This window comes from Neoarius graeffei, chromosome 6 (assembly GCF_027579695.1).
Source record: "Neoarius graeffei isolate fNeoGra1 chromosome 6, fNeoGra1.pri, whole genome shotgun sequence".
NCBI lineage: Eukaryota > Metazoa > Chordata > Actinopteri > Siluriformes > Ariidae > Neoarius > Neoarius graeffei.
The window spans coordinates 1,671,952-1,732,899 of NC_083574.1; the positions used below are offsets into that span (position 1 = coordinate 1,671,952).

Consider the following 60,948-nt stretch of genomic DNA (forward strand, 5'->3'; position numbering starts at 1 on the left):
TTGATCCAGAAGGCATACCTGATGAGGCATGGAGATGTTTAGGGGAGATGGCAGTGGAGTTTTTAGCTCAAATAGTCAACACAATCTTGGAAAGCAAGAGGATGCCTGAGGAATGGAGAAGTGAACTGGTACTGATTTTCAAGAATAAAGGTGATGTGCAGAGCTGTAGTAACTACAAAATTGATCAGCCACACTATGAAGTTATGGGAAAGAGTCATAGAATCTAAATTAGTGAACAGCAGTATGGTTTCATACCAGGAAAGAGCACCACAGACGCGATGTTTGCATTGAGAATGTTGATGGAGAGGTGTAGAGGTCAGAAGGAGTTGCATTGTGTCTTTGTGGACTTTGAGAAAATGTATGACAGTGTGCCGAGAGAGGAGGTGTGGTCTCATATGAGGAAGTCAGGAGTGGCGGAGAAGTATGTAAGAGTGGTGCAGGATAGGTACGAAGGCAGTGTGACAGTGGTGAGGTGTGCAGTAGGAGTGACGGATGGATGCAAGGTGGAGGTGGGATTTCATCAAGGATCGGCTCTGAACCCTTTCTTGTTTGCGATGGTGATGGACCGGTTGACAGACAAGAGCACACAGGAGTCTCCGTTGACTATGATGTTCACAGATGACACTGTGATCTGTAGTGAGAGCAGGGAGCAGGCTGAGGAGAGCTTGGAGAGGTGGAGCTATGCACTGGAGAGAAGAGGAATGAAAGTCAGTAGGAACAAGATGGAATACATGTGTGTGAACAAGAGGGATGATGATGGAATGGTGAGGATGCAAGTAGAGGTGGCAACACTGGATGAGTTTAATTACTTGAGGTTAATGACTCTCCTTAGGGTTGCTTTTGGTCCACTAGAGGGTAAATACCTGGAACTCCCCACTAGTCAGACAGAACCGAAGAAGCCTTTCAGATGAGAGGTGAAACATCTTCAAGAATTTCAAGCAAGTCCGGTTGCCTTCTTTAGCATCTACGGTTTATGATGACCTGGATAACTGAGAACCTTCACAGACATACTTGGGGTCAACTGTCCAAAGCAACGGGGAGTGCAGAAGAGAGGTGAAGAAACAAGTGCAGGCATGGTAGAATGGATGGAGAAGAGGGTCAGGAGTGATTTGCAACAGAAGGGCACCAGCAAGAGTGAAAGGGAAGGTATACAAGATGGTAGTGAGACCAGACATGTTATATGTGTTGGAGACTGTGGCAGAGCTGGAGGCAGCAGAGTTAAAAGATGCTAAGGTTTGCGTTGGGAGTGATGAGGATGGACAGGATTATGAATGAGTATATTAGAGGGACAACCCCATCCTCTGTATATAACAAAGCATTTTGTTTCAGAAAACACCTATACATCTCCAACTCTTCAGAAATGAGAAAACAATATTCAGAGAGAAACAGCTTGATCATCTTTTTCCTTCTCTATCTTTCTCAGGTTGAGTTTTCCAAGAAAGATATGGAACTTTGAGGCGGGAGGTGATATTGCCATGGAAACCACTATTAGACCCCCAGCTGGTGTGAAGGACATGGTGCGAGAGCGCCGTTTGGCCTGGAGAGATCTTGAGCATAAAGAACCCCTGCAGAGTAATTCTCACACACGTCTGAGCCAATCCCTTGTCCCTGAGAGTCGGAAACGGGGGCGTCGCCATGCACTCTTCAGCTCGCAGGGTCACGTACGCGGTCACCTGATGCGAGTGGGCTGCATATTAGGAACCTGCCAGGTCCAGAACCTGAGCTATCGTTTTTACCAGCTGACTGGCAAGAGAAAAAGAGAACATTCTCCTCCAATCCATCCCAGAAGTCCTCACAGTTACGGCTGAAACACCACAGGACACTTTATCTGACTCCACCCAAAAATAAATAGTGCTTCTCCACTGGACAGTGTCAGTAGGTCAATATCCTGATGAACTAGGTGTGTCTCTGTACCTTTACATGAATGTAGGAGGAGTTCTCTGCATGTTAAAGAGATGTTTTGTGATGGTGGGTATGAATGGTCAAATGCTGATTTTCTTTGACATGAAATTTAGTAAAAAAATTATTTGTCTCTCTTGTAGGGTCAACTAATAAACATATGACATGTTGAGTTTGTTACAAAATGAAACCGAGGTGCCAGGATTTATTTTATCGAATCAAATCAGCCCAATGCTGATGCTACCACCACCATGCTTCAGATGTGGGAATGAGATTATTGTGATGATAATAGAATGACACCATGTGGGAAACTGTTCCCTTCAATCAATCAATTTATAAATTGAGAAATCTCATCTCATTATCTGTAGCCGCTTTATCCTGTTCTACAGGGTCATGGGCAAGCTGGAGCCTATCCCAGCTGACTACGGGCGAAAGGCGGGGTACACCCTGGACAAGTCGCCAGGTCATCACAGGGCTGACACATAGACACAGACAACCATTCACACTCACATTCACACCTACGCTCAATTTAGAGTCACCAGTTAACCTAACCTGCATGTCTTTGGACTGTGGGGGAAACCGGAGCACCCGGAGGAAACCCACGCGGACACGGGGAGAACATGCAAACTCCACACAGAAAGGCCCTCGCTGGCCACGGGGCTCGAACCCGAACCTTCTTGCTGTGAGGCGACAGTGATAACCACTACACCACCGTGCCGCCCCTAAATCGAGAAATATGGTAAACAAATATTTCAAAGACTACTTGGATGTTCCACAATGATGGCACAATATTCTGTGGACAGAAATTCATGTTTGGAGTTTTAAAAAAAAATGCATCGTACACCAACACACACAACCTGGTCTCCTCTGTGAAGCATGGTGGTGGGAACATCACGGTTCAGGGCTGAAATTTCTTACATTTTATTTGAGTCTCTCTCTCAAAGGTAAACCACAAGACATGTTTGGTGAGTTTGTTATAGTAGTGAGTTAACGAAAATAAAACCAAGGGTGCCAATATATTAATATGAAGATCATATAAAAGCTCGTCAAACCGTTAAAGTGGAATACAAAGGAAACAATCGGCACATGGTCTGTGGAGGAACATCTGTGTTACGCAAATACAGTGATTAGGAAGTCATTTGGAATTTGGAATAACTTAAAGATGGTGGATTTTAACAGTTGTGGATCAGTCAAGCTTGGGCTGCTCTAAATGCGCTCTCAAAGGTGTGGGCATCCCCAATCCGTACTGAGACCAAGGTTTGCATCTTCAAACAGTCAGTTGAGACCATCCTCTTCTACAGTGCTGAATCATGGACTCTCACAATGTCACTTGAGAAATCTCTTGATGGTACATACAGAAGAATGCTCAGGGTGGTAAAGAATCTGTCCTGGTGTGACCATTTGACCAACAGCCAACTTTATGAGAACTTACCAAGATTAACCACTATAATCAGGCAGCATTGCCTTGCCCTTGCAGGCCATGTGATGTGACATGTGGAACCTGCAACTTCTGTCCTCTTCTGGGAACCCCAAGGAGAAATGAAGGGTTGGTCATCCCTGATTAACTCTGAAGGATGTCATTAAAAATGATTCTGGCCTTGATGGTGAGGAGCTGCTGGTGGCTATGAAGGACCAAACTTGTTGGTAAAAGGATTTCATATCGTCACTGACTGTTGTCGGATGACAGTAAGTAAGTGGATCAGTGACAAAAACAAACATTACTGTGGGTAAAAAAATAAAAATGCATTTTTTTAAACGTTTACAATAAAATTGCGAGCTTTATGTTTCCTGTTAAAGTAAAAGATTATAAAAGAGAGATAAACTTTATCACAGTCACTACAGTGTCACAAAGATCACTGTTCCGTATTATCAGGATGATTCCGTCACAACTGTCTTTGACCAATCAGTGATCTGTATTGTTTTAGCTCCGCCCACATATCCCTTTTGGCTCACGTTGTATCTGGGTAAGAAACAGAACTTATGCTGCACTTGACTAAAGCTTGGAAATCAAACTCAGAATTTCCTGCCGTTATTTCCTGTAACATCCTCTAACTTTGTCTCATGCTTCATTTCCATCATCTGAGTTATCTAAAGCTGAGCTGAATATAGTGCACTCTACTGAAAATAGGTCGGAATTTCCATCAAAAGCACTTTAAAAACAGATGGTTTTCAAGAATGGGATGGAATATGTTCTGTAAAATTTCTCTGAGTTAAAGGAGAGTTAAAATGTAGATGTGTCTGAAATGTGTGTAGTGTTTGGATGTACAGTATTCACTTATATATAGTTACTTGTGTGTTTAGAACTTCGTTAACTTGTGTGTTTTAGTCAATAAACATTTGGCGATGCTCTTAACATCACACTGAGAGTTGTTGGTGTTGCTTTTTTTTTTTTTTTTGGCTGAGTCACATGTCCTAAAATGAGTGCTGTAAAACCTGCTTCTTCCTCATCTGAGAGAGAGAGAGAGAGAGAGAGAGAGAGAGTAAATGTCCTGATGTCCAGCAGTGTGGATTTTATCACCAATAAACTGATAAAGCCACCGTCCTGTGTGACACAGGAGACGATAAACAAAAAAATCTGTATTATACACAGAATAAACAGAAAACATACTCACTCTGTACTTATAGTCCACCTGTTTCACCAAACATCGACATGATGAAGTTTTCTGTAAGGAGAAATGTATGTGTGTATGGTCTCTGTAAGGAGTCTCCAGTGTCAGCGCTGTGTAACAGTCAGAGGTGAAGCTGGAACTGACATCTTCAGGACAGACGAGTTTACGCTTCTTTACAGTTTCTCAGGAACATGATGGAACAAGCTGTGATTTACTTTACATTGAAGATGGCATTGTGGATGGCTGCCTCAGTGTGTTGGTGCCAAGGGCGTAACCATGGTATAAATATTGGGGGGGTCCAAATTTGAGCCCTTCCCAAAATATTTTTAAGTGCATTTCGCGCAATTTTCATATGGGCCTATTGATAAAGATGTGCTTATCTAGAACATTGTTTTGATGAATACAATTACCAATGAACATGTTAACATTTATATCTTGTTTTTTTATTGTGTATCAGGCAAAACACAAAACAACAGAATGTGCAACTGCAAAACATGTAACGCAATACAACATACAAAAAACATGTAAAACATTGCATGAAAATCTGTCACACCAGAGCTAGTCACACACACACACACACACACACACACACACACACACACACACACACACACACATTTCAAACAAATGCAGAAATGCCAAATTGCTACAAAAAAATGGCTACCAAAGCAATAGAAAGGAGCATTACCCTGGTTAATAGGTCAAAACAACATAGAACTTTGTAGAAAATATATTGACTTTATCTAAATAAATGGCCCAAAAATATGGAGGCGTTCAAGAATAGAGGGCTACCCCGCGTGATGTCGCCGTACCACGAGATTTTTTTAGGGCGCCATATTGGAAGACCTCAAGTACATACATACATACAATATAAAACAAACTACGAGCGAGAGTGAAGTGACACGATGGCTGATAATTCTGGTTATGTGAGTACATTACCAGCTGCAGAAAGGGCACGGTATGTGGAGAAACTGGCTGTGATTGATGGGTTTGACCCATATGATAAGACTCGGGGCAAGGGAGAATTGAAACATAAGGAGGACCGGACACCAATTCTGCCATCTGTTTGCTACCCAGACATTGTAAACTATTTGTTGTTTACACCCAGTGCCTACACTGCTGATGACTTGAAGGCCTACAAAGGGCTACAGGCTTACAATTATGTTGTTAGTGGCTTGGTTCGTGATATTACAGCTGTTATTAAGAATAACCTACACATAGTTATGGCCAAGGGAATCTTGTTGATATTTATCTTTTAATAATATATCTTTTCAGTTAAAAAATGAATACTTTTTGTTCCTATTAAGGTATCCATAATTTAGGTTAATTTATCCAAATTATACATATGTATTTATGATATATGCCTACACAACAACTATGTTTTATTTATATAATAGGAGGGAGAGCAAGCCCCAAACCATCCTAAATTATTATTATTATTATTATTATTAAATTGTAGAAGTCTGGGAGGCTTGCTCCTCATACAGTTATCAACTTGGGGCCAATTTAGCATGTTTTAAATCTGAATTTCTTGCGTTTGCTTACCTCAAAGTGTCCGCAGATCATGCACAGACTTATCCATTATATCCACAGTTTTTTGCCAAGTCTCACACAGGTTTCTTTCAAGTCTACTGTTGGGCCAATAAATCATAAATAAAACAGCTCAGATTTGTTTGTTTAAGTCGTTTGCCACTCCACTTTATTCTCGTGGGTTCACATACCGCTGCCGTTATTATCCCCTTATCACGAGTTTGTTGGTCTTCCAAAATGGCGCAGGGTCTGTTTACTTCCAGTTTCGGGTGACGTCAGTGAAATCCCTCTATTGTTTTGGGATAAAGCATTGGCAGTGGGAGGGGTATTCAGTGAGAATCTCAGTTCAGTCCCATGCGGATTCGCAAGTGCTGTGGTGTATTGTAAGAGATCAGCTTACATTTCGATTTCATTCATTACATACAGTTTCTACCAGCTTTTTTAGTTTGTATCCAAACTGGGCTGGGCAGACACTGTGCGATTTTTGGCCCGATTTTGACACGATTTTCACTCGTGCGACTATTGTGGAGATCGGGCCGATTTTTGGCTCAATCGTGCGTCTCGGATCGTGTAGTATACATGGAGTAACGACAAGCGATTAACACCTCACGACCTCCTCCCAATCGATCGGATGAAAATCAAACATGTTTGAAATCCTGGTCGCCCATCGTGAGGCTATCGCACTGTTGAAGCAGTGTCACGAGCCGATTTACCTCAACCTGTCACACTGCACATGCGCGAACACAGATACGGAAGAGAAAACAAACACTGAGCAGCACTTCCGGTCTCCTCTTCTTCTTCACGTAGATGGGATTTATGGCTCTTTGATGGGATCCGCATCTTTGTGATCCGTTCTTTGAAAAGAGCCGTTCAAAAGACTGGCTCATTTGGCTCTTTTTTTAAATATTTATTCAGTTTTAAGAAGACAGCATCTAAAGAAGCCAGATCCCTCTGCTTAGAAAGTGACATCAATATTTCTGGACATACCTTTTATATAAAGCAACCTAGACTTACATTACTGTAACCCCTAAACGCTCATAAATAACCATTAAAAAACAATGAGGGCTTCAATGAATGTCCATGCAGAACGGCTTTTCTGTAAAAAAAAAAAAAAAGAACCCACTCAAGAACATAGTTATCAAGAACGCAAGAATATTTTATAGAAAAACACTTGTTTTACAAAAATATTTAAGTCTGAGATACAAAACAGATAAATAAATAAAATACACAAAAATGGAACAAACAAAATGACGATAGAATAAATTAAATGAACGTCCGTGCAAAGTAGTTTTCCCACAATGTTATCATTAATATCACACAACATTATAAACTATCTGAAACACAGTACAGAAAAAGAACGACAGAAAGAACGGCTCCCCCAGCCGTTCCATACCTCCACAATCTGGAAGTATGGAAGTACAGTGTGAGCAGTCAGATCGCATCCGAGCATTGGATCGTATAGTGTGAGAACAGGAATCGTAAGCTGCGTGCTGTTTACCCCTGCGATTCACTCGTACAGTGTGAGCAGCAGCTGAATACCGCGATTGAAAAAATCGCACAGTGTCTGCCCAGCCTAAGCTGCACTACGACGTCATGGGCTGACCCAAGTGCACAATCATAGGGGGTGGTCGCAAAGTTTTTTTTGTTTGTTTGTTTCTCTGTGCTTCCTAAATTGAAAGTAAATCGGACATAACAAGTGAAGGGTTCATTATATAGCCATGGTTCAGGATGGCTTATTATTTGTCTCATATTGATTTAATACGCCAAATATTGGGGGGGACAGATTGGTACTTTCCCAATATTGGGGGGGACATGTCCCCCCCAGTGCCTATGGTGGTTACGCCCATGGTTGGTGCACATTTTTTGTCTTATTTTGTTTGTAAACTCAGTTCACTGCTGCGATACTCAAATCTCTTTCACCAGAGAAGAGCTCATGAACATCGGGGGAACAACTCCAGTGGACTTGGGTTCGAGCCCCGTGGCCGGCGAGGGCCTTTCTGTGTGGAGTTTGCATGTTCTCCCCGTGTCTGCGTGGGTTTCCTCCGGGTGCTCCGGTTTCCCCCACAGTCCAAAGACATGCAGGTTAGGTTGACTACACCCCCCGGGCGCTCTGGTGTGGCTGCCCACTGCTCTGGGTGTGTGTGTGTGTTCACTGCTTCAGATGGGTTAAATGCAGAGGATGAATTTCACTGTGCTTGAAGTGTGCATGTGACAAATAAAGGTTTCTTCTTCTTCTTTTCTGGTGTCATCCGTGGAATTATTGGACATTCTTTTTAGCATTTTGTCATTCTGAAAGTTAGAAATTCTGCCTAATCTTCAGCCATGGCCTGAAGGTTAGAGAAGCAGCCTTGGGCCCAAAGGGTTGCCAGTTCAATTCCCAGGACCAGCAGAAAAAAAAAAACCATGAGGGAAGCTGAGTGAATAATAATAGACAATAACAATAGTTATTGTCCTCGGCAACTTTAACAAAGGCAACCTCAGCCATGAACTACCCAAATACAAACAGTTTATTAAATGCCCGACCAGAGAGGAGAACATTTTGGATCACTGCTACACTACAGTCTACAACACCCATCACGCCGTCCCCCACACTGCACTGGGCCACTGTGACCACATCATGGGCCACCTGATTCTTGCATTCATTAATTAATTTTGTTGACATGTTTTAGCAAAAATAGGTACCCTATGAGGGCGGCATGGTGGTGTAGTGGTTAGCGCTGTCGCCTCACAGCAAGAAGGTCCGGGTTCGAGCCCCGTGGCCGGCGAGGGCCTTTCTGTGCGGAGTTTGCATGTTCTCCCCGTGTCTGTGTGGGTTTCCTCCGGGTGCTCCGGTTTCCCCCACAGTCCAAAGACATGCAGGTTAGGTTAACTGGTGACTCTAAATTGAGCGTAGGTGTGAATGTGAGTGTGAATGGTTGTCTGTGTCTATGTGTCAGTCCTGTGATGACCTGGCGACTTGTCCAGGGTGTACCCCGCCTTTCACCCGTAGTCAGCTGGGATAGGCTCCAGCTCGCCTGCGACCCTGTAGAACAGGATAAAGCGGCTACAGATAACGAGATGAGATGAGATGAGATGAGATGAGATGAGATGAGGTACCCTATGGGGGCGGCATGGTGGTGTAGTGGTTAGCGCTGTCGCCTCACAGCAAGAAGGTTCTGGGTTCGAGCCCCATGGCCAGCGAGGGCCTTTCTGTGTGGAGTTTGCATGTTCTCCCCATGTCCATGTGGGTTTTCTCCGGGTGCTCCGGTTTCCCCCACAGTCCAAAGACATGCAGGTTAGGTTAACTGGTGACTCTAAATTGAGCGTAGGTGTGAATGTGAGTGTGAATGGTTGTGTGTCTCTGTGTGTCGCCCTGCGATGACCTGGTGAATTGTCCAGGGTGTACCCCGCCTCTCGCTCCAGCCCACCTGCGACCCTGTACAGGATAAGTGGCTACAGATAATGGATGGATGGATGGATGGATGGATGGATGGATGGAGGTACCCTATGAGTACATGTAGCTACTGCTTATAAATAAAATAGTTTTCTGATCCCATGTCCACACAGTAAATATCACTGTGGCAGTGGGGGCGTGGTCAAGCATCGGTCTGTGAATGGAGGGCGGAGTCAGGGAAGGTAAGTGGTAGTATTACTGCACCTGATGTGAATTAACCTGTGTTTGTGTGTCTCCTCCAGTGACCACGCCCTATAAAAGGAGAGAGAGCAGAGAAAGGGAGCTCTCTCCCGACCAGAAATGTGTGTGTGAGTGAGTGAGCTGAAAATATATATATATATATATATATATATATATATATATATATATATATATATATATATATATCTTTAAAAGTTTGTGAGAACTCAGTTCTGGCCTGCCGTGCTTCTGTGCTCCACCCACCTGCTCTGATTCTACAATCACATATGTACATGTTATCAATGATACTCGCCTCAACTCTCGCAAACATCACCAAGCTGTGAGCAACATCAGGGCTCGGAGTATTTTGGTCACCAATTTTGTTTACTGTGTTTTGTTCAAAGTGCAGTGCTGTGAACTAGATCTATTTTCAAAATAGTAAGAAAGCACTTGTTCATGAATTGTCTTGGAAGCATTATTTAGTACTAATGAGCACATTTTGTTTCACAAGTTTCACAAAAACGTCTCGAATTTTTGTTGAATGGCTGGAACTCTTGGCGTAAATTGCAGCAGCCGTTGCCCAGGGAAAACCGCTAGGAGGTTAGCACTCTGCCTTTAACCCCAATGTTACATCTGATTTATTATCATCTCAGACTGAAAATACGAGATAATGCTTCTCTCACATTCAATAATATGATATGAACTGATGCACAAACTGACTGCAGTTTTTTTAAAGAAGCCAAAGCTACCATCAGAAAACAGAAGCCATGATCATGGGTTTTATATCACATGTTGATCTTTTTTATGATCAGTCCACACCGCCTGAAACAAAAAATTTATTACATCAGAAAACTGTCTTTACTGTAACACTGATGTGATTAAAACCTAAATTTAACCCCAGTCTGAGGTTTCGATGTCGTTGTGTTGCCATCTGCAGCGTGGAGGAAATGAGTGAAATTCATATGAGTGTTTCTTCACTGTTATCTTGCGTAACTTCACACTGCACCTCGTACTGTTTCCCCCGAAACCATTCATCTTCAGTTAATGAACAAACCAAACCCTGCTGAGGTTAAACCAGGCAAGAAGCCAGACCGGACAAAAGTGTCCTGTTAACAACAAGGATTTCAATAATAACGTGAACATTTGACTTGACGTGTAAAATATTGTGTACAGAGAAGCACACGTAGATTTCTGTCAATGAATTCTATTATTTAAAGAGCTACTTTGATGAGATTTTACCAAAATGATGAAACCCTTTCAGACTTTGCAGTGATAATGTTTAGTCTTTCAATAAAACCACTGTTTACAAAAATACGGATGAGTCACGGAAAATAAAAAAATATAATTTATTTAATGATATTTTAACAGGATGCTTCTTCACCAGAGTGATTTTCAAGAAGGTTCTGTAAAAAGAAACTTGAATATTTTCTATCGTGAATACTATCATTAAAAAACTTATAATCTCTGCTTTTCAAATAAATTTATTGCGTTAAGATCTGGGGTGGGTTTCCCAAAAGCATCACAGCACAAAGATAATCATTAAATGGTAGCGCGAGTAGCACAATGAACACTCTCTCTCAGCAAAGAAGCTAAGAGGCTTTTGGGAAACCCACCACAGTTCAGTACTTTGGGACTTTTGTCCTACGGAGCCATGCAGTTGTAATATGTGCAGAAAGCTGTTTGGCGTTGTCTTGCTGAAAGAAGGAAGGCCTTCCCTGAAAAAGATTTTGTCTGGATGGCAGCATGTTGCTCTGAAACGTGTTTATATCATTCAGCATTAATGATGCCTTCGCAGATGTACAAGCTACCCATGTCATGTGCACTAACGCCCCCTCATACCATCACAGATGCTGAATGCTTTTGAACTGTGCACTGAGAACAAGCCGGATGGTCCCTCTCCTCTTTAGCCTGGAGGACGTGGGGTCCATGATTTCTAAAAAGAATTTCTACTTTTGATTTGTCAGACCTCGGGACAGTTTTCCACTTCACCTCAGTCCATCGTAAACGAGCTCGGACCCAGAGAAGGGGGCGGGGTTTCTGGATATTGTTTATATCTGGGTTTAACTTGCATTTGTGGATGCAGTAATGAAGTGTTTTCACAGACGATGGTTTTCTGGTGTTCCTGAGCCCATACAGTGATTTCCACTACAGACACATGTCTGCTTTTAATGCAGTGTCTCCTGAGGGCCTGAAGATCACAGGCATCCAGTGTCAGTTTTCAGCCTTGTCTCTTGCATACAGAGATTTCTCCAGATTCTCTTAATCTTTTAATGATATTATGGACCAGAGATGATCTGATCCCCAAATTCTTTGCAGTTTTACATTGAGGAATGTTATTCTTAAATTGCTGCACTGTTTGCCCACACAGTCTTTCACAGAGCAGTGACCCCCTCCCCATCGTTACTTCTGAGAGAGTCCTGTTTACTGACTGTTAAACACACACATGCTGACAGCCAGTAAAAAACAGGGGTGTTTTAAACACTTAAACACACATGAAAAGAAAAAAAAAACATAAAAAGGCTGATGTGGCATTTAACAACAAAAATACATTTAATAATAATAATAATAATAATAAATGGATTTAACAGAATGAACAGATTTACACCACTGTGTGCCTCAATATAAGCAAAATGGTCTAATATTTATGAGATTATTCAGATGAAACATATCTAATCATTTTACTAACTTTATAAAGTGTACTTTATTCCTACATGCACAAATAATTCCTCTCAGGAGTTTAATTATTTTAGAAAATACTTTATAATATATTGCACAATTTTTTTTTTTTACTTTGAGACAAAATGAGGTAAAGAGACATACTGAACAGAGAAAAATCAGCACTGAGCATGACATGTCCAACAAAATATTAGTGTAATTAATTAATTGATTAAAACAAAAATATAAAATCACTTAAAATGATTGGAAATTGTTTGGAGAATATCGTAATTCCACAGCATCTTACAAAGCATTAACTTTATTTGTTTGTTTATATTTCTGTTTTTTTTGTAGTGTATCATATTTATGTGTACAGTCTTTGTTTAATTTGAATAATTAATGAAGTTTGAATGATATTTATTCATAAGTGCATATGCATAAAACCAGAATGGGAATTTCCTCACATAGGAAAACAATAACAAACACAGGATGGTTGATGGTCACTGAATTGTGAATAGTTTATACTTTATTCATTATGTCAGGTTTATAATTATAATAGATATCTGTTTAATATTCATTTCCAATTTAAATATTTAAATTCTCACTGCCTGAAATGAGAAACGAGCTTCACACGATCAAAAAGCTGATTAAAGGAGAAAATGTGACTTCAGCTTCTCAGTTCATCATTTAATGCACACACACACACACACACACACACAAACAGCTGAGTTTGCTTTAAGTTATAAATCAGACACAGGTACTGTATAACATTGCCTGAAAATCCTGAGTCATAGTAATTAAGCAGAGAATCCAGTACAGACCAGCTGAGTAAAACATCATGGCAGAGTGAACACACACACACACACACACACACACACACACACACACACACACACACACACAGTTTTCTCAGTTTCTCACTTGTGCTCCTGGGGCCCTCGCTCCACATGTTTTCATCGTTCTCTGCTCTACCTGACTGTGTGTGTGTGTGTGTGTGTGTGTGTGTGTGTGTGTGGGGTGGTGGTGGTGGTGTCCAGGAGGGAGATTGACAAACACTGGGTTAAAGTATCACTGTTATACTCACATCATATGCTGTCCTCAATGTGTAACATTTGCTCTGTGTGTGTGTGTGTGTGTGTGTGTGTGTGTGTGTGTGTTTAAATAAATAGGCCAGTGGAGGGGTGAAATGCACAACCACAGCACCACAACACAGAGTGCCACTGGTGGTGTGTTTGAAAACAGCTTTGAGATGAGGGTCATTAACTTGGTGAGCTCTTTCACACTCTGTACACACACCCTCTGTTTATTACGCCGTCTGTTTATTACGCCGTCTGTTTATTACGCCGTCTGTTTATTACACTGTGTTCATTATTACACATTTATTACTCTGTTACTCCGTGTGTGTTTGTGCCCATGTAATTATCACTCTCAGTGCATTTATGACCATCTATGTTTATGACTCCATGTGTATTTATTATTTACGAAGTCATCAACAATTACATCTCTGTAATTAAACATCACACACAAACTAGCTCTTTGTGTTTGTGTTCCCGGTCCGGGTCTCAGGGTCCTGATCCGTCTCTGGCGTATCGTCCAGAGGAGCTTCCCAACAACGGGAAAGACATATCTGACTTCAGAAACTTCGAGGTAAAATAAACACAGTGAAATTACCGAGAAAAGAAATGACATCAGGGTTCAAATGAACTGCAGACTAAACTTTATTTCTCGTGTGTGTGAGACAGAACAGAGATCTTTTTCAATGTGTGTTTAATACGTATAGACTGATGCACACACACCAGACCCTGGACTTTGTCAGAAAGAAGGTCAGTACACACATGCTTACACACACACACACACACACACACACACTCCATCATACTCCGAGTCTGACTATGCTGTCCTCTCACTGACTCCTCCCTCCTCTTCCTTGGCTCCTCTTTGTTCTTCCTGACTCCTCCCTCCTCTTCACTGACTCCTCCTTCCACTCACTGACTCCTCCCTCCTTTTTTTGACCATCATTCAATCAAAGTCTGTATAAGAGAAGGGTCTATCTGCAGTCTCACAGATCACAAGACACACCCATTTTACAACACGACACACCCACTTCTGTACATGACACACCCCTTGAGCTGATGCATGTTAACAGCCAGAAGTACTGCTGGAAGTTTCTTCTCCTAACCCAAACCCCAACCTGGAGTCTAATGAGGCTGGTGTCGTGTGCAAGATGGTGGCTCTTTCTGTGACGTGGGCGTGTCATGTAGTAGGCGTGTCGTTGAAGTACTGTACGTCTGTAGTTAGACGTACTTGCTATATAATAATCATTTACCTCTGACCCCAGCATGCCGAGTGGGCGGGTTGCACTCACGCTCAAATGACTATGATGGAGAGCATCGATAGTCTGGACCAGCTGGTCGACGAATCGGATCCTGACGTCGACTTCCCAAACTCCTTCCATGCCTTCCAAACTGCTGAAGGGATCCGCAGACAACATCCTGATAAAGGTGAGGACTGGGCGTGGCCCTCACAAACAGCAGAGAAGCTCTGATTACAATCAGTAAATACAATTACTCAAGTAACATTCCTGAGTTTAGTGACAGGAAACGATTTTTATTCAGATGAGAAACTCAGAGAAACAACACATGGTGAGGACAAGAAGGCATCTCTACTCACCTGTCAATCATCTGACTGTTAATTGATGAATCTCCGCCCCTTGCACTAGTGTTCAGGTGTTCTACTGTTGAGGTGTTTTGGGGGTTTGAAGAGAATTCTCTCTCCTTTTACAGAGTGGTTCCAGTTGGTCGGTCTCATTCATGACGTTGGAAAAATCATGGCCTTATGGGGAGAACCTCAGGTACCTGACCATCGTCCACATTAAAACAAAACAATTTTACAGGTAGGACAAATTTTGCCTTGCGTACTAATGTGTGTGTGTGTGTGTGTGTGTGTGTGTGTCAGTGGGCCGTAGTGGGAGACACGTTTCCTGTTGGCTGCCGCTTTCAGAACTCCATTGTGTTCAGAGACACGACATTTACAGAGAATCCAGACAACAAGGACGAAACACTGAAGTGAGTTAATTATCTTTAAAGCAGCTGCAAATCACAGGTTTATTTAAATAATATTGTTTGGCTTTTTTTCGTGGTCTATCAGATATATTCCATTCAGCGAGCATGATACTGAATGAGTCAAAGTTGAGTGGCTGAATGGAATATATCTGATAGACCATGAAAAAAAGCCAGACAATATTATTATTATTATTATTATACATTCCTTTCAGGTGTTCAACACATCTTTCTCTTTCAAAATTCTCTCAAAATCTTCTGTATTTAACGAAGCAAATCTGGCGGCCATGTTTGTTTACAAATCATCAGAGAAATGCTGCATTCATGTGCTATGGGAAGATGATATTTTCCAGTTGGGAAGTGGTATTTACCAGTGTGTTGTGTTCACATGCTTTTGTTGTTGTTGACAAATTAAAGATGGTGGACCAGATTCAGAATCAGGCCTGTTATTTGGCTAAAACAATTATAGATTGCCTTGTTCATCAGCTGCAGCAGGAATATGGGTTATCAAAAGTCAAAAGGTAAATAATGCTGAATATTTTCTGATCATGACAAGGAGAGATTTTCTTAACACATTGAATGCCACGCAGTTTTTGGAAATTTGGCTGTAGCCACAATGAGAGTAGCCAGTATCTAAATCATTGTTGGCGTTCTTTGGACAGCCACAGAATATTTTGTATTAGGCTATAATATACATATTATAATAATATAATATACATAACATGACTCGTTTAAAAGGTGAGAGTCAGCTTTCTGTAGGTGAAAACCACTTCTTTCTTGGTTCATAAGCTAGTCTTGTACCGCTCGCCGCCATGTTGAAAAGGTTAAAGTTCATCTCATTTCGGCAACTCGTGTATCAAAATTTTCTACGAGTTGCCCAGTGGAAAATACCACAAGAGGGGGCGTTCATGTGTGCTTTCCATGTCGGCGTTTGGTATTTACCATAATTCCCATAGCACATGAACGCACCATCACTCGCTAGCACGGAAGTTACATCTCCGATGTGTGACGTCATGTTGTCTTGACAACTGTGCAATATCGTAAACCATATTCAACGCTCATTCTCCATTGGGTAGAGTGATGTAATACACGTAGGATAAGCGATATGCTAACAACATTGCATGCTATCAAACCAAATGAATGAAACCCACTAGAAGGGAATAGAACATGTTTTTATTCCATCAAAAAAGTGTCCTGTATGTATAATAATTATAATTAATGCACTCATTTTAATACGATATAATTTCTATAGTAACAGCTCATTCACAGGAGCGTGTACAGCGGACGCTCTACTGATAATAAACAGATTTTTAAAAGTCGTTGTTAAGGTGAGGTTTCTTGTAAGAAGAAATGTGTTTGTGTGTATCGTCTCTGGAAGGAGTCTCCAGTATCAGTGCAGTGCAGTGTTTCCCACAGACCAGGTAGCAATTTGTGTTGCTCCACTGTGCCAATGAGGGAATCGTGCGCGGTGGTGTCGTGGCGGTCGGTGGAGTCGGTCATTGGGGTGTATGCAAAGTGTTTACAGCAGGCGGTGTTCAAACACACAGTATTTTTCTTTAGAGTCACCTGCTGGGACTATTTTAAAGCTACAAGAAGCATTTGAGATTATTCAGTTCAATCTAAACTCTTTTAAGTTCTTTAAGAGAAGACAGCTAAAACAATTTTTACCAGAACCCTGCCTGGTTTCATTCCTCAACCCAACTTTACATTACAGGGCAGGCCATTAGTTTGCTGGGCTTGATGTTGGTGGAAAACCTGTCTTTTAAATTTATGAAAATTACTCACCAAAACTGAAGTTAAAGTTTAGTTTTTATCTTAGTTTTTTGCCTTTTTGGTGGCAATCTTTCAAACATTCTTTAGTTGACATTCAAGGAATAAATTGCAAAAAACAAGCTGGAGGTTCAATACTCAGCTGGGTTAAAGCAGCAAACATTGAGAGTCAATGAAATTATAATAGTCAAATAAATACGAAGTTATTATTAGCCTATGGGCATCCTACAGTAGCCTATCTCAACTACCGCATTTTATCTTTATCACATTGTTTGCTGCGTTTCCAACGTTACAGGCTGACAGCTGGACGTTCAATATTGATAAAGTTATAAGGCTAGCAGTTCATAAAGCTAGCATAAGGCTACCTTTTCTGAGTTACATACTGGGCAGGTGTGTTTGAGCACAGTACATCAAACTAACCTTTGGTAGACTCCAGATATCGTTGACCGTCTTCTCTGTGCTAAATATCTCGCAGCATTGGGTTTTCCTCTTGATAGCCCTCGAGCAGTATGCGTGGAGAGGAGGAGTGGGCGAATCAGCTGCCAGTGTGTGTGCGTATCAGTGATGCAGTGATGGTTTATCTACTTCGCCAATAAAGCTAATAAAGATGTTTCTTAAAATATTCAGATTTTATGCTTCTGATAGCATCAACTAGGCATCCCGGCGAGTATAACATTTTATTTAGGATAGTGGGAAATCCTTATTTATTGTGAATGTCAAGCCATTATTAATAACTTGCATGAATGCTGAAGCGGGATAAACGGGATAATGCAATAAGGCCGGTTCCTCGCGTCAAGCTGCTACTGTATGCATCAAAATTGGTTTATAGCTTGACTCAGGGATGTCCGTTTCCTGTAAGCCAAGAAGGCTATGATAAAGCTCATCACGAGCACGACGTAGGCTACCTTTTAAAATAAGGGGTCGGAAGGCGAATTGGGAAGGCTGCGTTATTTTTAATTAGCCTTACAGGCCTACTTGCAGTCCGGGTATATGCGCAACGGCAAGCCTGTGTACACGCCTCTCTCTCTCTCTCTCTCTCTGTGTGTGGGTGGGTGTGCGCGCATGCGTGAACGAGAAGAAAGAGCACTATGAATGAACGGAACGATACGCAACGGAATTTTTTTTTTTCAAAATCGCGAGTCTGATTGTGTGGCGATAGGAATCCATTGTGTGGCGCTGCACCACACAATGGTCTATGTATGGGAAACCCTGCAGTGTAACAGTCAGAGGGAACAAGCTGTGGGTTTTTTGTCTTATTAACTTCATGAGAGAGAATAAAGAGAGTCTGGTGAGGGAATGTGTTGGGGTGGTGGGGATGTGGTGAGATTAGGGTCCAGAAGCAGAACACACAGACAATAATCCAATAAATAATGTGATTTAATCCAAGGAAAGGGCGTGGCAAAAAGGTAAACAAACAGTATAGAAAAAACAAATAGCAAAAATAGTCCAGGAAAAAGAGACAAAAAAACCTGACAAAAAACAAAGTGGGCAAGGACAAAAATGCTAGTGCAAAAGACATGAAAATAGTCCAGACAAAAAAAACTGAGACAAAAAATGAGGCAGGCAAGGACAAAAAACACTAGCACAAAAAACATGAAAAAGACAAAACATTAGTGCAAAAACCGTGACAAGAACAAGCAGGCTAGAAAGCAAAAAACCAAGAAGCATAAAGGGCACAGAAACGGCGAAAAAAACTGACGAGACATTCTGGCAAAGGACTGGAGACCAGGGGTTTGAGCTGTGATATGTGAAAGGTGGGGTGAACACGCCGCATGGTAAGTGGTAATGCCAGTCTAACGGAACATGGGTTGATTACCTTCTTGATGAGAAAGGGTCCAAGGAACCTGGGTGCTAGCTTGCAGGAGATGGTTCTAAGTGGCAGGTGGCGCGTGGAGAGCATGACTCATTGTCCTACCCGGTAGGTGGGTGCCTTGGAACAGCGTTTGTCAGCCTCCCTCTTGGATGTGAGGGCGAAGCGAATGAGTCTCCTCTGGGCCAATGCCCATGTCCTCCTGCAGTGACATATAAACAGCTGGGCTGAGGGTATGGCCACCTCCTCTTCTTGGCTGGGGAACAGTGGTGGTTGATAACCTAGGGAGTACTGGAATGGAGAGAGACCTGTGGCAGAGGAAGGGAGAGTGTTATGAGCATATTCAATCCAAGGTAGGTACTTACTCCAAGAACTGGCATCCCTGGACGCCATGCACCTGAGTGCTACCTCCAAAGCTTGGTTCACCTGTTCTGCCTAGCTGTTGGTTTGTGGGTGGAAGCCTGAGGAGAGACTACAGGTGGCCCCGATGAGTTTGCAGAAGGCCCTCCAGAATTGTGCAGTGAACTGAGGACCCCGGTTAGAAACGATGTCAGTGGGCAGTCCATGTAGACCGAAAATGTGCTGGATGAGTAGCTCAGCAGTTTCTTTGGCTGAGGGGAGCTTGGGCAGAGGGATGAAATGAACGGTCTTGGAGAAATGGTCAATAACAGTGAGGATGCATGTGTTGCCACTTGAGTTGGGGAGTCCTGTGACAAAGTCCAGGGCGATGTGAGACCAAGGTCGATACGGAGTCGGGAGGGGTCTTAGAAAGCCAGCAGGGGGTCGATTGGTTGTCTTGTTCTGGGAGCATGTGTCGCAGGCTGCCACGAACTCCTGGATGTCTTCCTTGATGGATAGCCACCAAAAGCGCTGCTGGATGAGTGCCAGGGTTTGGCAGCTCCCAGATGACAGGCCAGCTTGGAGCCATGATCCCACTGCAGCACACAGGACAGGGAACAAACAGATGATTACGTGGAATGTTGTTGGAGTTACCTTCTCCGGGGTCCTGCTCCAGGGCCTTCTGCACTAGTGTCTCAACCTCAAGTATGGCGGCCCCCACCAGGCAGCATGGAGGGAGGATGATTTTGGGCATTTTGGACTCCTCCTGGTGGGAAGAGAACATCCTGGACAGGGCATCGGGTTTGCCATTCTTGGAGCCTGGGTGGTAGGAAAGCATGAATTTGAACCCGGGAGAAGAAGAGAGACCATCGGGCTTGTCGAGAATTGAGGCGTTTGGCGGACTTGAGGTACTCCAGGTTTTTATGGTAGGTCCAGACTAGGAAGGGGAGATCAGACCCCTCGAGCCAGTGCCTGCACTCCTCCAAGGCTAGTTTCACAGCCAGTAGCTCTCTGTCACTGATGTCATAGTTATGTTCGGCTGGGGACAGCCGGCGGGAGAAGGAGCATGGGTGGACCTTGTTGTCACTGGCCCTCTGGGAGAGAATGGCTGTGACCCCTGACTCAGAAGCGTTGACCTCGACAATAGACTGCTTGGTAGGATCGGGTATGGTGAGAATGGGTACTGTGGTAAACCTGTGCTTGAGCATGGAAAAGGCTTTCTCTGCTTCCTCCCCCCACTTGAACTGGGTCTTGGTCAAGGTCAGGGCTGAGAGAGGTCCAGCCACCATGCTGAAGTCATGGATGAAGTGCCTGTAGAAGTTGGTGAACCCAAGGAAGCGCTGGAGCGCTTGTCTCTGTTAGGGTTTTGCTGGGATTCGAACCTGGTTCGTTGGTGTGATGATCCAGCAAACCCCCACTAGGCCACCAGGGGAATGACTCAAATGCAGAGGCGTGAGGCGGAAGTAGAAAAAGTAACAAAAGGTTTATTTATACTATGTACACTATATACAATCCAGGGCAAAACAAAAAAACAAAAACAAAGAGTATAATTCAAAAAGAAAAAGGCAAAAATGCAAAAGCTCAGAAGATCCACAAAACACAGTACAAAGGAAACTGGAGATAAACATAACAGCACAAAGACTCCGTGACAAGAGGACTGAACTCAGGGGTATAAATACACAAACTAATTAGGGACACAGGTGAAGATAATTAGGACTAACAGGCAATTAACAAAAACACAAAACACAGGAACAGTGGCGGCCTCTAGAGGCCAAAATAAACAAGACATGAAAAGGAAATAACAGCGGCCTCTAGAGGCCAAAACAGTCCAAGTCCTAACAGGACCCCCCCCTCTAGGAGCGTCTCCTGACGTTCCCAGGGCGATCCGGATGGGCCGAATGGAAGTCCCGACACAGTTCTTTATCTAGGACATCCCGAGCAGGAACCCAGCAGCGCTCCTCAGGACCATAGCCCTCCCAGTCCACCAGATATTGCAACCCGCCGCGGACCCGGCGGGAGTCAAGCAGGCGATGCACAGTGAACACAGTCTGCCCCTGGAAGATGCGGGGGGGTGGGGGGTTCCTAGGGGCAGGGGCATACGTAGACGTCAGTACAGGCCGCAACAGGGAAACATGGAAAGTGGGGTTGATCCTCAGAGTCCGGGGCAACTGGAGCCGGTAGGAGACAGGGTTCACCCTGCGCACCACCTTGAAGGGGCCAATGTAGCGAGGAGCAAGCTTGCGGTTCTCCACCCGCAGCGGAAGGTCCTTAGTGGACAGCCAAACCCGCTGCCCAGGGCGGAAAGTGTGTGCAGGTCTTCTGTGGCGGTTGGCCTGAGTCTGGTTGGTTCTGGAGGTCTGTATGAGGGTCTTCCTGACCTTGCTCCAGGTCTTGTGACACCGTCTCACATATTGGTTGACCGAGGGCACCCCCGCGTCCTCCTCCTGGTCCGGGAACAGAGGTGGCTGGAACCCGAATTGGCACTGGAATGGCGACAGCTTGGTGGCCGATGACTGCAGGGTGTTGTGGGCGTACTCTGCCCATGGCAGCCAGGTGCTCCACGATGTCGGGTTATCCATAGCCAGGCCTCGCAGGGTGGTTTCCAGGTCCTGGTTGAGCCTCTCCGTCTGACCATTGGACTGTGGGTGAAACCCAGAGGAGAGGCTGGCAGTGGCTCCGATGACCTTGCAGAACCCGTGCCACACTCGGGAGGAGAACTGGGGCCCTCGGTCTGAGACGATGTCCTGTGGAAGACCAAAGACTCGGAAGACATGATTAAATATAAGTTTCGCTGTTTCAAGAGCAGAGGGGAGTTTGCACAGAGGTATGAAGCGGCAGGCCTTGGAGAATCTGTCAACAATGACCAAAATGACCATGTTACCTTGTGACTCAGGGAGACCCGTGATGAAGTCGACTGCCACGTGGGACCAGGGACGCCGGGGAATGGTCAGAGGATGCAGGAGACCCTGGGGACGCTGTCGTGGGTTCTTGGTTCTGGTGCAAACCTCACAGGACAGGACAAATGACCTTACTTCCTGCTCCATGTTAGGCCACCAGAAGCGTCTTTTCAGGAAGTCCAGGGTCCTCCGAGCTCCCGGGTGGGCGGTGAGAGGGGAAGAGTGACCCCACTGGAGAACCTTGGCCCGGGCTTGATGTGGGACGTACAAGAGGCCCGGTGGCCCCGTCCCAGGACCGGGGTCCTGGCGTTGGGCTCGTCGAACAGCCTCCTCAATACCCCAGCGGACAGGGGCCACAATCCGGGACACCGGGATAATAGGCCCGACTTCATTCTCCCTGTTAGTGGCAGAGAACAGCCTGGACAGTGCGTCAGGTTTGGTGTTCTTGGAGCCGGGACGGTACGAGAGGGTGAAGTCAAACCAACTGAAAAACAGGGCCCACCTAGCCTGTCGAGGGTTCAGTCTCTTGGCTTGCTGGAGGTACTCCAGGTTCTTGTGGTCAGTCCAAACCAGGAATGGATGTTGCGCTCCCTCCAGCCAGTGCCTCCACTCCTCAAGGGCCAGTTTGACCGCTAACAGTTCTCGATCCCCCACATCGTACCGGGACTCCGCAGGACTCAGGCGGTGGGAGAAGTAAGCGCAGGGGTGCAGCTTTCCTTCCGAACGTTGAGAGAGTACCGCGCCGACACCACTGTCCGAGGCGTCCACCTCCACGATGAATGGTTGGGAGGTGTCCGGGAGGACCAGAATGGGTGCCGTGCAGAAGCGGGCCTTGAGGTCTTTGAATGCCTTTTCTGCCTGAGGAGACCAGCCATAAGATCCACCTGTCCCTTTGGTGAGGTCTGACATGGGTGCTACCACAGAACTGAAGTTCCTGATGAACTTGCGGTAGAAGTTAGCGAATCCTAAGAACCGCTGAACCTCCTTAACGGACTTGGGAGTAGGCCAGTCCCGGACGGCCAGGGTCTTGGCAGGGTCCATTTGGAGTTGGCCTGTCCGTACAATAAATCCCAGAAAGGAGACCTCGGGAACATGAAATTCGCATTTCTGGGCCTTGGCGAACAGATTGTTCTGTAGCAGCCTCTGGAGAACCTGGCGGACATGGTGGCGGTGCTCCTGCACGGTCTTGGAAAAGATAAGGATGTCGTCGAGGTAGACAAAGACGTACAGGTTAATCATGTCCCTTAAGACGTCGTTGATTAGGGCCTGAAAAACAGCTGGTGCGTTGGTGAGTCCGAAGGGCATCACCTGGTATTCGTAGTGCCCAGACGGGGTGTTAAAGGCAGTCTTCCACTCGTCTCCCTGTCGGATACGGATGAGGTGGTATGCGTTCCGTAGGTCCAACTTGGTGAAGACGGTGGCGCCTTGGAGCAGGTCGAAAGCAGTGGACATCAGCGGAAGGGGATATCGGTTGCGCACAGTGATCTTGTTCAGGCCCCTGTAGTCAATACATGGTCGAAGCCCCCCATCCTTCTTGCCGACAAAGAAGAAGCCGGCACCAGCAGGTGAGGTGGAGGGTCGAATGAACCCAGAGACCAGGGCGTCTTTGAGGTATTCCTCCATGGCCTTGCGTTCTGGCTGAGAGAGGGAAAACAGTCTGCCACGAGGAGGGGTAGTCCCAGGGAGCAAGTCGATGGCACAGTCGTAGGCCCGGTGCGGAGGAAGAACGGCGGCCCTGCTCTTGCTGAATACCTCCTTGAGATCCCAGTACTCTGTGGGAACTTGAGATAACTCGGTGAGATCAGGGGGCTCGGCAGGAGACACAGGAGAGCTAGAGAGCAGACAAGAGGCATGGCATGCAGGGCCCCATTCCACAACCTGGCTTGTTACCCAGTCTATGCGAGGGTTGTGGTGAGTAAGCCAAGGAAGGCCTAGAATAACTGGGAACTCAGGTGAAGGAATCAGGTGCAGGGATATTTCTTCCTTGTGACCTTGAGACTGGAGGAAGACTGGAGAAGTAACTTGAGTGACTCTTCCATCACCTAACGCTTGGCCATCGAGGGCAGACACAGACAGAGGGACTTCAAGAGGTGCAGTAGGTATATTGATGCTTTGGGCGAAGTGAATATCCATAAAGTTCCCAGCCGCCCCTGAGTCTATCAAAGCTTGACAAGAGTGGACAGACTCACCCCAGGAGATGGAGACCGGGATGTAGATTCCTTGGCCAGGGAGTCCGGGAGAGAGGGTAGGCCCCGTCACAACCCTCCCTCGGCTGGACGGGGCGGTCCTTTTCCCAAGAGTTCGGGACATGATGCTCGGAAGTGACCAGGCTTGCCACAGTAGATGCAGCACTTGTCCCTCCTTCTGCGCTCCCTCTCAGATGCGGAGAGGCGAGTACGACCCACTTGCATGGGTTCTGGACAGTCACTGAAGGAGGTAGACGGTCTCCAGGTAGAGGTAGGGAGGCTGGGGGGGCTCAAGGCTTGGTGGCGTTCTCTCATCCTGTTGTCCAGACGAATAGCATGTGAGATGAGGGTTTCGAGGTCACTTGGGCATCCAATAGAGGCCAGACCGTCCTTGATGGGGTCAGACAGACCATGGTGGAAGGCTGACACCAGGGCAGTCTCGTTCCATCCACTTACTGCTGCGAGTGTTCGGAACGAGATGGCGTAATCTGCGACGCTTCCTCCTTGCCGGATGGACATGAGCTTTCGGGCTGCGTCGGTACTGATGTCTGCCTGATCGAAGACCCGAAGCATCTCTTCAGAAAACAGCTGGAAATCAAAGCACTCAGGTCCCTGTCTTTGCCAGATAGCAGTAGCCCAGGCTCGCGCCTTACCAGCTAATAAGGTGATGACAAAGGCAATCTTGCGGCGATCCGTAGTGTAGGTGGTAGGCTGAAGCTCAAAGGTGAGTTGACACTGGGTAAGGAACTCTCGGCACTCACTGTGCTTGCCGTCATACCTCTGTGGTGCAGGAAGGCTGGGTTCGCGAGGTGAAGAAGGCAGCATGGCAGGAGGCACTGGAGCAGGAGCAGGAACTGGATCAGGAGCAGGAACTGGATCAGGAGCAGGAGATGCAGGCAGAGATGTCAGCTGTGCCAGGGTTTTCCCAATTTGCTGAAGCAGTTCCTCGTGGCGAGCAAGGGCCTCACGTTGGCTGGTGAGCGTACATCCATGAGCGTCCATGGTCGCTCCGAAGCGTGTCAAAGCTGCCATAATTCCCTGAAGGTTGGCCGGGTAGACAGTTGAAGCAGCCTCTGCTGAGTCGGTCATGACGGAGTCTTTCTGTTAGGGTTTTGCTGGGATTCGAACCTGGTTCGTTGGTGTGATGATCCAGCAAACCCCCACTAGGCCACCAGGGGAATGACTCAAATGCAGAGGCGTGAGGCGGAAGTAGAAAAAGTAACAAAAGGTTTATTTATACTATGTACACTATATACAATCCAGGGCAAAACAAAAAAACAAAAACAAAGAGTATAATTCAAAAAGAAAAAGGCAAAAATGCAAAAGCTCAGAAGATCCACAAAACACAGTACAAAGGAAACTGGAGATAAACATAACAGCACAAAGACTCCGTGACAAGAGGACGGAACTCAGGGGTATAAATACACAAACTAATTAGGGACACAGGTGAAGATAATTAGGACTAACAGGCAATTAACAAAAACACAAAACACAGGAACAGTGGCGGCCTCTAGAGGCCAAAATAAACAAGACATGAAAAGGAAATAACAGCGGCCTCTAGAGGCCAAAACAGTCCAAGTCCTAACAGTCTCGAAGATGGGGTGGGCCAGTCAGCGACTGCCTCCAGCTTGAGGGGGTCCATCTGAATCTTAGCCGGAGAGATGATGAACCCCAGGAATGAGACAGAGCTTTGGTGGAACTCACTTTTCTCCACCTTGACGAACAGCTTGTTCTCTAGCAGGCATTGGAGGACCTGCCAGAGGTGACCCCAATGTTCCTCCAGGGAGCAAGAGAAAATCAGGATGTTATCCAGGTACACAAAGACAAAGGTGTTAAGGAAGTCCCTCAAGATGTCGTTAACTAGTGCCTGGAAGACCACAGGCGCGTTGGTCAGGCTGAAAGGGACCATGAGGTACTCGTAGTGGCCTGTCGTGGTGTTAAAGGCCGTCTTCCACTCATCCCCTTCCCTGATCCTAACAAGATGGTAGGCGTTGCGTAAGTCCAGTTTAGTAAACACTTTTTGGCTCCCTGGAGTAGTTCGAAGGCCGTGGTCATGAGCGGTACTGGATAACGATTCTTGATTGTGATAGCATTGAGACCCCGATAGTCAATGCAGGGGCGGAGTGACTTGTCCTTCTTTTCGACAAAGAAGAACCCCACCCCTGCTGGGGAGGAGGAAGGGTGGATGATCCCAGCTGCCAGCAATTCGGTGATGTATTTTTTCCATGGCTTGACTTTCAGCGGGAGAAAGAGAGTAGAGGCATCCCTTGGGTGGCGCTGTCCCAGGCAGGAGATCGATACCACAGTCATAGGGTCTGTGAGGAGGGAGGGACACTGCTCGGGTCTTGCTGAAAACTACCTTAAGGTCCAGATATTCCGGGGGCACGTGAGAGAGGTTGGGAAACTCGCTAGCTGAGGGCTGTGGTGGTTAGGCAGGAGGCAGAACAGAGTTAAGGCAGGAGGCCAGGCAGGAAGGACTCCAGCCTAGGATGGTGTTATTAGTCCAATTTATGTGAGGGTTGTGCTGCGTCAGCCAAGATAGTCCTAGAATGACGGGAACATGAGGGTCGTTCATGACGTGAAATTGAATAGTTTCAGAGTGATTGCCTGAAATCCTGAAGGTGAGCAGGGTGGTAAAGTGAGTGATGGTGGTCAAGCCAGTGCCACTGAGTGTCAGGACGGTGAGAGGGACCTCAAGGACAAGTAACGGGATTCCGAGATCCTTGGCGGTAGTGGAGCAGATCAGGTTCCTGTCTGCCCCTGAGTCGATGAGTGCCTGAAGATGGTGATGCCGGTTGTTGTGGGTGATGATAACAGGGAGCAACGGTTGGTCAGCAGGGGACTGGTTCCGAGCATTGCCCACCAGGGCCCCTCGATTCACTGGTGAGCTCGTCCTTTTAGCGGACAGGCTCGGCAGATATGTCCTTGCTGACCGCAGTAGAAGCAGGCCCCCGTGCTCCACCAGTGCAGTCATTCCTCTGCTGACACCCGTACCTGATCTACCTGCATGGGTTCGATGGACGAGGCAGAAGGTGGATAGGTGGTGAAGCTGGGGCGGTTCTTCTCTCTCCTCTGTTGTTGAATCCGAGCATTGATGCGATTGGCAAGGTCCATGAGGCTGGATAGGTCCGATGGCAGTTCCCGAGAGACTAGCTCATCCTTAATGGTGTCGGACAGGCCATGTAGGAACACGTCGACCTGGGCACTCTCGTTCCAACCGCATGATGCAGCCAACATCCGGAACTCAATGGCATAATCCGAGGTAGATCGGGACCCCTGCCACAGCTCCATGAGCTCCCTAGCCACCTCCTGGCCAGACAGAGAACAGTTAAATGTTTACCTCATTTCCTCAGAGAATTCTTTAAAGCTGGAACAAAAGGATGCATCGGTGTCCCAGACCGCTGTTCCCCATTCCTTGGCCTTGCCAGTGAGGAGTGTGATGGTATAGGCTACCCAGGAGCATTCTGTGGGGAAAGCCAGAGGTTGGAGCTCCAAGATCAGTGAACATTGAGATAGAAAAGATCTGCAGGTACCTGGTTCTCCACTGTAGGGCTGAGGTGAAGGGAGTCTCGGTTCATGAAGAGCGGCAGTGGCAGGAGGTGAAGAAGGAGGCGGCTGGGCAGGGGTAGGCATGGCTTGGGAGTGCTGGAGTTGCGTGGCTAGAAGGTTGAGTGAATTGGATGGGGTGGAGAGGTTCTGGGTAATCTGTTGTAGCTCCTGTTGGTGGGTCCCGAGGAGAGCTCCTTGCTGCTGTATAGCCGGTCTCAGTTGGGTCAGTTCTGCTGGATCCATGTTGGTCAGAACGTACTGTTAGGGGTGGTGTGGGTGTGGTGAAATTAGGATCCAGAAGCAGAACACACAGACAGTAATCCAATAAATAATGTGATTTAATCCAGGGAAAGGGTGTGGCAAAAAGGTAAACAAACAGTATAGAAAAACAAATAGCAAAAATAGTCCAGGAAAAAACTTGACAAAAAACTTGACAAAAAACGAGGCAGGCAAGGACAAAAAACACTAGCACAAAAAACATGAAAAAGACAAAACGTTAGTGCAAAAACCGTGACAAGAACAAGCAGGCTGGAGATCAAAAAACTAAGAAGCATAAAGGGCACAGAAACGGCGAGAAAAACTGACGAGACGTTCTGGCAAAGTCCCTGCCTGAGAACGGCGTTTTTATAGACAGCAGAGAAAACCAGGAAGTGAATGAAGGCAAGATTGGACAAACTATTGAACATCATGGACGATGCCAGTCACCCTCTGCACACCGTCATCAGCAACCAGAGGAGCCTGTTCAGTGACAGAATGCTCCTTCCCAAGTGCAGGACGAACAGACTCAAAAACTCCTTTGTCCGTCACGCCATCAGACTGTACAACTCCTCTCTGGGGGGGAGGAGGGGTAACAAGAGGACAGAGGATGGGAAGGAGCAGTAGCCTAGACTAACAATAAGCAATACTGGACAATGTGTAATATAACGTGCAATATCTTTCCTGCTCCCCCTCCCCCCCCCCACACACACACTTACCCTAACCCCACTTCTCCCCCCCTTTCCTCCCTCCCCCTTCCTTTCTTCCCCATATCTTATTCTTTTATATTTGTATATGTGAATACTTAATTTATTTTAATTTATCTAGAAGTTTTTCTCTATTTCTTTTCTCTGTTTATCTGTAATGATGCTGCTGGAATCTTAATTTCCCTGAGGGAACCCTCCCAAAGGGATCAATAAAGTTTATCTAATCTAATCTAATCTAATCTAAGATGTAATTACTGTCCCGGATCCGGATTGGCGCTGACCTGGGAGATAAGTAATCTCCGGAGTGGAAGTCCAGGGCAGAGCATGACAGAATGAGTGTTTATAGCTGCTATAACATAAATGAAAACACAGCATTTCACAAACACTGGACGTAACTATAAATGGATAAAAAGTGTAGTGTGTTGTTCTTGAATAGTTTTTAAAAAAAGAAGCGTAATTGTGGTATAAAAGGAATAAAACACTTCAGTGTGTGCGGTTATGGGAAAACACAACCCTGTTGTTGATTATTTTTCCATAACTGCACAAACCGTTTTGTGTCTTTTTCCCCCCGTGAATAATTATATTTGAACCCACACACCCGCATGTATAAATAATGAGTTAAAGGTTATAAATTAAAGGCATGAATGCTGACACACAGTTACAGGAGCAGCGTAAAACCCTGTCACAGTTCACACTACAGCTTTAATTCTAATGCAGAATGAATTCAATCAATCACACGGTGTTGAAACTTTCTCTCCTACAGCACGGAATGTGGGATTTATGAAGCTCACTGTGGGCTGGACAATGTTCTGATGTCTTGGGGACACGATGGTGAGTTCATTAAAGTTCCCTGAGTGTCATTTTCATCTGTTTAAGTAAATGTGTGTGTAAATTAATAAGTTTTTAATTTACATAAATTGGCGAAAAATGATTTAAGAACATCTCTGCACCTTCTCCCCTAATTAAAATGTCAGGAGCTATGAATATGCATGAATATGCAAATGAAAAAAAAAAAAACAGTCCAACTGGTTTGCTAACAAGCACACATTAGTCACACCAGTCTAATCTAATTCCAGTCTCAGAGCCTTTATTTAGCCAACATCCTCATTTTCTCACTGATTTATTTAACACCAACCAAAATATATTGAAATATATTTTACTGTCACCATGACAACCACCATGTCTCCTTTGCTAACATTACATTTGACAGTTAGCTTAGCGATCTTAGCTTCACAGACCTCCATCATCACCTGTTTATATATAATTTGCACATCAGACATGGCTGGTTCAAAGTTTACTTAGTGACATCACCCCTCACAGCTCCACCCCTCACAGCTCCACCCCTCACAGCTCCTCCCCTCAATCAATTTTATACAGAAACATTTTTAAATTTAAAACATTTAACCCAAATATATACACTATATTTATATACAGAATTAGCATCAAGAGGAGTTTAATATTTAAGCATCACATATGTAGAGTTATTATTCTATTACAATTACATATAACAGTTATTTTAATATTATTACTACTAGAGGTGGCAGCGATCTGATACTGATACCGATCCAGTACCAGTACCGGGTCAATACAAGCAAAAAATTGGATATTGGGGAAAACATAGTAGATATCAGATTCTTGAACAGGAAAGATTGAAATTTCTTTTGTTCGGATTGATTTTATTATATTTATACTTTATTATATTTACAGCGTAAGTGGTTTTGTGTGAAAGACTTTATCTGTTAAGTTGAAATAAACATTTTAAAGCTTAGTAGTTTTTAAAGAAAACAATATAGGATGCATATCTCTACCTACTGATAATAATAATAATAATAATAATAATAATAATAATAATAATAGACATCAAAATGTACAAGGTGGGGTCCAGGAAGATAATCATAAGCTGATAAACTAATAAAATGTCATTGTTTTACAGAATATCTCTACCAAGTGATGAAGTTTAACAAGTGTCCGATTCCTGAGGAGGTCAGAATCCTGAACATTAATCAGTAATAATCATCTCTTTGTCTTCACTTTTTCTGAATCATTTATTTCTTGTCTTGTAGCTTCTCTCTCTCTCTTTCTCTCTCAGGGTCTCTACATGATCCGCTTCCACTCCTTCTACCCCTGGCACACACACGAGAACTACACACACCTGTGTAACGACAAAGATGTCCAGATGCTGCCCTGGGTCAAAGAGTTCAAGTACGCACTCGTTCTTCACTGAATTCGTTTCACTGTAGATCATCAGTATGGAATAAACACTGTGTGGTGTCGGGTTGCAAAGCGGCGTCACTGTGACGACCCTGACATTGATAATTTTCCTCAAACAGCATGTCCCTGAATGTTTTATTCCTCTTATACCACAACTGGCCAATGATTACAATGTTTTTATAGTTAACGTGGGCTGAAATGTGTTAGTTCCTGTTCTTACTTATGTTATAGCAGCTATAAACACTCTTTCCCTCACCAGCCTCTCTCTATTCTCTCTCTTGTATTTAATAAGGTACAAAAAACCATCACAGTTTGTTATGTTATTGAGAAACTGTAAAGAAGAAGTGCAAACTCCTCTGTCCTGAAGACATCAGAAAACGTAAAACTCTAGCTTCACCTCTGACTGATACACAGCACTCACACTGGAGACTCCTTACAGAGAGGATACAGAGACACAATTCTCCTTACAGGAAACGTCACCATATCAATAATTATACTTTGTGATCTCACTGAGGAACATGTTTGGTCGCCTTCATCCAGTGTGAAGAACCTCGGGGTCATGTTTCTTCTCAGTGAACATTGCTGCAGTGACCTGGATGTGTAGATTCCTCCTCTACAACATCGGAAGACTCCGCCCTTTTCTTACCACCTACTCTACTCAGCTCCTGGTCAAAGTGCTGATCCTCTCCTGCTTGGATTACTGCAACTCTGTCCTTGCTGGCCTTCCAGCTTCTGCCATCAGACCCCTGCAGCTCGCCTGGGCTACAACCTCACTCGGTCTGGTTACCTATCGCAGCTCGCATCAAATTTAAGTCACTGGTGCTCGCTTACCAGGCTCTCAAGGGGTTACTAATCGTGTAACTTCTGCTCTTATTACACTTGTTGGTTGATCATTGGTCTTAGGCTTTGCAAACATCGTCATTTGCAGCTGATTCTGTTTCTGGTGCAAATTTCGCCGATGTATTTTGGACCTCATGTGTTCCCTTATGTCGTAAACTCCAGACGCCGCAACTTTTATATCTCGCACACAAACTGTGCAGTGCGCGTACTCCTCATTTTTCGCCTGAACAATGACACCATTAAATGTCTCCTTCCATTCAGGAAGATACCGCCTGCCGTATCTCATTTTCTTTCTCGGTGTTCCCATTCTTTCACTCAGCAGACGCTATTCAAAATCTCTCAGGTGTAAACAATGTTGCTCTGCACAATGAGAAAATCGTTCGAACAATGACCGTTTGGCGCGTTTAAATGCAGATTGTGCGCATGACCTGAACGAGTGAAGTCTCGCAGTCGCGATACTGCACGAGGCTTGAGGAATAAACATCCGGTTTCACATAGTCTGGGTTATCTGCCCCTGCATACACACTGTTCTTTGTCTATAAATCGAGCTTTTGTATGTTTTTGCGACGATCAGGTGACGATGTTCAAGTAAGATACACAAAATAAATTTAGGTCAGAAAATACTGAAAATCCGTAAGACTTTGTTTATACTCCCGTACGCCCTTGAAATGAGCTAAAATCCGTATAATTTCCGGACAATCCTTATAGGTTGACATGTACGGGTTAGGGCCAGCATACCTCCAGAGTCTGATCCACCCCTATGCTCCGCTACTACTGGTCGCCTGACCCCTCCTCCTCTCCTGCCCCGCCCACTCAACACTGCTGTCTGTCCTGGTTCCCCTTTGGTGGAATGACCTTCCCATTGAGGTCAGAACTGCCGACTCCCTGACCACCTTCAAGTGCAGACCGAAGCCCCACCTCTTCAGGCTGCACCTCTCCCCTTCCTGCCCACCCACTGTGTAACTGTATTTGGGGCTTGCCTGGGGTTTGCTGTTGGAGTTCTCTAGTTAGTTATACTTTATAAGGTTGCTCTGTTTCCTTGGCTGTTTGAGTTTTGGTACTTTAACAGAATATTACACTCGGTGTTACTGTCACTGGTCCAGTTGGCACTAGAACTTTCTTATCTAGAAGTTCAGCACTTCGTGTACCTGACTTTTGCACTCATTGTATGTCGCTCTGGATAAGAGCATCTGCTAAATGCCATGTAATGTAACCTAGTGTAATGTAATGCAATACGTTTACATGGAGCGTCTGCAGAACACACCCCTGTGAACAAGCCGTTACTATAGAAATGATAACAAAAACCCTACACAGAACAGCATATTTCTTTGTTGGGAAAGAGTCCAAGTAGAAGCGAAGAATCTCCAATTAACCCTTAAAGAACAATTTATTCTAAAAGAGTGTACACATCACATTGATTTATTATTTTATTACTTTTAAGTTAACTAAAATGGCATTATGTTAAGACAGATCAGATGCCGTCCTCAGCAGATCAAAACGGTTTGATTCTGTTACATAAACTAAGAAAAAAAAGCTTTAAAATTCAGCAAAAATGAATACAAGTCTATGAGGGGGCACTTACTTTTGAGGAGCAGGTGCATGCTATTGCTCTTCTAGAGCTCTAATATGGACATTTGAGGTTTAAGGATGTACTTTATCACTGCATTAAGGAAACACAGGTGAAACTGATTAACTGGATCAGTAAATATGTGGTGTGTGTGTGTTCCAGTAAGTTCGATCTGTACACTAAAAGCACGGACCTGCCTGATGTGGAGCAGCTGAAGCCGTATTACCAATCACTCATCGATAAGTACTGCCCAGGAGTCCTGCACTGGTGATCACAACCTCGCCAAGCAACAGTGTGAAACGATCTTTCACAGGATTTACTTAAAGCAGCAGTGTGCAACTTTCAGAGCCCTCTACTGGCTGAGAGAGGAGCTGCACTTACAATAAAAACTCTACACATTGCGATTACCTACTCCTTGTGAGAGTCCTTTCTTTTAAGAATGAGGGTGGGGTTCAGGATCTCTGCTTGGGTTGGGGCAGGGCTAATTTATGGGCCAGAAAAATATCAATTCAAGCCTGAAACAAATAATTAAAAAAAAAATAATAATAATAAATCAGGAGGTTGACTGTATGGTAATATCACAAATCAGATTTTTTGAAGATATTGTTACAGTAATATGATTATTAGAGGTTTAGAGAATTAAAAATTTTCCAAACTGCAGTGTTAAAGAATCAGATTTGTATAAAAGGCTTGGAACAAACTGCACTGTAATATATATTAACGTTAATTTACTCTTCATTCTGTCACATTATAATCCTGTTTATAACTTTGATATATTTTAAAGCATATACTGTAAATACTATAGTATCACGACTTCCACGACACTGCTTTATTTCATTTCTTTTGGTTTTATCTTAATCTGAAATTAAAACTATGCACTATGGAGTCATAAGAGTGTCAGAAGTAATAAATATGTAAAAGAAGAAGAAAAATACGAAAAAGAATAAAAGAAATAAAATAATAGGAAACTAAATGTTTTTCTTTGCTGCTTTTTCTTCTCTTCGGGCTTCCTCATTAGGGATAAAATTAGCTCGTCTTTAATTTTCTGTAAAGCTGCTTTGCGATGACGTCTGTTGTTAAAGGTGCGATACAAATAAACTTGACTCTTGACAGACTCTTCTTGTCTCCTCCAGGAAATGATAAAGCAACAGGGAATAGCAAGCGCAATAAAGAAAAGCATTTGTTTCCTTATTCGCCTTTTAAAACAGTTTTGGATTTATTTTCCTATTCCTTTACGTTTATTCATTTTTATGCCACTCCTGTGACTCCATAAGGACACAGACAGCGAACACAAAACTGAGGAGTCGTATAACTTTACCTCAGATTTAAACTTTAAAACTGATCACCTCTCTGTTTCAGAAAAAGATAAAATATTCAATAAAAATAATCATCAACATTGTGTGAGACTAGAACAGGATCTGTTGCCTCCCTGAAGTTGATTATTTTCCTGCAACCGCACACCCGAGTGTTTTATTCCTTACTCTACAGCAACTTACCAACAATTACATTTTTTTTAATTCAGGGCTCGAAATTTGCGGTGGTCCGGTCGCCCGAGGCGACTTAATTTGTCATTTGGCGGGTAATTCCTGTCACTAGGCAGCCCGGCTGGCTAGTTGAAAATAAAAAACATATATGAAGCGAAGATTCAGACACACCGTCAACTAAGGCTGCCGCATATTAAGCGCGTGCCGCGTCTGTGTTAATCGATGCGTTTATCGGCAGGACGGAAAATACTGAAGAATTCCGAATCATATCGTGTATGAGTCAGGCTGTCGGTTTTTTCACTACTGCGCATGCATATAAGGCATCTCGCTGAATATCACGGTAATCACGTGTAGTATTGGACCAGGTGGGTGGAGCACAGAAGCACGGCAGGCCAGAACGGAGTTCTCAATTAACCATTTATTGCTAACTTTTCAGCCTTTTATCACTTCCCAGAGAGCTCCCTTTCTCTGCTCTCCTCTCCTTTTAAAGGGCGTGGTCACACAAACAGGTTAATCCCCATCAGGTGCAATGATTCCACCACTTACTGTACCTTCCCTGACTCCGCCCTCCATTCACAGACTGATGCTTGGCCACGCCCCTGCTGTCACATCACGTTATCAAATTCAATAGACGTGGCCACATTATCACCCATTTAAACACGTTTTTGTTGTTTTCATCTACATCTGCCAAAGCTACGTTGCGATGCGGAATTTTCTGAAAGGTGTACAGAAACTGCCAGAGACGGGGACAAAGCAACCTCGGTCTGAAGAGGAGAAAAAGGCCGCCGATAAAGCGTACGAGAAGGAGAAACGACAAAGGACTTGTAAGCAAACATGGGAGCAGGGTAGGCCTTGGCTGCGATACGATTTTTATGGAATAATTAATTTTTTTCAAGTTGATTCCTCGTCAATATGAAGCTCCGAATGCTTTCTCTCTCATAAATGGTTAAATACAGAAAGCATGTTGGACATATTTTGGGTGCTATAGTCATGATAGTAAGGATATTTGCTTTCAATACTCATACACCAAGTTTTCCAATATATTATTATTTGTTGATATTATATTATGGTGCTCTGTGTTGTTCTCATTTATGTATTTAACAACAGTATTAAAATACTCGGGTCTTGAAATAAATGCACATTAGTCATGAACAATGGTAACAACTCTCTTTTCCATTATTTTTGACAGAAGTAAAATTCATACGTGAACAAATTTTGGCGAGTTGATTTTCTGTTTGGCGAGTTACTTTGGAAGGGAACTAGTCCGGCTGGCTGGCGGAAAAATATATGAATTTCTAGGCCTGTAATTTATTAAAAGATCATGATTTTTTTAATCCATTTACAGTTACATTTAATGTCAGTGAAACAATTTTGCTCCAGTTGTCACTTGTGTTACAGCAGCTATAAACACTCCCTCTCCAGTCTCTCCAAGTTAAGACAAACCCCCTGCCATTTGTCATGTTTTGGAATCGGTTTACCCGTACCGAGTCCGCTGTACACGGCCCTGCGAACGAGTTGTGACTACAGAGCTGCTGCTACAGAAAACTAATCAACACCTTCTGGCCAATCAGAGTCCAGAACTCAGCGACTCTATGGTGTGAACAGTTTTATTATAAAATGTACAAAAAGGTGTTTTACTTCATGTTGGTGTTTGAGAACATCTGAATGAACTCAGAAAAAGCAACAGCATGAAGAAAAGAAGTGAAAGGAAAAAAAAAACCAAACAAAAAGGCACAGAGAGGTGTAGTGTGATGAACAGAATAACACAAGTGCGTTAGTGACACAGAGGAAGCAACGATGAGATTAAAACGATCAGACAGCTGTCCCACACCTGAGGAAAATCTCATGACGGAATCAGAATCCTGCAGAAAACTGGAGCTAAAACAGATCATTCATCTTTTATTAACTTTATAAACACGAGCTTACAGACGAGCCGCAGGTATGAAAGTGTGTGATTTAATACGGGACGTGAACCACGAACTAGAGCTCTGGCTGAACCGTGGGACAGTTTAAGTGCTGGACAATGTGATCACATGACCCTGATACTGTGATCACATGACACCACGATACACTTTTCTGAGAATATCGCGAGAGCCTGTAAAGTGTTCCAACACCTCCGTCGACTGGGTTTCATTTCTAATTTTACCTTCAATAAAAATGGTTTTAAAAATCCAGTGCACCATGAAAACGCCTGAGGATCGTGAGACTTCTGCGCATCACCCAGAGCGACGGGGAGGAGTTTAATCACAGAAATACATTTAATTTACGAATCTTTTTGAAAACGCAGCAGGAGAGCGATGCGAAGCGACACAGTGCATTCAGAAGCAGTGTTTATTTCCTCTTCCTAACACGTTCTGACTCTGTATTTTCCTCTCCATCATTAAACCCCTCGCTCTCATCACTTCTCTGTACAAACTCCTCTTCCTCCTCACTCTCTTCTTCCTCCTCCTGATTCACTTCCTCTTCCACTTCCTCCTTTACATCCTTCTCCTCCTCCTGCTGCTCTTGGGAGTGTGTGTGTGTCGGAGGACGAGTGTGTGAGCGCAGACAGTTGATCAGACACACGGTGGCTGCTGAACTGAAGAGGGTCCAGAGCAAGACGTGAGCAGGAACGTCTCTCACGCGTTCACCTACAGACTGCAACATCTGCAAGAGCCATGAACCGGAAGTACGCCGAGTGAGAGGTTTATCCTGGAGGGAAAAAAAAAAAAAAAAAAAAACACAAATTCTCATGATGACAATTTTTAATTTACAAAAGAAAGAACTTGCTTTTTATCCATTTAATGTTCCATGAAACAAGTCACTTCCTGTTGTTAGAACAGCACCTGAAGTTATGAAGACAAAAAGGGAGAGAAAAAAAAAAAAAAAGAAACCCAGCCAGAAAACTTAAACCTCCAGCATCACCTCTGACTGTTACACAGCACTGACACTGGAGACTCCTTACAGAGACGACACGCACACACACCTACTCAGAGAAAACTCCACCACATCGATGATTTAAAATATGTACACTCCCCGGCCACTTTAATAAGAACACGTTGTTGACTAAGATTCCTGTTCTTGGCTGCAGGAGTGGAACCCAATGTGTTCTTCTGCTGTTACTGAGATGCTTTTCTGCTCACCACGGTTGTAAAGAGTGATTATATGAGTTACTATATCCTTCCTGGCAGCTCAAACTGCTCAATCTGTCCATGTTCTGATCTCTGACCCTCTCTTATCAACAAGGCGTTTGTTTCCACCCACAGAACTGTCACTCACTCACTCACTCTGTTTTTTGTTTTCCGCACCATTCTGTGTAAACTCTAGAGACTGTTGTGTGTGAAAACCCCAGGAGGAGATCAGCAGCTTCTGAAATACTCAAACCAAAAATACTCATCTGGCTCAAACCAACACCCATACCACAGTGAAAGAAAGTCAGTCACACTCTGAGATCACAGTTTTTCCCGTTCTGATGTTTGAACATTGTGAACATTAACTGAAGCTCTTGATTTGTATCTGTGGGATTTGATGCAGAGCGATCGGCTGATTAGAGAACCGCAGAGAACAAAATAGCAGGTGATGTAGGGGTGTTCCTAATAAAGTGGCCAGGGAGTGTATAAATCATCAGTGCATGTGTCCGTGTGAATGAGCTGCAGGTTTGAGAATTCCACAGCGCCGTGGTATAAAATTTAACACTTTAAAATAAAACTATCAGTAATCTGTGTGTGTGTTCGAGTCTCACCTTTATATTGAGTCCGTGCTGAGTCAGCATGTTCTCCAGAACCGCATCACCGAGACGCACAGGCGGATAAAACTCCTCTACATAGATCCTCCTCCACCACCTCTGAGGCAACGACCTACACACACACACACACACACACACACACACACACACACACACACACACATATGCAAATTAAGATGCACACTTCTGCTGTAAATTAGCGTACAGATGGATCGTTTTCACACTGATTTATTCAACAGCAGATCAATCAAAACAGAGCTCAGTGTTATGATGGTAACTCCATCATGTGTCCATCACTAACTCCGGTATCTCAGGTGCAAGTATTGTGCTTCAAAATTTTTAGGGACTGTATGTAGGATAATTTTCTCCGAAACTGACATTCAACAGGATTGATCTAAAGCCGGAGAGCTTCTTTAGGGACACCAGGAAACGTCACGCCGTAGCGTTCAGGAGTGGAGTAGGCGTGGTGTGTAATTCTCACCCGTCCTCTTTCGGCTCAGTAAACCAGTACTTGTAGCGATGAGCGCGGATGTAGACCGGCGGCTGTTTATTGAACGGGTACCGAGCCTCGTCTGTCTGAATCAGCTTTATCACTGCATCACACACACACACACACAGTAAATACATGATTAAATCATCATCTCCCTGTAGTACCCCCCACCTCCGTAATGCCCCCCACCCCTCACCGTCCCGCTTCCCCTGCAGGAGGCGCCGTACGAGGCTGCTGAACCACGGGCTCTGTGTGTGAGGTCCGAGAGCCGCGAACCACATCTGCCAGTCGAGTCGGGGCTGATGAGGAGTCACCACCGGGGGCACTGCGCTCATGTTCCCTGGTTTATACATGAACTCAATCTCCTATAGGACACACAGTGAACCCAATGAAATGAGCAACAGGAAGTCCCATAATCCCAACAGGAAACTGTTCCAGCTCACAGCAGTGTGGAGTGGAGTGGACATTGTACTCCACATTACTGAGAGGTGTAGTGTGAATATAAACATATACACAGGTGAGTATGTTTGGCTGCGAGTTTGAATCTCAGTACTGACCGTCCATGTGCTGCCATCCACGCTGCCCTCCATGATGACCTCTGGACGACCTCCGACCCCCGTCATCCTCCGGAACAGACCGTACGAGTTCACCAGCTGATAGCGATCAGTCAACTCAAACGCCTTGCGCACACCGGGCCACAGGTTAGAGTGAGCCTCGTACTCAAAGTAAGTGTAAGGAACCTGTACACACACACACACACACACACACACAGCATTAAAACAGTGGGTAATGGATGAAGATGTAAACTTGAATAAAAAGTTACTGACCAGGCTGATGGCAAACATGGAGGCTGCTGCTGCAGAGAACACGCCCCACTGCACGGTGCTCCAGAGACGCTGAAACACACCCCGCACACACGCACTCCTAAACACACACACAAGTTTGGAGACACTCATTACTCTGAAAGGGTGTCCAAACTTTTGACTGGTTCTGTCATACCTCATGCATATAACTTCAGTACTAGTGTTCAGGTTTAATGTGTCAGCACAGATCTGGGGGGGAACCCTGCTCCCGGTCTACTTTATACACACTACAGGATAAGAGCGGGCAGCACGGTGGTGTAGTGGTTAGCGCTGTCGCCTCACAGCAAGAAGGTCCTGGGTTCGAGCCCCGTGGCCGGCGAGGGCCTTTCTGTGTGGAGTTTGCATGTTCTCCCCGTGTCCGCGTGGGTTTCCTCCGGGTGCTCCGGTTTCCCCCACAGTCCAAAGACATGCAGGTTAGGTTAACTGGTGACTCTAAATTGAGCGTAGGTGTGAATGTGAGTGTGAATGGTTGTCTGTGTCTATGTGTCAGCCCTGTGATGACCTGGCGACTTGTCCAGGGTGAACCCCGCCTTTCACCCGTAGTCAGCTGGGATAGGATCCAGCTCGCCTGCGACCCTGTAGAACAGGATAAAGCGGCTAGAGATAATGAGATGAAGATAACAGCGCCATCTGCAGGATATAACGGATAACAGTTTTCATCCACAGAATATAATTCAATAATTCAGGCTTTACAAGTGATTGATTAAATAAATAAATAGCCAACCCTCAACTGGTCCCACTGGTCCATAAAACCTCCAGTGTAGTGTGTTTCTGCTCAAGATGGACAGGAATGGTGTTTGGGGGCGGGACTAACAGCACTGTTCACACAATGTAGAACATATACTCGGGTTGGTTCAATAAAGTTTTGGGTTTGGTACAGTACCTGGCATGGTAGAACAGTAACATTACTAGTTTGGGAATAAATAAATAAATAAATAAATAAATAAATGAAGCGTTTGGCTCATTGGGGCTGTCTGATCCACCAAAAGCAACGACTAACGACCCCCTTCATGCTCTCAACAACCCGAGTACAGAAAACGTCGATGACCAAGTACGTGAGCAGTTGGAAAAGTCCGCCCCATGATACTGAATGTTAAAAAGCCAAAGCATGGAGCACCTTAAAGCCCTAAACGAAGTCTGGGTCGCATCTCTGACCAGGGAAACTAAGCATCAGTTGAGTCCATACTGTTCTACAGCTCAGAACCTTGGTCCAGTGAAAAGTCCCCGATGGTATCTACTCCGATGCTGTGAAGAGTCCTAAACACATCCTGGGTGATCGTTGGTCTAATGCTCAGCTCTATGGCGACATGCTCCGCCTCTCCTGGATCATCGTGGTCACGTTATGACCAACCTGCGGTGCAAGTGTTGATCTGCTAGCCTGACACAAAGCGCAAGGTTGGCGGGCGGTGTCCCGCTCTGGAGACGGTACCTGAAAGGCTCACAGGCCTCCGGAGTGACCACCTCAGGGTGGCGACGGCCCACAGGCCTGGGCAAAGATCTGCCTGAAAGTCACTGGCCTGCAGGACGTCACAGGACGATCAAAAGCAACATTACGACACAGTTCAGCTTTTCTGATCATGGGCTGTGACTTTAGTTCATTAATATCAATGTATTTCATGTTTCAGCCATTACTGCTGAGAAAATTTAAAACCCTCTTCATCAGCTTTTCCTGTCACCACAGTAACCGTTCCCAAGGTCTCACCTGAACATGGCAGTGATGATCTCCCAGGTGAGGGACAGAACCCCGATCCAAATACTGGGCACCGTCACGGCCTTCAGAAAGTTATTAAACTCATAATGTGTGAAGGCTTTAAACAAAACAAAAACACATTTTTAGAACTGAAGGTGTTTATGACCAACTGTCCAATAAAACAGCAAAACTTTACTGCACCTGTTTTAGAGGAGACACTTTTCTTGTCCCAGTCCACCTTCAGGTCGAAGTAGAGGACGGTCCAGTAGCCGAGCAGAGCGTAAACACACAGTTCGACCACAACACACACCCACGCCAACACGGCCTGCAGCAAACCTGCTGAAAGAGCAGCAAATTCCTCAAACATCACCGCCGGCTAAAACCAAGCTTTCAGCTTTTACTTTTACAAAATTCATGACGTCTTTATTAAAAAGCCCTACTCTAACAGTGTGAGTTTTATACGAGTCTCTGGAGGAATGTCGAATCTCACAGGTGCTACTCTGATTTGTTCCCCCACTCAGGCAGGTAACGTTGTCCTAATGTTGCTCTAACGTTGTCCTTTTACAGCTGAGTAAATCAAACGGCATTAATTCAGAGTCTTCTGAAGGCAGGCAGATATTTTGCACACAATTTCAGTAAAACTTACACAAAGCTTTGAGAATCTCACACAGGCTGCGTTCACATTACAAACCCAACTGCTTCATTCAGATCCTTTCACTGTGAACGTCTGCGTTCAAAAGTGATTCAGTGGATTAAATCAGGTTTATATTAATTTGCTCCATCTAACATTTCTATAGTAACGGCTCGATCACAGGGGTGTGTGCGCGTGGGGGGGGGGTTTATTAGGCATGTAACAATATATCATGTGACAATAATTCATGATACAAAGTTATGAGGATGTGAATCAATGAAATAATGAATGATGATTATCAGGCTGCATAATCTTAGTTTTTCCTGAGCTGTAATTTTGTTGCTTAGACTGCAGAGGGCGCAATAACATACAATAGCGGTAATACATGCGACTTCATTGTAGGTGAAAGTAACGCAGCTCTAATCACTGAACTCTAAAAATCTGGAGAGCGAAGCCATCTGGCCGCCATCTTACCACTCACAATGCGGAGCAGAACGGTCATTCAGAAGTTACACAGAACTGGACAAGTTATTCATGCAGTTGGTGAGAAAAATTACAAGAAAAAATGGCTGCATGTGCAGCAGTGAACTATACAAACCGTCAAGTTACAGGTTGTGGATGGACATTTCACCTGTGAGTATTGATGGTACGTGATCATTTTAACACGTGTGCGCACAGCGGCATTTGCGCGGAGCCTCTATAGCATTTTATGATGGTTTGCAAGAGCGGAAAAAAAAAAACCAGAAAATCTGACACTGATCTTTGGGATGAACACTATCAGGTTACCCCCATTTACTAAACACTGCGTGGTCTTAAAAAGAAAAAAAACCATCAAAATGGAATCATTTGTCTAAAAATGACAGTGAATTACGTGACCAATAAATACTGTTAAGACGTGACTGAGAATGAAGTGAAAATGGCAAATAACATGAGAAAATAATCCTGTTTCAACACCTGCCCTAAACAGAAAGGAAGTATTGTACAGCCTTTGTATTGGTATATTACTACTAATAATAAATAATAATAAATACAGATAGAGAGAAAGGAAGAAGAAATATACAAAAGGGAAAGACACTGTATAAGAGAAAACTGAAATAATCTTTTGAAATAATTATCGAAGTAAAAAAGGTGTTCAAAAAAAAGATCAAAGACTGAACTGGAAAAGGGGGGGAGGGGAAACTCAAAGGAATGGGGTAAAGTGGAGAAAATAAGATAATGAAAGGGAATTTTTTTTTTTAAATCAATATCAGGAGACACTTTTCTTGGGGCAAATTTGATCAGATACGAAGGTTTAACACACAAAATGTACACGATGGGAGTGGTAAGATGGCAGCCAGATGGCTTCACTCGTCTCCACAGCGGGGAACAGGCTCTGAGCGCTACAGATTTGATATCGAGCTCCGTAGCTCTAATACACTGAAAACACACAAAAACAGATGCAAAATGTGAAAGAGCTGCTGTGTGATTCTGTACAAATAGAGTTAAGAATAAATCGGAGCTCTCTCTGTCTTTTTACAGACTGCTGAAAGATAAAGGAAAGAGAAGCAAACGGAGGCCGAACAAACGTTCAGAAAGTTTAAGGAATGGCCGATTTGTTGTTACAAATCAAATCATAAATCGAGTGAATTGGTTCATGCCGAGTAATTACGGCTCTTACTGATGTGCCGTGTGGCATTATTGGGTTCATACATCACTGGAGCTGTGTGTGAGGAGACGACGCTGTAAACACAAACTCTTAAATAAAACTAGACTGCATTTCCAGAGAAAATGCAGTGTGCTTGCTGAGCTGTAGCAGAACAGTTATCATGCCAACATGCTAACAGTTAGCATGCTAACAGTTAGCATACTAACATGCTAATGCTAACATGCTAACAGCTAACATTCTAACATGCTATTTGTTAAAATTCTAACACTAAGACTAATATGCTGACAGCTATCATGCTAACATGTTAATGGCTAGTATGTTAACTTTTAGCATGCTAACACACTGAGGGTGACATGCTAACAGCTAGCATGTCAACATGCTCAGGCAAACTAACAGCAAACATGCAAACTCTGCATGCTAACATGCTAATCCTAACATGTTAACATGCTAATGGTGAACATGCTAACAACTCGCGAGCTAACAGCAGGCATGATATCGTAATGGGTAACAGGCTAACAGCTAGCATGGTAACACGTGAATGCTTATATGCTAATTGCTATCATGTGTGCATGTAAGTATTCCTAATAAAGTGGCCATTGAGTTGAAGTTGATTTGCTGTCAAAGTCTCAGATGAGCAGATCCTTGCCAAATGCATCATCACCTATGGGGGAAGGGAGGAACGACTCAGTCAAGCTTCCAGTGATTAGCGGCAAAATAGAGAAAAAAACTGGACGGATGAAAGGCGAGAGCGGGTCAGAACCGATATCATGTGTGTGATGGTGATTTGGCCTGAGGTGCCGTATGAAGTTTGGTGGATGTGTGGTGAAGTGTTACTGAGCGAAACTCCATTCATTAGAATGGGGCCAAAAATCAATGGAAGCCTATGGAGGAAAAAGGGATGAGCAAAAAGAAAGGAAAAACATGAGTGCGGGTCAGAACCGATTGCATGTATGTGTCGGGGGAGTTGGCCTGAAGTATCGCATGAGGTTTGGTGTGTCTGCGATGGAGCGTGTCCAAGTAGGACGATTCGATTCATGAGCCCTATTCATTCTCTATGGGGAAAAAAACAAAAGAAAAGAAAAAACGACAAGAACAAGAGAACGGGTGCGTTGATCCAAAAGCTGTATACAAGCACACTACACCACTTCGGGCCAAACGTCTCAGAGTTAGAACGGTGTCTATCTCGAACAACCTAGGAGGAGGAGTGGATCCAAAAAACGTGTTGGAATCAGGCAGAATAAGTAAACTTAAGAATAGCGTGCTTGCCTTCGGCTGCTGTGTGTCTGAGCAATAAACACTAATAATCATTTTGTGAACACAGTATCACACTTTACTGCTGCGGTGTGACGTCGCCTGAGACATCTCTTTCCTGCCGAGAACGAAAAGAAAGAAAAAGGAGATGAAGCTCGTACTCTTCTCGTTCTGTTGTGTACGTTTACAGAGCCAGAAGTTGATGTGCTCGTCGTCGAGGAGAGAGAAACACAGCACGATGGTCAGCAGGTTAAAGAAGTTATAATTCCCTGACAGGATGATCAGCAGCTGCAGCAAGACCTGTCCAACACACACACACACACACACGGGTAAATGCTGGTCAAATCACATACTGAAAACACCACACAAGCTCCACCCACCTGCATGTAGAATGAAAAGAGTCGGTGTCGGCGGATGGGGCTGAAGAACAGGAAGGGCACAGCGATCTCAATGACGAAGGTGGCGACCACGCTGAGTTTCTGAAACCATACAGGCAACTGGTGGGCGAACCAGGCCAGGGGCGTCGGGATACACTGCGTCTCGTAGTGATACGTCAGAGCTGTCTCACACACACACACACACACACACACGAGTTTATGGTAGTTGTGTGTGTCTGATGGCGTATTGATTCCACAAAACCTTCAGGAAAGTGTAAAGGAACCGGAACTACTTTTTACTGCATTGCTGCAGTGTGTGAAAGTTACAGAGAAAAGTGTGCAAGAGCAGCTTTGGGAAGAAGATTTTCTCTCACGTCTGTCTCCTCTGAACACCGACACTGTTCCTGTCGAACGGCTGCACTTTTACATTTCTGTTTTACAGTCCAGGGGTTTTACACCTTTAAACAAACACACAGCTGGATTTGCAGCATCTAACCACAGGTCCAGGTGTTCAGACCTCACTGTGTCTGATGTAGAGAGAGGACCGCAGGATTGTGCGTCGCACTGCAGCATATCAAACTCAGGACACGTAGCTGAACGAGCGCTCTGTTGGATCTAAAGAGGAACTGAACGAAGGATAATGAAATTTTACCAACATTAATAACCTGACGGTTTTAATTAGTAGATATGAAATCATAAAACTTCCTGCGACCTGTAGGGGGCCTGCCATGCCGTAGTACCCACAATTCCCTGCTTCACTTTATGGCCCATCTTCTCTGCTTTCACTGTTACAGCACTGAACACACCAATCCCTGTACTCGATGCCATGTTCTATCTCCGCCCATTCTTCTGACTCACTGTAATGGTACTGGATACAGAGATGATACCGGATACCAAATACAGTGACGTCACGACTGGGCTTTAAAACCCGCGGCGGAATTGAAATTCGCTCTCTGACGGTGCGCCCCCACGCGTGAAAGAGATGTCGTTGCATCTGTGCTAAAGAGGAACAAAGAACTAGCTATTGATACCAGACCTTTAGCCAACATTCAATGTATTTGATCTTCACACAGTTGTAATAATAACTGAACCGGTTAGTTACTGCAGCCCACGCAGTATTTTAAAGAGAAAAGGCGACATACTACACCTATCTCGCCCGCGCACACACAGCCCCTTTCCCTCACTCCCCCCCCCCCCCTTTGTCATGCACCTGTGCATGCTCTCTCTCTCTCCCTAGCTCCTCATCTCAATGCGCAGCTGCACACATGCATGCACACGCCCACACGTGATTTCCCTCTCACATTTGAACATCCACTCGCCCCTACACTAACACTAGCCCATTACTTCTGATCACCATTAGTGCCTTGGTTATCATATTCACTGCTGATTTCTCATCCTGTTTACTGCTGGTTATTATTCTACTTACTACTGACTATTGTTTTATACACTACTGATTATTACTTGTCTACATTTGTGACGGAGCAGCTCCGTCACTGACTGCGGCCAGCGCAACACACACACACAACGCATCTCTCTTCCCCTCCCCGAACAATAGCGCGACCAAGGGTGCACACTTGGTAGCACAAATGTAAAGACGCATACACACAAACAGATGAAAACTTACCCAGTCTATAGAAACACACCGCCATAACCTACCCATCCGCTTCCGGCGGCAAAACCGGGTGGGAGAATAGGCGTCACTTATATAGAGGGATGACGCGGGGGAAGACGGGTCAGGTGATGCAAAATAATATGTTTTAATAACAATGTCAATCTGGCCATGGTCATAGTACGTGCATATTTTTGTGGGATGTTTTTGGATGATTATTTATGAAAAACAAACAAACAAACAAACAAACAAACAAACAAACACACTACAATGAAGGGAAGTTGTTTATGTTTTTTTAGGCCTAGTGGGAGGGGCTACAGGTATAAAAAGGGCTGCCTGGGCCCAACTAGGAGAGCGTGGTGAGTTACGGAGAAGGTAACAGGGAGTCTTGAGTTGTTGAAGAGCTCATTTTTTTTTCTTCCCCATTTGTGTATATAGTGCATTTCTGTTTAATTTTTGTTTTCCTTCATGTTATTTGGATTTTGGGTTGCAAATACTGGCACTGCTTGCACCTGGTGAGGTGAGGACAATAAAGAAAAAAAAACCCACAACCATATTTTCCGACTGAGCCTGTTTTTTTTTGTTTTTTCTGGGTTTTCGAAAGAACCCCGCAACAACATTGTATCACCATTTTTTTTTATTGAATTATTCCTTGGCTGCTATTGTTGCTATATCTGATCAGTATTAGTTTGCTAATTCATGTCAGCTATTTCAGTAACTGGTACCTTTGGAGTAAACGGTGTCCTGTCTATGGCCTCGGTGCATGCATCACGTCCTCGTTTGGTGTAAGGATGGTACGATATTTCCGGTTGGTACGCAGAAGTGCAGGTGTTATGGCCGAGTCCATGAAGTTCACAAGGTGCCTCTTGGAGTTACCGAAGTTTACTGTCAACGATGTGCATCATATCGTCAGAGCATCAAGTACAACGCCGCAGAGTAAACTTGGAAAGGGTTTCAAGTTCTACGCTTCGTCCTACCTCTGCAATTTTGAAGGTAAGTCGCTGACGCTAACGTTAATTCTAGCTAGCCTGAGATGGCAGCCTAGTGATGTGACTGTTGTCTTTTGGTCACGAACCAAACTGTCCTGGTTCATTTTAACCATGTTACTAGAAATGCCTATTTTTTTAACGTGTTTGTATTTCTGATGGAAGTATCAGGCAAAAATAAGGCTAACGAGATAACAGTGAGGGCCCACTGCTACAGATCTATGAAGAAAACAGATACGCCACACCAGCTGAGAGTAGGACTGGTTAAAATGACACGTTCAAAGTTCTGTTCAGGGTCACCTTCAAAGTTCTGTTGAACATGTTCAAAAGTTAGTTCAACACAAGTTCTACCCTTTTGACCCTTGCTCTTACTTTGATAACCATAGGCAAAGATGTCGGTAGCCAAATGCAGCTGAGTGGGAATCATTAACAGGCTATTTGGTCTATAGTAAACAAATGGGAGTTTATTTTACAGTTCGAGCTATTATCATGTACCTCTATGGCTCAAAAGCAGAAAATAGTCCACCTCAGCTATTCTCAGGGATGAGAATGGGACATTTAAAAAAAAAACAAACAAACAAAAAAAAAAAAAAACCTCTGAAATGCCTGGCCGCTCTAGGGGGCATTTGCCCACTTCACCATCCATCCATCCATCCATCCAGTTGCAAGGATGGACGGCGGTGGAGCAGACAGAGACGGAAAACTTCTTCCTCCAAAAATATATTTATTTTTTCTATTTTCAAAACTTTTCTTAAAATAGTGCAAATATTTACAGTGTGCCAACCAAATGTTCAAATTGCCAAAAAGAAAACTATACAAAAAAAAAAAAAAAAAATCAAAAAGACCCTGAACAAAACACTGTTAGTCAGCCAAACCTCAGAACCTTCAAACAAGACGTTCCAACCACAACTGAGGCTCTGGAGCTACTGCAGAGCATACATACCCGCAGCCTCGCCCACAGGTGAGCCCAAATTGCAAAATTAATCAACTAAGTAATATCCTAAATACAAAATAATTTAAAGAAACAAAAACACAAAATATACAAACATCCAAAATAATTTTCATTAACCAAAAACCCTTCAATGCATAGTAAAATACATGTTTCCCCAACACCAGTAAAACACCCCCGTTAAAATAGTCCGTTCTACCAAACACCCACGAAACCCCTCCATAACAAGCCAATGGTACAGTCCCTCGGTTTCTCGCAACAAACAGGAAGTATGTGGAGTTCGCGTGACGAGTTACTAGAAACTATTTTGTGTTATAAAAATGCTAGAACTAAATAAACTTGACGTTAGAAATAACCGGTTTGTACGCGTGTTTCCTAGACCAGAGACAATGCTTAACAGATGGGAGATGAAAATGTTTAGAAATGTGTGATGCGTTTTACATACGAGTGGAGCCAAACAAATGTTACTAGAATGCCGGTCGGCCTTTCCCTGCACTCGCAACAAATGCTGCTCTCGTTAGAAACTACGGCAAACGGTGGCGTATGAAACGCTTGAAAACCAGTAAAACCCATACAGAAACCAGTAATGGAAATGAAGTGCAACTCACAGCGACAGGTCCGCCAAGATGTTTGAACGTTGCCGGCAGATTGCTGCCTGTGCGCTTGTATGAGAGGTGTGAAGGTGTGTGCGCGCGAGCGTCACAGCTCACTCTGTGACACACACACACACACACATTATTATATACGGTATATATTGTGAGTGATAATGGAGGTAACCGTAACGATATATTAGATTCCTCCTGACTCTATCTTTGACAATTTAAGTAAAACGTACCTTTGTGCTTTTTTGTTTATGTGCTCCTGGATGTTTCTAGCTCCTCTGTTTCCATAATCGATCATATCTGAGTACAGAATACACAGAACCTTTCCCGGCACGGCCACTTTTCGGATATGTTCCGTCAGGCACGTCGTCACAGTTTGTGTCCCTATCTGCACGGTAACGCTACTATCGAGCCATGCCCATCGGAAACAGTTCTTTATCCCGTTCGATTTCCCTGGCACGATCCTCATTTTTGCGGTCCAAAACTTTCGCCATATTGGCGAAGTAACTTTGAAAACTAACCAAAATAACTAGAACTTAAGAAGTGATCAAAACCGTGTACGTATTGAGGTATTTCACTCACGTGACCAAGTCATGTGACGCTGCCATTTTGGACGGCACGGCTCGAATCAGTTTGAATGCGAGGAAGGCGACAAACGAAAAACATAAAAGAAAAAGGAGCGAGATGCAGAAAACACCTTCACTATCCAGTGATGTAGGGCATTTACAGGGCGAGCAGAGGGAGAGGTATTTGCAAAAATTGAGGTTAGCAGGCTTAGAGAATGACGTTTACCTGCTTCCACCAGGATTGTTCACTGACGTACGGAAGTACACGAAGCCCTCATCTTTACCTGACTTCGGCCCACATGATCTGTATACCTATGCCGTTAAAAACCCATCGCCATACACAGGTATTGATCTGAAAGCGTATAAGAGTTTGGATGCCTACAAATATTTTGCGTCAGGCTGGGTAACATGCCTACATCAGCGGGTCGTCCCTGGAGCCGGTGGTCGCCATCTTATTACAGCTAAGGTTTGTTCACATTTTCATTTACTTTCGGTCCTCAGGATAAACAAAATGTTATTAAATGTCATTGAAATAACTTCTTAGTCTGTTGAGACATGGCCCGTTATAAATTTGCTGTTACCAGGCAATGACCAAGAACTGTATTATTAGGGTCGGTGTAGTTGTAGCAGTGTATTAGCAACTAGCTGTTAGCACTAGCTAATGTCAACAACATAGTAGCTGGTATGTTACTGTAGCAATGTTTACGTTCAGTCATTTGGATGACTGTTAAAACCTTTCAGTCTCAAGTTTTTCCTTTACTGGATTTACTAGTTTACTGAGCCATGGCGCGCTCTCCGGCCGAGCCCGGAGCCATGGCGCGCTCTCCGGCCGAGCCCGGAGCCATGGCGCGCTCTCCGGCCGAGCCCGGAGCCATGGCGCGCTCTCCGGCCGAGCCCGGAGCCATCGCGCGCTAGCTCAGTAAACTAGTAAATCCAGTAAAGGAAAAACTTGAGACTGAAAGGTTTTAACAGTCATCCAAATGACTGAACGTAAATATTGCTACAGTAACATACCAGCTACTATGTTGTTGACATTAGCTAGCTTGCCGTCCAAAATGGTGGACACCGGGGCGTCACGTGACCCTGTGACGTCAGGTGAAATACCTCAATAGCTTGTTTCTCCGTGAATTGTAGAAGTGAGATGAAACTAGCGCCAAAACGTTGCCAGAAATCGTCGTGAGTTGTCATTAGCATAAATATTGAAGAAAGCAATGACGATTTCTGTTATCACAGCTGCAACTAATTTTGCGATGAGCGTTGCCGAAAGATGCTGGCGGGCGGTCAGTCGGTCCTGCCTGCTTGTGTCACCACAAGCCTCGCCTCGCGCTGACCCCTACCCCCCGAAATTCTCAACGGATTTACACGTTTCACAAAAATTACATTTTCAGCGGGAAAAACTCGGAATTCCGCAGATCCGCGGAAAATTCTCATCCCTGTATTCTTCAAACTGCATGTTCTAACTTAAATCTGTCCTGTCATCTTAACTTCTTTATTAACATATGGCTCCAACTCTTATATGTATTAACATATTCTGATGACACTCTTCAAGAAGCAGTAGAAGCAAAACCTGCACTGTTCTGCTGCTGGTAGCACAAACAAAAAAAATAAAATAAAAAATAAATAAATAAATATGGCTCAGGTGGATAAGGTGCCATACCATAAATCCGGGGACCCGGGTTCGATTCCGACCTGAGGTCATTTCCCGATCCCTCCCTGTCTCTCTCCTGCTCATTTCCTGTCTCTACACTGTCCTATCCAATAAAGGTGGAAAAAGCCCAAAAAAAATCTTTAAAAAAAAAAAAAGTATTTAATCTGGAGTGAAAAAGAAAGTTCAAATTGAAAGTGTGTAGTTCACAGTTCTCAGAAACATGAGCTTGCTCAGGTGAGAATTGGACCTAGCTGATGCTGTGCAGAATGGCACACAGCAGTGGTGGTTAGACCTGCTGTCCGCACGTTGTTGAAAGGATAATTTTGTCCGTTTACATGTCATGTTTAGTACATGTAGAGATGGGTCTGAAATACGGGAGAAACCCGGAAAAAACGGGAGCGTTGGCAGCTATGTACGGCACAGTGTGCGCCTTCAATGGCTACCGGATGTTTACAACCATCCTGACATTTTAGTGGAAATTATGCCACGGTCCGGCGTGCACAGAAGGCATTGCTACAACATTCACTGAGTGCCAACAAGTATTCTAATTGCCTTCACCCAGTCGGTTGTTAAATGAATGTTATAGATCTAGACAGGGCCGTTGACAGCTTTGGCTGGGCCCGGGACAAAATAATCTGAGTGGGCCCCCCCCCCAAATAATCTGAGTGCCCCCCCCACACACATACATACGCGCGCACGCACATCGCCACACAGCAACCACCCACACCCAACCCCTCTTTTCACAGTCTCCATTCACTCCAACCCTTAAATAACAGGTATTCCAAGCCCATTATAACAGTCAACCATTTTATTTCAACATATTTACAGTTTGAACATTTCCTTAGTCTGCAACTATTCAGGTGCGAAATGCAATGCGCCGGACTTTTGCTGTGGCAAAGTCGTCAATAAGGTCATTGAAGTCCAGCTTCTTTGCAAGTTCGCGCTCTATAGAGAGCATAGCCAGCCCATTGAGCCTCTCCTGTGACATGTTTGAGCGCAGGTAGTTGATAAACCAAAATGATTGTTTACGGGATGGAACCTGGCCTCAATGAGAACGGAGTTATGGCTTTCCCAAAATCTGAACATAGAAGCATCACCACTAGTGATGTGTACAGTGAGTTTTTCAGTGTATTTTTTGTCTTGTTTTTCATAAACGTCCTTTCCGTACTCGATTTAGAATGTTACAAAAAAAATTGACACCCTCCCAACCACGTAACATTAGCCTATCTGACCTGGGGGCTGACACGTTTATTACGGATAAACCAAAAGGATTACAACGTTCCCTGGATATAGAACTGGACTGAGAAGATTTCAAAATCTTAACGTGTAAGCAACAACAATAAAAATGAGGTTGTTTTATTCATTTAGGGCTTATTAGGCTACTTTCATTAATTGTGCTTTTCATACAGGCCTATCATTTTTCACTTGAGCAAGGGAATTGTTTGAAGAGTATCCAGTCTAAGCGAAAGTTTAATGTTTTGCAACAGACTAACCTCAAAACACCCCATTTATAGCCCATTCGTTACATTAAACTCTATCTAGCTGGCAATTTCACATGCCGTTGTATCTACACGGGATGATTTCCAACAAAATAAGGTTTAATTAACAAGAGGCAGCATTCCACGGGCTTTCAGCTAACCGGAGTCCAGCTCAGCGCAGCTCAGCAAGCGTGCCTAAAACATTTGGATATGATTGCGGGCCAATGTGCTATTCTTTGCTTCATTGAGATATATGCAACACAGTGTTATTAAACCGATATGTTTATGAAATAATTCAATGCCCTGTGCATTTCAGTGTTCACTCAGTGTACCCTGCTATCCCCTACTTTATAATTATGAATGGCGCGTTGCGCGTGCTGGGGTTACATTACGGGGCTGGAAAAAAGTTATCTGTGTCTTACCTGGCTCAGCTGCCCCACTGCCTTCACCACCTGCTGCATCATCTGAATCTTTTCTAAAATATCTATGCAGTGAGCCCCTGAGGCTCTTGGCTTCTTCATCTCTTTTTTTTCTTTTCTTTGCTCCTGACTTGTGCATGTTGGCAAACGGGCTCGCACGCTTATTGTCGAAGCGTTATGATCAGTGGCGGCTCCTGAATTTTTCAGGGGGGGCAATTTTCCCCCGTTATGTCTACACAGACCGTAAATGTCCATAGGACTGAAGTAAATTGACCTAGGTAGCAAATCAATTAGCCAAACTTGTTTTTGCCTGGTAAATTCAGATATCAATATAGACAATATCTCTTCTCTCCACTAGGTGGCAACACTAAACAAGTTAAAGGTGGCAAACTAAGGTAGCCTAGTAAACTAGACCCACCCGCCTAGCGGCCAAAAATATTTTTGCCTACGAGTGGCAAATATTCACATTTAGTCTGGCTTGCCAGGCTAAAACTAAGGAAGATTCATTGTGAAGCCTTCAAAGCAAAACATCTGGCATCACAATCAATTAATATTACATTACTCATTTATTTTCTCATATTATTCCAGTATTCTATAAGAAGTAGACACAAATTCTTAATTATAAACATATTCTAATTTCTTCATTCTAAAGAATGCAATTAAAGTGGCAGGATATAAATACAAAACAAATGTTTAAGTTTTGAAAAAGATGAAGAAAAGCATAACCATCAAACAAACGTGCAGCTTAATTATGTGGGTTTTTTATATGGAATTGCACCATTTTAACAACAAATAATTCTAAATAAATTCTGCAGGTTTTTTTTCCCAAGAATTCCTCCAGAAAGCCATGCCTTAAAAGGAAATTTAAAGTATTACAAGCATGTCAATGAACACAAAAGGCTTTAGTTATTTAGCTATATACACACAAGGTTACACAAGGTTTTGTAGTCAGTGCAACTTGGCTTAACAAGTTGGAAAAAAGGTGCTGCTGGCTCCAATGAACACATACTGTACAAATATATAAAAACTGAAAATATGCTTAATTTACACCAAGTCAGAGAGAACTTGAGGCTACTGAAATATTCCAAGCATGGCAATGTTAAACTGCCATTGGTAAAACAAAAACATGGCAATGTTAAACTGCCATTGGTAACACACACACAAAAACAACTTTTGCCTAGTAAATTCAAATATGGGCGGCACAGTGGTGTAGTGGTTAGCGCTGTCGCCTCACAACAAGAAGGTCCTGGGTTCGAGCCCCGTGGCCGGCGAGGGCCTTTCTGTGTGGAGTTTGCATGTTCTCCCCGTGTCCGCGTGGGTTTCCTCCGGGTGCTCCGGTTTCCCCCACAGTCCAAAGACATGCAGGTTAGGTTAACTGGTGACTCTAAATTGAGCGTAGGTGTGAATGTGAGTGTGAATGGTTGTCTGTGTCTATATGTCAGCCCTGTGATGACCTGGCGACTTGTCCAGGGTGTACCCCGCCTTTCACCCGTAGTCAGCTGGGATAGGCTCCAGCTTGCCTGCGACCCTGTAGAAGGATAAAGGGGCTAGAGATAATGAGATGAGATGAAATTCAAATATCAGATATCACTGTACCGTCTGCTGTGCTACTTCCAGGGTGGAAGAGAACGCACGGGGAGCAAAAAAGAGCATTGACTACATCACAGCCAGCTAGCCAAGTTTTCCGGTGGTACCAGTTCTTGTTAAAACCTCTTGAGTAGGTCTTCTCCCCCTTCGTAGACACTTGCTTGATGTTTAAATTCGGTCTAGGAGGTCCTAGCTGTTTGATTGCCGTTTTCTCCTCATTGGTACGACGACTAAAGGGAACTTCTTTCAGAGACGCTATCGTATTGTTGCACTCAACACTCGCCATCTTCTTCATAGAATGTTCACACATTTCCCGCGCAAGTTGCGTTTTCCAGCCCAAAATTATGTTCAAAACCTGCCAAAATGCACTTAAAACTGCCCAATCTGGCAACACTTGCGCAGTGCAACAGGCGTATGACGTAAGCACGCTGCTTGTGCGAGCACATAAAACCTAATAGAAAATGCATTGGGAGCATCTCATCTCATCTCATTATCTGTAGCCGCTTTATCCTGTTCTACAGGGTCGCAGGCAAGCTGGAGCCTATCCCAGCTGACTACGGGTGAAGGGCGGGGTACACCCTGGACAAGTCGCCAGGTCATCACAGGGCTGACACATAGACACAGACAACCATTCACACTCACATTCACACCTATGCTCAATTTAGAGTCACCAGTTAACCTAACCTGCATGTCTTTGGACTGTGGGGGAAACCGGAGCACCTGGAGGAAACCCACGCGGACACGGGGAGAACATGCAAACTCCGCACAGAAAGGCCCTCACCGGCCCCGGGGCTCGAACCCAGGACCTTCTTGCTGTGAGGCGACAGCGCTAACCACTACACCACCATGCCGCCGCATTGGGAGCATGATTTTCGAAAAAAACGTACGTACCATTACTGTCAATGGGAGATTTTGGGGCAAATCTGAACCTGATAGAAATCACACCAAAAGGGCGTGGCTACACCAGGCACGACCTTAGCCTGACTGGACAATGACATTACTGTTGCCGTGGTAGTAGGAGTACATTAAAAAAAAAAAAATTATATATCCCTCCCTGTTTGGGAGTGCGCTGCCCAAATCGCCCCTATTAATGAGCCGCCAGTGGTTATGATGGAATAGTGCCATGTTATTTGGCGCCTTAATCAAAGACCAAACCATTTCTGCATTAGGGGTGGTAGGTGGGTTCTTGAATCTATTTTCGAAGACAATAAAGGCAAAAGAACCAGAAATCATTCATTGAATGCAAATATAGCACATTTTTCTCCCCCAAATCAACACATTTTGAAATGAAACAGAATGATTAATGGCATCTTCATGAGGGACCAGTTCTGGGCCCCCCTCATGCCTGGGCCCGGGACAAAATACCCGGTTGTCCCCCCCTGTCGACGGCCCTGGATCTAGAGTAAGCGTATTACATTAGAGCTACAATACTCTCTAAAACTACAGCAGCATCACCACCAAGTTATTCCATTGATGTTAACAGTTTAGCTATAAACTATTAGACACTTGAATTAATGAGACTGATTCGATAAGCCTGTTGCACCTACAGACCTCATGTAGTAAACGTGAGGAAAACCTTTAACGGCACTGTTTTGTTCTCCGTCTGACCTGTGAGTCCCCACCAGGTGGGGCAGCGGCTCGTCAGTTTGACGACTCCAGAAGCAAACATCAGGCGGAAGAGCAGCCAGCGGAGCAGCCAGAAGGTCACGCCGTCATGGAAACTCAATCTGCAACCCCACGGCATTTTCATGGGTGCGATAAGGACGGCGAGGAAGCCAACCTCTAGCAACAGATTGTCCCTGAGAGAGAGAGAGAGGAGTTTGAATGTGATGAGACCTTCATAAATGTTTGGTTTCCTTCAAAAGCATCTCGCACACACACACACACGAGAATTAGTGCAAGACATAACTCTGTACTCACCACTGGAAGTATAAGAAGACCTGGCCGACCTGCAGAATCGACACGGAGGTAAAATCAACAGTCTGGAATCTGCTATATTTGCATACTAGAATTTGATTGGCTCTTATCATTTATGATGCAATAACACTTCTAGCTAGAGCTGTGTTTTACTGCGTGCTCCAGGACAACAGCACCAAGCAGCCACACGCCAATATTCTACTTTCACATCATGAGAACTGGTGAAACTTTGACTGTTATTAACAAAACTGTTTGTTTATTCAACATTAAAATCATACATTTTTGATGTGGCGGTTTTATATTTAAGGAAAGGAAAAAAAAACCCCACATTATTCAGACATATAATGCATAAAAGCACATCTACATTTTTATTCTATTAATAAATCAGCATATTCATATATATTCTATGAATTTGTGAATTAGAAATGCAACCAGGCCCTGCATGCTCCGCCTACTTCCAGGGTAAACTAGGAAGCTTCTTTCCTGTGTGTGAAAGACGTACAGCTTCACCTCTGACTGTTACTGGAGACTCCTTCCAGAAAACTTCACCATTTTTAGGACTTTTTTTTTTTTAATCAGTCTGTTGTCTGAGACCCTATGAATGTACCGTTACTATAGAAACAGTAGCCTATTAGAACTACGCCGTAAACATAAACCTGTGCTTTTATGGAAAATTACTCCACACCTTCTGACCAATCAGAATCCAGAACTCAACATCAGCCTGGTGTAAAGTGTTTTTAATCGCAGTACAGCGGCGAGGAGATCAGATGGAGGAGTGAGGTGAAGGCGGTACCTGGTACAGAGACAGGTAGAGAACCCACAGGAGGAGATAAAGCCTGCAGTCTCGGAGGGCGGGGACTGTCATGGATGCCAGGCTGAGAATGGCTCCGCTCAGACTCAGCAGCTCCATGCAGTGCTGCGTGTCGAGGCCGAGCCGTGGTCCGAACCACAGCAGAGTGGGCGTGTCCCTCAGCTGCTCCCACATGCTCTTCCCCACCACTCGCAGCATCCACCTCGCCGGGAGAATGCCCTCATTACCGTACAGACCTGCGGAGAACAATCAGCCGTCACGGAGGGAGAACTGAATCACAACCACAGAAAGGAAGGAGACCAGGAACGACGGAGCTCCAAGTAGAACCCTTTCAGGAGATCAGGAACCCAGGGTCGAACCCATATTAGTGAAGGTTCCAAGAAGAACCCTTTCACAAGGCTATAAACAGTTACTTCAGTAACCAAGAAGCCTTGGAGAATGAAAACCCCTCAATGGAGTGTTTACCAGAAGACTTTCAGGAGGATAAGGACAATTAATTATCCTATAAACCCTGAAAGAACCCTTAAAAAGCATACTAAGAGCTAAATTTTAAACTCCTGACACATTCTAGATATTAAGAAGAAAATAATAGGCAATAATTTGCACCACTTATGCGGTTAATACACACACACACACTTAGAAAAAAAATGGTTTATTTGGGGTTCTTTTAGCTTATAAAAAAAAAGTTCTACTTGAAACAGTTTGATAAAGAAACACTCTGTTGTAGAGTTTTACATTTCACAAGAGTCCTTTAAGGGTTCATCAGATAATTAACAGGTCTCAGATTCCTGAATGATTCTCCTGTGATCAGGACATACTCTGTTGTAGGGTTCTACAAGGAGTCCCCTGAGGAACAATTAACCACTTTCAACAATCTAGATTTAACTTGTCTATCTGTCCCTCTCGAGTTACCGAACCCTGAACCTCTTCTGCTCCTCGGACCTTCCTGATCCATCCTGATGCCCTACTTCTAGCTGGAGTCTCATCACATCGCTCCGGTGGAGGACGGCCCCCGTGTGAACGGTCTAAAAACGTACTTAGAAGACGCTCTGGACACTTACAGTTTTACTCTGATGGGTTAGGACGACAATCGCCATGACAACTTTAGGACTGCAGCTGTCATGAACAATCTTTCATTCAAGTCTCCATCAATGAAGTTTATAACTTCAACAAAACAGACTTCCTGTTAAACTATAATGAGTTCCCTGGTTCCACAGTTGCACTCTGTGACTCTATAGGACAGTTACAGAAGGGAGTTATTTATAAATCACGCTGTCTGTTATCACCCAGATGAGGATGGGTTCCCTTTAGAGTCTGGTTCCTCTCGAGGGTTCCTCCTCGTCACCGTCACCTCAGGCTTCATCATTACAGATAAATACAGGGATAAAATTAGTTCATGTGTATAAACTTTATTTTTCTGTAAAGCTGCTTTGCGACAATATCTGTTAAAAGCGTGATACAAATAAACTGACTATTTTCAAAAAGAGATAAATTTGCATATTGAAGCTGATTGGTTGAATACAGTGGCTCTTGTTCAGTGACATCACAAACCGAGCTCATCTGTAGCCCCGCCTTCCAACAGTGACAAGGTTTCTGTATTATTTCTTTATTTAAAAATAAAATGATTTAAAAGTTCAGCAGTCAACTTTACACTTTTAAAGAATGCCACTAATATTTCTGGCGTGTTTTATTCTCACTTCTTAAGGGCTAAACATTCCAAAAACAGACCAGAACCCAGATTTAATGGCAAAACACTGAAAAATAAAATAAAACAAACTCTGTATATCAGCAGGAGAGAGAGAGAGAGAGAGAGAGAGAGAGAGTGTGAAGTGTGTAAAGTTTCTGATTTCCTGAGTTCAGAAAGATTTGAATAATAAAGATATTAAAAAAGTGTTATTATTATTATTATTATTATTATTATAGCACTAACTCTGTCCATGGATCATGTGCACTTTGTAAACTTCACTGACAGTTTTATCTAAACTTGCTGCTACAGTGGGACTTTTTTTTTTACAGGATTATTTTTAGTAAAGCGGAATTAAAAAAAAAAAAGGAAAAATAATCTCACCAGGAATTTGCACATAAACGGAGGCGAAAGCGAACATGTAGACGGCAGAGAGACTCCACAGCACCATGTGAGCCGGAAAGCGCGTCTCCCCCATTTCCCCTCCGGAACCTGCAGCTCGGAGCCCACAGCGGGAAACGCAGCGGATCAAACCCGGCTTTAACGCGCAAACCCGCGGCCACACAAACCCGCACACACCGCTCCGACTGCGGCGCTTCCGGAGACACGTCACACTGATTTCCAGACAGAAAACCCCGCCTCCACATTGTGATTGGACAATACTGCAAAGTCACGACCAGTCAACCAATCAAGCCTCTGTGTAGATGAATTTCTAGCCAATCGTAGCCAAGAAGGCGGGATAGACGGCAAATCGGAGGTCAAAGAGGAAGACTGCGCATGCGTGAAAAATCAACAACCCGCGACATCAAATGGCAAAAAAGGAGAAAAGCGGAAAAATTCAACATTTTTAGTTTAATTATTATAGTTTATAAACATTTTATATACTTTAATATAATTATATTATTAATAATAATTAAATAAATAAGACCTAATTAGCTGTAGCTTAGCTAAACGTAACTCTGCGCTGTAAACAGTGACGTCATTTCCTGTTCTCGTAACCATAGCACTAATTTGTTTTATTGTTGTTGTTGATTTATTCAA

General features: G+C 44.1%; 2 protein-coding genes across 3 annotated transcripts; one reads left to right on the plus strand and one right to left on the minus strand.

Moving 5' to 3' along the window:
* Window positions 1-13,555: 13,555 nt before the first annotated feature.
* On the plus strand, window positions 13,556-33,767 carry miox (myo-inositol oxygenase). The gene is made up of 10 exons (XM_060923169.1): window positions 13,556-13,573; window positions 13,873-13,953; window positions 14,049-14,129; window positions 14,645-14,807; window positions 15,090-15,157; window positions 15,262-15,371; window positions 29,642-29,709; window positions 30,812-30,861; window positions 30,968-31,080; window positions 33,659-33,767. Exons 1-10 carry the CDS (start codon window positions 13,556-13,558, stop codon window positions 33,765-33,767), a joined length of 861 nt encoding a protein of 286 aa, XP_060779152.1.
* Window positions 33,344-60,507, minus strand: lmf2a (lipase maturation factor 2a). 2 transcript variants are annotated; one of them, XM_060923168.1, is made up of 14 exons: window positions 60,292-60,507; window positions 58,206-58,459; window positions 57,416-57,444; window positions 57,104-57,294; window positions 45,655-45,833; window positions 45,436-45,574; window positions 41,949-42,083; window positions 41,760-41,865; window positions 40,022-40,118; window positions 39,752-39,934; window positions 39,391-39,559; window positions 39,186-39,297; window positions 38,702-38,816; window positions 33,344-37,671 (listed from the first exon to the last, which is right to left on the minus strand). In XM_060923168.1, exons 1-14 carry the CDS (start codon window positions 60,383-60,385, stop codon window positions 37,312-37,314), a joined length of 2,163 nt encoding a protein of 720 aa, XP_060779151.1. In that variant the 5' UTR covers window positions 60,386-60,507; the 3' UTR covers window positions 33,344-37,311. The 2 variants fall into 2 exon arrangements, with proteins under 2 accessions (XP_060779151.1, XP_060779150.1); XM_060923167.1 differs by having other exon boundaries at window positions 41,949-42,086.
* Between the last annotated feature and the right edge of the window lie 441 nt (window positions 60,508-60,948).

Coding starts and splice junctions, on each gene's coding strand:
- miox (XM_060923169.1), top strand. Junction 14,130..14,644: donor TGGACTTTGTCAGAAAGAAG/GTCAGTACACAC, acceptor CTCTGACCCCAG/CATGCCGAGTGGGCGGGTTG. Junction 31,081..33,658: donor CCCTGGGTCAAAGAGTTCAA/GTACGCACTCGT, acceptor TGTGTGTTCCAG/TAAGTTCGATCTGTACACTA.
- lmf2a (XM_060923167.1), bottom strand. CDS start 60,385: ATGGGGGAGACGCGCTTTCCGGCTCACATGGTGCTGTGGAGTCTCTCT. Junction 57,445..58,205: donor TCTACCTGTCTCTGTACCAG/GTACCGCCTTCA, acceptor TCGATTCTGCAG/GTCGGCCAGGTCTTCTTATA. Junction 45,575..45,654: donor TCTTTTCATTCTACATGCAG/GTGGGTGGAGCT, acceptor TGTGTTGGACAG/GTCTTGCTGCAGCTGCTGAT.